At 39.1% G+C, this 71,942-nt stretch overlaps 4 protein-coding genes across 6 annotated transcripts; 3 read left to right on the top strand and 1 right to left on the bottom strand.

Moving 5' to 3' along the window:
- The first annotated feature begins 3,376 nt into the window (after positions 1-3,376).
- On the top strand, positions 3,377-12,415 carry LOC128374599 (von Willebrand factor A domain-containing protein 7-like). The gene is made up of 18 exons (XM_053334846.1): positions 3,377-3,397; positions 4,244-4,430; positions 4,684-4,820; positions 4,975-5,119; positions 5,304-5,397; positions 5,901-6,029; positions 7,408-7,594; positions 7,743-7,912; positions 8,139-8,251; positions 8,331-8,447; positions 8,538-8,711; positions 8,834-8,966; positions 9,064-9,216; positions 9,674-9,766; positions 10,040-10,311; positions 10,444-10,577; positions 10,748-10,907; positions 11,946-12,415. The coding sequence occupies exons 2-18, from the start codon at positions 4,251-4,253 to the stop codon at positions 12,324-12,326; spliced, it is 2,772 nt and encodes a 923-aa protein (XP_053190821.1). The 5' UTR covers positions 3,377-3,397; positions 4,244-4,250; the 3' UTR covers positions 12,327-12,415.
- A 2,461-nt stretch (positions 12,416-14,876) lies between these two features.
- LOC128374442 (uncharacterized) lies at positions 14,877-26,988 on the bottom strand. 2 transcript variants are annotated; one of them, XM_053334718.1, is made up of 6 exons: positions 26,599-26,988; positions 22,881-23,032; positions 22,709-22,760; positions 20,119-22,523; positions 17,415-18,078; positions 14,877-17,348 (listed from the first exon to the last, which is right to left on the bottom strand). In XM_053334718.1, the coding sequence occupies exons 1-6, from the start codon at positions 26,867-26,869 to the stop codon at positions 16,150-16,152; spliced, it is 4,743 nt and encodes a 1,580-aa protein (XP_053190693.1). In that variant the 5' UTR covers positions 26,870-26,988; the 3' UTR covers positions 14,877-16,149. The 2 variants fall into 2 exon arrangements, with proteins under 2 accessions (XP_053190693.1, XP_053190684.1); XM_053334709.1 differs by having other exon boundaries at positions 14,877-18,078.
- On the top strand, positions 21,355-35,329 carry si:ch73-109d9.2 (uncharacterized protein LOC565042 homolog). 2 transcript variants are annotated; one of them, XM_053334785.1, is made up of 5 exons: positions 21,355-21,437; positions 31,115-31,358; positions 33,256-33,371; positions 33,552-33,660; positions 33,814-35,329. In XM_053334785.1, the coding sequence occupies exons 2-5, from the start codon at positions 31,133-31,135 to the stop codon at positions 34,983-34,985; spliced, it is 1,623 nt and encodes a 540-aa protein (XP_053190760.1). In that variant the 5' UTR covers positions 21,355-21,437; positions 31,115-31,132; the 3' UTR covers positions 34,986-35,329. The 2 variants fall into 2 exon arrangements, with proteins under 2 accessions (XP_053190760.1, XP_053190753.1); XM_053334778.1 differs by lacking the exon at positions 21,355-21,437 and having other exon boundaries at positions 30,636-31,358.
- A 1,877-nt stretch (positions 35,330-37,206) lies between these two features.
- On the top strand, positions 37,207-42,386 carry si:ch73-109d9.3 (uncharacterized). The gene is made up of 4 exons (XM_053327362.1): positions 37,207-37,605; positions 38,932-39,053; positions 39,248-39,356; positions 40,585-42,386. The coding sequence occupies exons 1-4, from the start codon at positions 37,299-37,301 to the stop codon at positions 41,817-41,819; spliced, it is 1,773 nt and encodes a 590-aa protein (XP_053183337.1). The 5' UTR covers positions 37,207-37,298; the 3' UTR covers positions 41,820-42,386.
- The last annotated feature ends 29,556 nt before the right edge of the window (positions 42,387-71,942 follow it).

Consider the following 71,942-nt stretch of genomic DNA (forward strand, 5'->3'; position numbering starts at 1 on the left):
AACGGAATCACATGATCTCAACATGAAATAATGTGAATTTCCTTTTTAAATCATCTTTGAGCACTTTAACCTCAGAAAAAAACAACAACAGTTACATTTACTTCCATGGACTAGTTACAATTTTATGTCAAAAAATGTTTCTTTCATGCCCAAAGGCAACAAAATTCTCCTTTTTCAAAATGCATACATAATATAAATATACATATAAATACTATATTATGTAATAAATATTGATGTGTTACATAGTACAACTGTCATGTGGTTAATGTTAAAGTTTGCAAACAAATGCAAAAAAATGTGACATAAGTACTTTTGTTGGATGACTGAATATTAAAGGGACAGTGAACCTGTGGGAAAGTAGGATAGATCCCACGATCAGATTTAATTTAAAGTGGTATTGCTAGACAAAGAATTACTATTGGAATCAAAAGAATTATATACAAGGATCAGTGTAGCTAACACCTTGTTACTAACAGTTTTCTTCAGACTACTTCATCAGTTCCACCAAAAACTATGAAAACAGTTTGTTGACTATCCAGAGAAACCACAACATTGTTACAGGACAGAAGCTGCTGCTGACATTTTCAAATCTTCCTTTAAAATACTTTAGCAGTCAAATTAAACTTCAATTTCTTTGCCTTCATCATAATGGAGTGGGTGCAGGGACTTAAAAGGTGGACATTGCCAATTTACCCAGACTATTAAAACCCAGACTATTTACAACAGGGCTAGATACAAATTAGAGGTGTTGTGCATCATTATCTGAGGGTTATTTTAACCTTTGTAATAGTCATTTTACTGACAGAAAATGCTTGATTCATTCTGTTTGTTTTAAAGTACAAGTAAAGCAAATCCTGTACTACATTACTGTTCTGTATTAATATAGGTTACATACATGCTTTCTGAAAACTAATTACTATTACGTCACAGTTGAATTTACAATTGTTAATGCTTGTACTTTTGTCACAGTAAACATATTATTGGAAAGTAATTTCAGAAAAAGTACTTGTTTGTCTTTATGATGTTAAAAAATGTAAGTTATTTGGATTTTTTCTTACAAAAAGAATGTTGAGTGTTAACTCGACCATTCTGCATTTATTCAACACCTGTTTTCCATTATATGATCTTGATTTTGCAGCTATCCAAGCAAATTAAAAATGTGTAGTGTCTTAGTTGGGGTTTAGGTTTTTATAAAAAGAATGGGTCAGTATTGTTATATTGGAGACCATTCCTCTAAATGAGTGCCATTTGCTTGTTGTGACGCTTCCGAATAAAAAAATGTTTAATATTTTTTGGTACAGAATATAATAACACACATATTTGACTATTCAAAATGTGTATTGTATAATGGGTATCAATCTCAGGCAAGGTTTCTAAGCAGAAGCATTTTTCCCAGTCCTGTTACCAAAACATATGATTTAAAAAGCATATTTACAGGCATTTAAACCCTTTTCTTTGTTTTCCTGACAAGAAAGTGTTTGTTTTACAGACATGGCATGTTCAAATAATTGATTTTGATGACTAGAAAATCACTATATGCAAGCTAGTTGTATTTTTAAAGAAAAGCCTTTTTTCCTTTTAAAAGAGAACCAAATCTCAAGTGCATCCATTTTTTTTATCATGTAATCTATTAAACAATGATATATAATTGAATAAATGATCAACCCAACATAACTGAAAAGACGGGTTTTACTTCATTTTTTTTCAAAAGAAAGATTTAGTAACAGGAATGAACATTTGATAACAGGAATGTTGACCATATGTACATATATGTACTGTATATGTGTGTTTTGTGTGTGTGTGTGTGTGTGTGTGTGTGTGTGTAGAGAGAGAGGGGGGGGGATAGAGAAGGCGACAGGTGTGTCTCACTCTTTCCCTTACAGCATACCATGGGTGGGTGTTTCTGGCTCCTGCACAGTATAAGTTTTCCGTATATCTGTAATGACAATATTTATGTTGTCTTCAGTGAACATTGCTCTGAACCTACTGATGAAGCATTGACATAATTTTCTCTGTGACGTGTTGGCTAGCAGGGCTGAGAAGAAGCATCAGATTGTTGTTGAGTTAAACATTAATCTACGGCCTCATTTACATATTTGATCTCATGTAACACTGGGAAATAGGCTTGTGTTTCTCACAAGGAAGCTATAAACTATATCACAATTTCATATCAATCAGCTGACACCTGGCCTTATTTGGAAATAGTCAACAACTTCGTAATGATGAGTGTACCTTCTTCAAAAAAGTTAGTCATACAGTCATTTAGCAAGAAATGATAATGTGCCATTGAGTTTACAAGTTAGCTGGAATAAGTAGGATAAAGTATAGATGAGTAGATGGAGAATTGGTCAACAAATTTAAGAGAGAGAGTAAAGCTGTAGACAATATGTAATTCATATTTAGTTTGTGAAAATCTCTGCCTATGATGTAGAGCATCTTTGATCATTATGGGAGGTATTTATGACAAGCAAATAAAGTCCTGAGTTTTCTGGATACAGGTCAGGCTGACAGAGATGACATGGAAAATACATCAAATGGGGAAATATTTAACATAAAAATGTAATTCAAACCCAGTCTACATGTTGGCATGTGTGCAAGCCAGATAGAAAAGCTCAACTGACTTGTTGTAATGAGTGAATATTATATTATGTAATGTTATTCAAAGTCTACACCATGTTATTGGAATCATAACCCCCTCCACCTCCACCTTCAATGTGAAAGGTGGGAAGGTGGGAAGAACGTAAGTCATATATTAACTTGCCCCACCACAACAGTTTTATTATAAATATGAGTCAGTGACAAATAAGGGCTGGCAAGATGGGAAATATCTTAAATCTTAAAAAATAGTTTTAAAGGAATGCATCAGTTTTATTAATATTTATATTATGTGTTTTTGTTGGTTTCATGTAATTTGTAATGACATTCGCAACATTTTATTATAAAAAACTGCATATCATCTAAGCAATAGTGGGCTCTGAGCTCATTTAACCAACTAAATCTGCTACTAACATCAGTCACATATGCATGAGAGGCTCCATTCCTTTTTAAATGTAGCCTAGTATAACATTAATGTGACTTGCATGTAAATAAATGAGTGAATTAACAAGCAAATCAAATGAAATGTATCTTGGAAAACACACAAAACATAAGTTATATAAGAGAACCCCAAAGTACTGATGCCATTATGACTCAGACTGATAACCTGTGAAACTATAAGGGGAGTGATGGAGGTGTGGTCTGCCCATCTACCCCCCCTTGCTGACTGCATCCGGTGAAATGATGACACTGCCTTCCTTTATAGTTTCCTTGTTATCTAAAAGAAAGCAGCACTGGTATTTCTACACTTCTACTTCTGCAAAAGGCACTGAGGACATCAGAGCTCGCTAGACACGCCAAGGTATGATTATGTGTGATATGTTCATTTAATTGACATTTTGTAAGTCACATTTTCCCACATTTAAGACATTTTGAAGTGTTTAAAATAAAAAATAAAAAGTAATTTTAAATATTGAGGAAAAAAATACTTCTAAATTCTTGATTTTTGATAATATTGAAAAGATTAAGTGTATATGTATGTGTAGGGTCTTACAAATGTTAAATTTTGTCTTACATTGTATATTTCCTTTTTGTTATTCTATTAGTACTTTTAATATGTTTTTGGTTACTTTTTGTTTTTACATCTTGTTGTAATGCGTGTTGCAATTTATTTGACGAATTTCAGAACTTGGTTGTAAATATTGCTTTCAATGAGATGGGAGTGATTTTCCAAACGGCTTTCAGCTCAGTGTTTATGTAATCACTTTAAGTAATCTGTGTGATTAGCAAATAATAGAGAAAGCAAAAAAGTGCAATCATTTGCTTGGTTGGGAGTGGCACATCAGGACATTCTTTAGCTGTGTATTGAATGTGTATCATTACCTATGAACCCTTAATGCTATGTTCTTATTTATATAAGGTGAGTACAAAGATACTGATTCACAAAATGACAGATAAGGCTTCTAAAAATTTGCTGTTTGACACTTCCTGACATTTTCTTTAACCTTTGTCATTTCCAATAAAACTTAAATATTATCATTGAATTTAAATTGAAATCCTACAATTTTAATGTGCCTTCTAATATATCTTCCAGAGACTTTTGGCAATATGAACATACAAAATTTGAACATGCATCAATTAAACCAACTGAACTTACCGTCCTTTTCAATCATTTAATTGATAATTAATCATGTTTTTCTCTCTGTAGATTAGTCATGACTTCAGTGCTGGGTGTAGCCCTGGTCTTGGTCTTATCAGGGTCCACTCTGGCCTTTGTTCCCATTGGGGGTGGTGCATCCACACATGTCAGCATCACAGGAACAGCCCTGTTACAGACAGTGACAGAGACATGTCGGGAGGTGGTTGAGGCCGCAGGTCATGAGTTTGAACCCACGGTAGGAATGGAAGATAAAAATGCACACACAGCACAAACGTTATCATGCACACTCACAAAATAAACACACTCACCCTCATATCAACACATTAGTCTGTTTCAATTCAGCCTGAGGTTCAGCCTTGATATACCGTATAAGAACATAGGCCATAAAAGGCACGTAAGGAACACACAAAAACACTGTAAATAATTCTTTAATTATAATTTTGTGGTTGTTTCAACTCTGACCTTTAGCCTTTTACCTCTGACTGCAGGGTTCATCCCCTGAAGAGTTGGTGCGTGCCTGTCTAGGTCCGACAGCAACAGGAGAAGTATCAGCTGCCAAGTTTTACTCTGCTCTTCAAGAGATTTACATGCAGAATTCACTGGTAGACCGTGACTTTGTCAACAGGTAGGAGTTAGGAGAGAAAGATAACAGCTCACAATATATTAATAATAATAATAATAGTGATGATTATAATAAATGAATAAATCTATTGAAAAGTTTTAAATGTGATTGATGCTTTCAAACTGTCCAAGTAATTACCTGAGGAAAATTTCCTCAGTCCTCCACATCACTTCAACTCAGAGGCCTTCATAGAGGGACGCAGCCTAATCATGGAGGGCATGGCGGCTATTAAAGCTAACGTTCACCAGGAGAACTTCCAGGCTGCCAGAGAAACACTGGGCAGAGTCCTTCATACACTGCAGGTGAGAGAGGTGGAGGGAAAGCACTGGTCATGGAGAAAGTTAGAATAACAGACAGAATATAGAATGACAGAAGGCAGAAGAAGAAAAGGTTGATTGTGTGCATAAACGGTCAACATGTAATCATAACCACTATGTCTATTAATGTCTATTAAGTGTTCATGTGTGTGTTTCCTTGTACTGTTAGGACTTCTACAGCCACAGTAACTGGGTGGAGCTGGGATACACAGAGCCAAACACTGCCCTCATACGTCCAGACCTTATCCTGGAAAACCTGGCAGGTGTGTGTGTTTGTATTATTGTTGTTATAAACATAGGCAGACAGTGTATTATGGCGCGTTTAAAGTCACAAAGACAACATCCATATCATTGTATTGGCTGGATTATTTTACTTTTTCTTCACAGCATGGCCAAAGACTACTTCTTTATTATTGGCTCAAGGGTCTGTATTATTTCAAATAATCATAATCTATTCTAAATGAATAAAGAATATTTGAATAGCTGGAAACCTGCACAGCTGTTACCAGCTTTCTTCTTGTTGTTAAAGCAGTCAAGTTCATTTCAAAGTTAACAACAATACACCCATCTTAATTGCAGAGAATACTATAACTGGGATCTTCCACTCTGACCATACAGTTATGAAATATAAAACACTCCACACATGCAGTTTTGTGCATTATTCCTAACAAAGAAGAACAGCAGTTATTAATCTATGTAAGTGATGCATAGTTACTTTGTTTTGCTACATTTCACTCTGCATCTTCTTTGCATTTTGCCTGTGTAGATGTCGACACAGCCACCTGCAGTGACTGTGCCAGTGGAACTTGCCCTAATCCGATCCTTCCCTACATCCTGAAAGAGAAGAAACTCACATCAGGCTACATGGGAATCTTCTCTTCTGCCAAGCCTAAAGGTATCAGTGACATCACTAAACTATATTTAAACACATATTTAAACACATGGCTAAGTGAGGCTTGTGATCACAACAGTACAGTAGAGTATGTTGTGCAGATGCCCTGTCAGTGTCACCCACATTAAAGAAATACATTTTAATTGCCCTTAAGGAGGGCAATCTGCATAGCTAGACAAAATATGCAACAGTGATATGAAACCATTATTACCTGCGTGAAATGACTTAAACACACCATGACAGAGAGAGCATAAATGTTCTCATCAAGAAAACAAATAAATTCACTATTGGAAATCTAGATAAAACACTTAACGATTCAATGAACACAGAGAAACTTTTCAGTTTCAGAAGGACAATGTGAAATTGAATTGAAATTGAATTTGCAACCCTATGCATGAAATCACATATCAAACATGTATATAAATAAACATAATCTACAGATTTGGTGTGTTCATTTAATAAAATGCTTGAGTGAAAAGGAAGCTCTTTAGTTTTGTTTTGAATGACCAGTGTTGGAGAAAGTCTAACTTCAGCAGCCAAACTGTACCATTCTTCAGCTACATATAGTAAATGCCATCTCACCAGACTGTGAAAGTGCTGTCTGCACATGGAAGACATTGCTACCAATTGTGACTGGAGAAATCTGCTAGTTTTATAAACTGACAGCATGTCTGACATGTTCTGAAGAGTCAGACCAGCAAGTGCTTTGTAAAAGGAAGATTTTGAAACAACTAGTTGCCAGTGAAGGGAGCACTGGAGTTTCATGGTCTGATCTTTTAGTCCTGGTTAGGACTTGAGCAGCTGACTTTTGGATATATATAATCTAAGGATTGTTTTGTTGGGAAGACTCAGATAAATAGAGAGTTGCAACAATTTGGCCTTCTCATGACAAATAAATGCAGTGTAACTGAGTCAGATTGAGTATGAAAGCCTCTGATTCTGGAAATGTTTCTGAGTTGGAAAAAGGCAATGTTGGTGATGCTATTGATATGATCCTTAAAGCTGAGTTCAGCATCCATACTTACTCCTAGGTTTTTAATCAGGTCACACCGCCTTCTAGTTTCAAACTCATCCACATTCATCATCCTGCACACTCAAGGTCAAATCTCCATCTGAAGTAACAGTAAACAAAATATATTTTTGACCAGAGGTGACTAACACACATGACTTCTATTGCTTGCATCTGACATTCAATATATCTCTTTTGATTTTGCACTTATGAGCCAATTTTATAACATCCTGTTTCTCTACTCTGAGTATAAGACAAACACAATTTTTCATGGAAGAAAAGCACTGATGAGTCCATTGCAGGTATAAGTCCACTATAAATACATTTTTGAACCATGTCCCACTTCAAACTGTCCCTTCTGTCCTGTGATAGGTAAGTGTAGCCACGGAGGTGCATCTGACCTGACTAGCAAAGAAATTCCTCGTGGAGGCATCAGCAAAGATGAGCGTCGCTCAGACAATATGGCCCTCCACAATGCTGCTGTAAATATAGCCATAGCTGCCAGCCTACAGCTGCTAGAGGACATTCGATTGGCCGTAGGGGACAATGACTTCCTGAGGTAAATCATCAGGGACTGAAAATATCTCAATCTAACTATTTGCTGTGAATGCACCAAAGAAAAATTATACTATATGATGAAAATAAACAATTTGCTGCCCAACCCAAATTAAGTTTAACCTGACTTTAATTTTTCTCCCCTCTCACAGAATGATGGGAATCGCCCGTTCCTCTGTTGTGTGTTTTGTTATTGACACCACTGGTAGTATGTCAGATGACATAGCTGAAGCCAGGTCTGTTGTTTATGAAATCATTGACAGCAAAAAAGGAACACAAGATGAGCCATCCGAGTACATTCTGGTGACCTTCAATGACCCAGGTATGATCTCTTCTATGCAATACCATAGCATGTATTGTATTCTATGTTATACTTGATTGTATAACAGTAGTTAAATATTAGTGTATAAGATGATGTAAAGTAGATTTATCAAACTTAAGTGCATATAATGACTCATTCAGCATATGGTCACAGTGGTTCTGTTGATTGAAAACTTTTAACCAGAATGATTTACTAGCATTTACCCTTTTTTGTGTTTTGCATGCAGCGTTTGGACCTATGATCAGGACAACAGACCCTGATAAGATGAAATACGAAATCTCTAAGCTCACAGCAAATGGAGGTGGTGATATCCCTGAAATGTGCTTATCAGGACTTCAGGTATTAAAATGGATTGACATTGTTAAGAGTGTGATGATTCAGAATAAACTTAACAGGTTCATTATTTTTATTATTCCAGTTGGCTCTGACCGGTGCTCCTGCCTCTTCCCACATCTATGTTTTCACTGATGCTATAGCCAAAGACATCGAGCTCAAGGATACTATTGTTGCTCTCATCAGAAGTACCAAGTCGACGGTAAATATTGACATCCAGTTGTGTCCCATGGTCACTTTTTGTTTCCTTTGAAAGGCTGGGGGTATAATCTTCCCATTAATTCCTCTACAGGTATCATTCTTCATGACTGGACCCATCAGCAGGCGCCGTCGTTCCCCCAGAGCTGCTTCCTCTAATGACTACAAGGACTTGGCTCTGGCATCTGGAGGTCAGATGATCCAGGTGTCCAAGCAGCAGCTGCCTGAAGCCACAGACGTCATTCTGGACACCTCCACTTCAGCTCTGGTAAGACTGTGTAGCTCTGATTAAGCATTACTATGGCAGATGCACAATTGCCACTATTTGAAGTATATACCAGGCCTGCCTGAAATGGTTAACCTATGTTGTTTTTCCTGTTCCTCTGTCAGGTGACAGTTATTCAGCGAGGAAGGAACCCTGGGAAGCAGGAGACCTTCCCCTTCACATTGGACGAATCTCTGAAAAACATCACCATCTACATCACAGGACAATCCATTACTTTCACACTGATCAACCCTGCAGGTAATATACCACCTCCATTACAGGAATCAATTTTTGTTTCTGAGAAGACAATTGTGAAACAACTTTTTCACTAATGATGCTTTCTTCCAAATTCCAGGTGTGAGCCAGAGCCACAGTGAGGCCAGTGGTAAGCTGGGAACCATTCAGACAGTAGGCAACCTGAGGAGAATTCGTCTTAATGATGACAAGCTGACAGGAACCTGGCAGATCAACATCAACTCAAAACAACCATACATACTTAAAGTCACAGGTCAGATACTTTATTTTTTGATAATCACACAATGCAAGTAAATTGTGTCTTATACATGCACATGCATGCTTCATTTGATATAGTCTGAGTCCATATTCACAATGAATCTGATTGTGACATTTAAAATAGTTTCTCATAACACCGTAGCATGCTTCACATTTATTCCCACTGCCTTTTGGTTCATGCAAAACATGAACTTGATGGTGATTCTGGTTTCAAAATACCAAATAACACAAATGTTTGCACATTTGCACTGTTACACTTAGTGTTGGTCCAGGGGAGGGGTGTGATCAGTATCTTAATGTTATATTAGTTATATTGAAAAGGGAAAATGATGGGGGTCATTGTTTATTAACATATCAATGTCATACACTGATACCAATATATCTGTGAATAGCCGAAATTGGCTGACTGGTTCTAGTATCTGTATTTAATATCAGTCTGTGTATATTTCCAGGCCAGAGTACTATCACCTTTATCTATGACTTTGTGGAGAGCTTCAAAGGACCTCACCCTGGTTATGCAAAACTCAGTGGACGTCCACAGGCAGGTAAAGTGCTAACAGTATCAGGGTTATGAATCTATGTTCCATGTTGACGCCATATCCCTAACATGATCAAAGACAGGGCGAAAATCAAAACTGGGATAATAGTTGTAAACACACTCAATCCACAATTGAATTCCAGCATCCTTCCACCACCCATTCATGAAATTGTACAATGTTTACTGTAAAATCAGCCAATGACTTTTGGGCGTGAAAACTGATTTCCTTTTTGTTCTTCCCTCTACATCGTTTCTTTTCTTCTCTACTTTGGACAACCAGGCCAGCCAGCCAACCTGATGCTCTCAGTGATGGGTAGAAAAGGTCCGTCCTCGATTACTATTGGAGAAGTTGGCCTGGTAACCGTGTCTGGTACTGAGGCTGTTAGCAATGGCACAACTACTGACATGGGCAACGGAGACATCCTGGTGACTGTTGATGCAGTCCCTGAGGGGGAGTTTGTGGTCATTCTGAAAGGAACTGACAAAGAGTCAAACAGTACATTTCAGAGGCAGTCTACCACCCAGATGTCTGTCTCCACAGTGAACATCCAGGTCAGTCTTTTCACTTCCTCTTCCCATGTATCTATACCCACAATTGTTGTCCTGTTCATTATAAAAATTACATATTGAATTATAATAACACTTGAAGACCTTGAACAACTTTTCTACCACTTTTTCCTGTAGGCTATGGTGGACAGCAGTGTGGAGCCAGGGAAAGCCTTTAAGCTCCCTTTCAGTGTCATGACCCAGGGCTCTGGTGGTCAATACATCATCAGTGCCAGAAATGACAGAAACTTCCCCATGTCCTACCCAAACCGGTGAGGGGAGGCAGCTAAAAGCAATTCTTTGTTTCAAAATTTTAAAATTTCTTCTTGTAGCTTAGGGTAAAGTAACCATGCACAGTACAACACAACCCCACAACTGTAGAAAAATAGCCACTCACAATAATTTGCCGTAACAAGTGTATTTTCCTTTCTTCTCTTGACAGCCTTGATTTGACAACCGGACAATATGCTAATGGTACTTTGGCTATTACGCCACCTGTTGACACACCATCGGGCACTGACGTCACTCTGACTCTGGAAGTCAAGTCATCCAGTGGTGTTGACTCTAATTACGCTGTTCTTAGAATCTCTGTTGTTACCAAGGTAACCAGGCAAATTCTCATTCACACATAGTTGGAAAGATTAAAACAAATAAATAGAAATCTTTAAGACATTGCTACAAAGATAGCCACAAAGATGGTTATTACAGATGTACATAAGTATCCTACATATCTAAATGGAAGTTTCATGTTCCAATTACAAAAATCACTGTGATTCATGCATACATTCCCCATCTTTCTTTCTCTGTTCTCTCCAGATTACAGATTTTATTCAGCCTCTGTGTGAAGTGGTTAGTGTACTGGCTGATGATTGTCCCAAAGATGTATCTCAGTGTAAACCTTTCCAGTGGGAGCTATCAGCCAACCTTACAGATGGAAATGGCACTGGGATAGAGAGCATTTCCCTGCGTCAGGGTGATGGAACCCTCTCATATACCTCCCTGAGCTCTCCCATCGTCCAGGCGAACTACAACGCTTCCTGCTGCTCACAGATTGTCGAGTTTATAGCTGTTGATAAAGTTGGCAATGTGGGAAAGTGCTACCACTCCATTGTAAGTTCTGCTAGCTCTCCTTCTCTGCCTCTGCCTCTGACTCTGTGCCTGTTGGTATCTATCTTTGTAGAAAGAACTTGAAGAGCTGTTGTAGAGGTGGACAGGTAAAGTCTCAGCTAGTCTTCTTAAATCCCAAATGCAAATATCAGTATCAACCAGTATTGGTCAGGCTGCATTTAATAGTCCACCATTCATGACTCTAAATTATTTAAAATGTGCTTCCACTATGGATGAACACTTTCTACTGGTGATTATTATCTTCTACTAAGATAACATGAGCAGTGATGAAGAATTGAATGTTAACTGTATACTGTGGTACCAAGGTAACCAGGCAAATTCTCATTCACACATAGTTGGAAAGATTAAAACAAATAAATAGAAATCTTTAACACATAGCACAAAGATAGCCACAAAGATGATTACAGATGCAAATAAGTATCCTACAGATCTAAATTGAAGTTTCATGTTCCAATTAGAAAAATCACTGATTCATGATACATTCCCCATCTTTCTTTCTCTGTTCTCTCCAGATGACCGATCCTATTCAGCCTCTGTGTGAAGTGGTCAGAGTACTGGCTGATGATTGTCCTAAAGATGTATCTCAGTGTAAACCTTTCCAGTGGAAGCTATCGGCCAACCTTACAGATGGAAATGGCACTGGGATACACAGTATTTCCCTGCGTCAGGGTAATGGAACCCTCTCATATACCTCCCTGAGCTCTCCCATTGTCCAGGCGGACTACAGCGCTTCCTGCTGCTCACAGATTGTTGAGCTTATAGCTGTTGATAAAGTTGGCAATGTGGGCAAGTGCTATCACTCCATTGTACGTTCTGCTGGCCCTCCTTCTCACACTCTGTCTCTGCCTCTGTGGCTGTGCCTGTTGATATCTGTCTTTGTAGTAAGATCTTGAAGAGCTTTGGTTTGTCAGAATCTCATGTCTGTTGTAGAGGTGGACAGGTAATGTCTATTATTTTTAAAAATGTGCTTTATCTATGGAGGAACACTTTCTACTAGTGATGGTCATCTTCTGCTAAGATATCATGAGCACTGATGAGGAATTGAATATTAACTGTATTCTTAGTTTAAAATAAAACGTTTATTTGTATTGTATTGATATGTTTGGATATCTTTCTCATGTATAATTTATGTTTATGGATATCTTTAGTTCATTGGACATGTCTCACATTTTCTTGCATGGCATTTGTCCAGGAAATAAAATCACATGATCTAAACATAAAACAAGATGTATTTACTTTTTAAATTATGCATGTAAATAAATTATTTCATGACCAAATGCAACAAAATGCTCCTTTCTCAGGGACAAATGTATACATAATATAAATACAAATATTCTGTTACGTAATACACACTGATGTGGCACATAGTACAACTGCCATGTGGTTAAAGTTAATATTTGCCAAACAAATGCAAAATCCTTATTAAAAAAAAGAAAAGTGACATAAGTGGATGGATGACTGAATATCCTCAGAGGACAGTGAACCTGTGGGAAAGCAGGATAGATCCCACGATCAGATTTAATTTAAAGTGGTATTGCTAGACTAAGAATTACTATTGGAATCAAAAGAATTATATACAAGGATCAGTGTAGCTAACACCTTGTTACTAACAGTTTTCTTCAGACTACTTCATCAGTTCCACTAAAAATGAAAACAGTTTTTTAACTATCTAGAGAAACCACAACATTGTTACAGGACAGAAGCTGCTGCTGACAATTTCAAATCTACTTGCTATACTTTAGCAGTCAAATTAAACTTCCATTTCTTTGCCTTCATCATAATGGAGTGGGTGCAGGGACCTAAAAAGGTGGACATTGCCAATTCACACCCAGATTATTTCACATAAAACCCAGACTATCTACAACAGGTGTTGTGAGTCATTATCTGAGGGTGTTATTCGAACTTTTGTAATAGTCATTATTCTGGTTTAAAGTACAAGTAAAGCAAATCCTGCACTTCATTACTGCTCTGTATTCATATTGGTTCCATACATGCTTTCTGAAAACTAATAACGCCATGTGGCAAATCTTAGTCAGTTGAATTTACATTTTTTAATGCTTGTACTTTTGTCAAAGTAAACACATTCTTAGAAATTAATTTTGGGAAAAAGTACTTGTGTCTCTATGATGTTAAACAATATGAATTATTTGAATGTGGAGTGTTAACTTTACCATTCTACATTTATTGAACACTTGTTTTCCATAGCAGGACCTAGAAAACAAACATCTTGATTTGGCAGCTATCAAAGCCAATTCAAAATGTACTGTACCGTACCGTCCTCTTCCGCTTATCCGGGGTCGGGTCACGGGGGCAGCAGCCTAAGCAGGGAAGCCCAGACTTCCCTCTCCCCAGCCACTTCGTCCAGCTCTTCCCGGGGGATCCCGAAGCGTTCCCAGGCCAGCTGAGAGACAGTCTCTCCAGCGTGTCCTGGGTCTTCCACGGGGTCTCCTACCGGTGGGACGTGCCCTGAACACCTCACCAGGGAGGCGTCCGGGAGGCATCCTGATTAGATGCCCGAACCACCTCATCTGGCTCAGCGGGTCTACTCCGAGCTCCCTCCGGATAGCTGAGCTTCTCACCCTATCTCTAAGGGAGAGCCCAGCCACCCTACGGAGGAAGCTCATTTCAGCCGCTTGTACCCGCGATCTTGTTCTTTCGGTCACTACCCAAAGCTCATGACCAGAGGTGAGGGTAGGAACGAAGATCAACTGGAAATCTTTACCACGACGGACCTGTACAGAGTCCGCATTACTGCAGACGCTGCACACCACACTGCTCCTCCTGAACCCGAGGTTCGACTATCCGACGGACCCTAGGAAGCAGGGCCTGGGGGCTTGGGTGTGGGCTCTCCTATCTCTGGGGTGGAGGTCGCCGAGGTGGTTAAAAAGCTCTTCGGTGGGAGGGCCCCGGGGGTGGATGAGATCCGCCCCGAGTTTCTCAAGGCCCTGGATGTTGTGGGGCTGTCATGGTTGACACGACTCTGCAGCATCGCGTGGACATCGGGGGCAGTGCCTCTGGATTGGCAGACTGGGGTGGTGGTCCCTCTTTTTAAGAAGGGGGACCGGAGGGTGTGTTCCAACTACAGGGGAATCACACTCCTCAGCCTCCCTGGTAAGGTCAATTCAAAATATGTAGTTTCTTAATCTAATACAAAATGAATAGGTCAGTATCATTATATAATTGTTCAAATAGTTAGCATTTGGCAACAATCACACTTCAAACATGTTTTAAAGATGAAAACATTGATTTAAGTAAAGACAGCAAGCATCTTACTTGTCCTTTCTGTAATAGAGCACAAAGTTAGACACAGTGACAAAAGTAAAATCTAACTTTAATGTTCTTCTACAACACAGTTTACACCTTGAGCTATGCCCAAGTGCTCCTTTTATAATGTGTTTAAAACTGAATATAAAGTGAAGAACAGACGACACAAATGCTCGACTTGAAACAGTTGACAATTTATTTAAAAAGGTACTGAGGATGTGTCTTCTCAAATTGTAAATGTACAGTATCAATTTGAGTGAAAACGTATATTGAGTTTAAGACTCAAAATTGTAAATGTACAGTCAGAGAAAAATTCACACAAACTGGAGTTCCTGATAAATTACGCAGTCTGGCCTTAGTCTGGTCTGTAGCACACTAGCAGTACAATTAACCCCTTATTCCCATTTTTGTAATAGCAGCAATCAAAAGCAATGTAATAAAACAAAGAATCTAGACTTACAAACAACTCAATTTACTCATTTACATTTTTACAATTAAATAATACTTTCAAATTCTCATTTTTGTTAATTTTTCACACATTTATGTCCCACTGTATCAGTTAACAGGGAATCAACTAAAATTTATTCATCAACATGAGGAAAACAGGAATGGGAAAAAAATAAATCATTTCGAATTTTCAAGTAATATCACAAGATTAAGATATTGATAAACTGCTGACAATACTAAAAAAATTAAGGGTTTTTGTAATTAACCAACAGAAAAACAGCTCCAAAACAAAAATTTGAAAGGCGTTTCCTGTCAAGTTAACCATAGCATTTTCTTATTTCTTCTCATTTACAACACCTTGTGGTTGATTGGTTGCAACACGGGCAAACCATTAAAAACATCTTTCATTATACAATTTTTAAAATCTGTTGCCAAAAAGGCTATTTTGCATTTTTCAAAAATGCTATTGTAAATGTACATACATTCATGGCTTCCTCATACTTTCTACCCTGTAAAGAGCACACAGTGCCCATTAGTAAAATATTTTAAAACAACAGTTTAACATTGTGGGAAATACGCTTATTTGTTTATTGGCAGTTACTACACTCATGTCTGTATATCAAAAATAGAGCTGAATTGAGAAACCATTTACAAACTTAGCAAAAAGACAAGAAGCAGGGTTAAATGGCTGTCATTTATCTCTCCAAAATGCCAACTGCCAACACATTTTCAAGTCTATATTTTCAATATAGGACTCTACTCTGGAATATAAGTGCTAAAAAAAAAAAGAGAACAAGCGTATTTACCAAATATTTGTTTAAGCCTCTATAAAAATACATCAAAAAGATATCCTCTGATAAAAGCAACATCACAAAGGATGGCTTTTTTTCATGATAAATATTTACTTCAGAAAGACAATGCTGTGAGTCAAAATCAAACCAATCCCTTCCGTACCAAGTATTCTCACAACAACAAAAAAAAAGCTTGTTCAAGGTGGCATTTTGCTCATTTGATTTTATGTACATTTTTAACATGCTTTTTCAGGTGACCTGACTGGGTGAAGTTCTTAGAACAGTGTGGGCAGGAATGGGGTTTCTCTCCAGTGTGAATATACTTATGCCTTTTCAGGTTATTGGAGTCTAAAAATCCCTTCCCACAGTATGGACACCAGTGTCTCTTCTCCCCATTATGCCACCTCAAATGCACATTTAGTTCTACTCTCCTTGCAAATCTTCTTTCACAGAGGTTGCAAGGGAATGGTTTCTCCCCCGTGTGTATCCGTATGTGGGTTTCCACATCTCGCTTTGCGAAGAATGCCTTGTTGCAGATCTGGCAAACAAAAGGTTTAATTCTGCCGTGTACCATCTGGAGGTGTTTTGTGAGACCGAAACGGTAGACAAACCCCTTCCCACAATGCTGGCAGATATGGATCCTACCATTGCGGTGCACCCTGCCATGCCGTTTAAAACCCTTGGAGTCTGGGAAGCTCTTTCCACAGAGGGTGCAAGAGAATGGTCGGTGACCTGTATGGCAACTGACATGGCTCTCCAGGGCAGCACTGCTGCTGAGCACACGACCACATTCCCCACACTGGTTCTTGAGCAGACATCTACCAATGACTAATAAAGGCTGTGATGGTGATACAATAGGTGGACCTCTGACCGTGGGGTAAACTATTATATGATTCTTGGATCCTGGGGAACTCGCCTCTTTCTTTACTGGTAAGAGCGATGAGTTTTTTCCCTCCAATGAAGTTGTTTCACTAACTGGCATTACAGGTGGGAACCACACAGCTTTAGATGTACATCTTCTCACAGTCTCACAGTTAGGAACATTCTTTGCTAAATGGCTTGTTTTCGCTTCATTCTGCAATATTGATTGATTAGAATTTTTCATTTTTGCTAGCTTCTTTGCTTTAGCTGCTTTAGCTAACTTCTTGGCATTCACCAATCTTAAACTCGTTTTTGAAATGGTAGGATCTTTAATGAATCTGGGTTTCTTAGCAGGAGTGGATTCCCTGGTCTTTACAGGACTGGAACTATCTTTAGCCAAGTAAGGCCACCTAGCTGAAGTACCAATTTCACCACCATCTGTAGTATTGCTATACATCCTTTTTGAATTTTTAGGGGTAGCCCCAACTGTAGTTGAAGTAGTCCTCCTCGGACTAAGAGTAGTTGATTGAGTCTTTTTAGGGCTAGCATTACCTTTCGCTGAACTAGTCCTCCTCGGACTAAGAGTAGCTAATTGAGTCTTTTTCGGGCTAGCATTACCTTTCGCTGAAATACACCTCCTTGGACTCTTAGAAGTGGTTTTAGTCTTTTTAGTGTTAGCGCAATCTCTGGTTGAGCAAGACCTTCTAGAACACACGTGAGAGAACTGAATCTTTTTAGGGACACCATTATTATTTGAGCTAGACCTCCTTGGACTCAAAGAAGTTGATTTTGTATTTTCAGGGTCAACATCGTCTCTGGCAAAACTAGACCTTTTAGGAGTGGTTAAACTTTTAAGGCCAGGTTTATTTTTAGATAATTTTGACCTAACACATGATGTTTCACTAACAGTTTTCATTGATCTGAAATCATCTTTACATAGTCCAGATCCCCTAGGACTAATGGTAGTGGGGTCATCAGTTATGTTTTTTCGAGATGTAACATCATCCACATCTGTCTTTTTAGGGCTGACAGGAATAGGTTCACCGGGAGTGTTTCTCACCTTTTGACTGACCTTTTCCAAACTACATTTCTTAGGGCTTACTGGTGAGGTCTCAGTTTCTGTGAGTAGTTGTGGACTTCTTTCAGTTCTTCTAGCTTGCAAGTGAGTTTTGAGGTGACTCCGGAGTCGGGCCACAAGGGAGTTTTTCTGCAACTCTCTCTTCTCAACAGCACTCGTCTCTGCACAAGAAGCTCTGGCATCTGCAAAGTCATTTGTGGATGCCTACAACAAAAAGGGGAACAAATAAGCAAAAACAAAATACAATGCAGAGCCCTAATAAAAAAAACAAACATTGATGTGCACACAGGATCCAAAAATTAACCTTTTGGCTCATCTGCCAATGGCAAATATATATTTTTACCAGCCATTAAGCTTTAAGCTGAAAATACTATGAATGCCATTTTAAGCATAATAGTTTAAACTAAAGCTTGGAATCCTGTACTTATATTTGACCCTAAAATTGAAATTTGAACTCCAAATCAACCAATTGGTTCAATTCTGTTTTTGCAACTAAGGTATTACAAAAATCAGACCATTAGTATCTGCCTCTGACTTATAATCATTCATGCTTTCATTTTTTACAACCACTGCAGTGTCCTTTTCCACTTGCTTAAACAAGCTGACATGGTGTCTTTAGCTTCTACAAAATCGAGCAGCTAGGCTAGTAACTGGGACTGGCTACAGATCTTACATATCACTATTTTATTATCGCTGCAGTGTCTGGCAGTTAGGTTCAGGATCAAGAGTAGTCACTTAATGTCATCCAACCTAAACCTCATGGCCATACTGTGTGCCAAACTAAAACCCAAAGGTGGCTTTGGCTGCCCTGGCACCCAAGACTTTGGAAAAATCTCTCCCCTCCTGTTAGACCAGCTGAGTTTGTTGACCATTTTAACCATTTTAAAACCAGCTTTATAGTGTAGTCCTCAAAGGTTCAAACTTCAAGAGTTTACTTTGGTTGATTTGCTTGCTGTGTGTAATCTCTGGACATATGTGCATTATGTCTGTATGCATCTTATTATGTATTTTTCCATTTCTTTTGTTGTTCTTTTTCTTTCTGTGCCAGTACTTTTGTAACCTGTGTTAACTTTTCTTAAATTGCTGTAGAAATACATTTTCACTTACTGACCTACAGTTAATGTCCATTTTCAGCTTGTCCATAACAGTATAATAGTGAAATATTAGCATAACAAACTGGCTGCTTATTTATGTTCCGCTTGTTTGATTAATTGCTCATACTGTCTTGCTTACTGCTGGATTTTGTTGCACTTACGGCAGTGAGTGGTTGTAGTTGACTCAAGTAAAATAAAACCTAGATCTATTTTATCCTGTGCGCTATGGGTGTGTGTGTCCGTGGTAATTATTATGCACAATTTGAACAGTTGTGCATTTAGCAGCGGTGCTCCACTGCTGATGAAAGTATATAGGGAAAACCCTGAAGAACATAAGAGTAATGTAAACCTGTGATTCCAAATTATTTACCGGCCGCCTGGCCAGCAATTGCCACTTATTTTTCTGCCTAACCCAAAATTTACCTGCATCTGGCACTTGGTAGGTATTAATCTTTAACCTTTTGTTCACATGATAACCATTAATAATATTTTCAAAATTCACAGTGCCCATAAAATGTACACATTTTCATATTACATAGTTGGAATGCTACAATAAAAATGTTGAGCCCCAATTTAGATCTGAGCCTTTCCACCTTGAGAACATTCAAGTCTAACTGTAAAAAAAACAAAAAACACATTGACATATAGTATCTTATATAAATCAATATAGTAGACACAGAAAACAGATCAAGCTTCCAAACTAGGCAAGTGTCCAAATATGGATACAGATTCTAGTACCATGTTGTCCATTTCTCACCACAAATGTTTTCAGAAACATATTTCATATTTCTTTGGCTGGGAATTTAAAATTTGCGCAGCTGCCACCATGTTGGAAACTGACACTGTATCTCATATGCATTGACATGCTGGTGCAGCTATCACAGCTATCAAAACAAATAACAGAGAGGCATTGATTACAACCCACAGAGGGGGTATGACTTCATTCACTGCTCAGGGTCACAATAACTCCAGTGTGCAAAACTGCTTTGTCCACGGGGGATACATGTTATGCTGTCACAACCCTGGTTCATTATTTTTACTTTAAATAACCATTGCAGTCTGTCTAAATATGCAGAAGGAGTGCAAACACGCTTTACCCTCATTGTAATGATAATGTTACACATGTGAAGAATGTTTAGTACTACATTACCTTTTCTGGGGCTTCAACTACAGGTGACACAGCCAACCGTGCCAGGAACTGGGTTTTAGTCATCTGCAAATGAGGATCAACTATGTCTTTAGATGTGAAGGAGGTTAGCTGTATTAAGGCAGCTGATTCTTTATCTTGTACAGGTGGGTCATCTGGCAGCAAATAATCTGGCATTGCACTGCTGATTATATCTTCATCCAAATCAGATGTAGGTTCACTAGCTGTACCAGATACAGCTGAAGACTCAGTTATGCTGACAGCTCCTGTTAATTTCTTCAAGACTGATGCCGACATCTTGGATGGTGAAGATGGCTGCACACAACTCTTCGCAGGTGGCTTGTCCAAAATGGTGCATGTTTCAGAGGATAATAATGCCTTATCATGAATATCATTTGGCTCTCCTATAATCTGAGATGCACGTACAGACACAGTGACAGAAGTTTCTTTTAAATTGGGTGCAATGTCAGTTGACAAGGCTGGCACCTCTGAAAGTGAGATCACTTTTTTTGATGGTTGTGTTGACTTGACCTCAGATGATGGTTTCTCTTGCATGGTACCTCCAGAAAATACATCCAAAGGCAGTCTTGAGATCAAGACTGATTCTCTCGTTGACATAGGAAATGGCAGCCTGCTTAATTTGACAACCGCAGAGAGCTTCTGTTCAGTAGCTAGTGGGGCATCTGGGGACACAGTGATTGGCATTAGCCCAACTGATGTTGAAGCCTGTTGATCTGAAGCCATTTGTGAAATGCTTATCTGCTGAGATGAATAAACCAACAGAGGTGATGACACCTTGACAGTGGGACCAGGTTCAGCAGACTCCTGCTTTCTTGTCAGAACAGGGGTCTCTTGTGAAGGCTTCTTGTGTCTTGGAATTATAATTGTTATTTTTGGTAGGATCGCTGACTGCTGGTGTGTTGAACTAGCGGCTGTCTGAGAAGTCGCAACTTGCCTCTTAGAGGTCGCATATGTTGCTTTCTGAGAAACAGAGGAAAGGGAAGGTGTTCCAAGGGGCAGGCCTGCAACTGTTGAAACTGGAAGTGAACAAATATTTTGTGCAGCCGCAACTGTTGACGCAACAGTAGAATTTTTTGCTGGGGACAGTGCTGTAATTGTTAGTGGTTTACGTAAACATGATGATCTTGGCACAATGATTATTCTATTCTGGACTATGTTACTCAATGATTTACTGGGCACTGCTAATGTTATCAATGGATGGGGTGGCCTCTGCTGAAGTGACACACTTGTTTGAGTTGCATCAGTTGAAGATGACGGACATGAAGAATTATTTGAAGTAGTGTCTGCCTGCAATTGTTGAGGTATGACAGTCTTAATATGGGACTGAGCTTTAATGGTTTTAGTGGCATCTTTAGTCCAAGAAGTATCACAAGGTGTCTCTGCTTTCGATTTTGTTGTTGTAGACATCTCTGTTGCATGATGTTCTGCAACTTTACAAGTTACAAGAGGAAGTGGTGGTGTCTGTGTTGGGGACTCAGGAGCAGGTAACTGAGCTGGGACCTCATCTACAGTTTTTAAGGTACCCACATGGGGAACACACTGGATTTGTGGTGATACCATTCCTTGTAGGGAGGAAGGTGCATTTTTTTCTGTCGACTGATTCATGGCTTCAACTAGTAGCATTGCATCCTGGAGAGTTACTGAGGTGCAGCGTTCTCTCGTCTGAACTGATGGGGCTTGTATTGATTCAGCTGGTGGGGTGTTTAGAGTTTCATTTGCAGATGAAACTTCAGTGGATGGAGCTGGGAGCACCTCTTGGTCTGTTGGAACATCAGTTGATAGTGATGCAAGTTGTTTTTGCACTGGCCGTTGTAGACATTTTGCTTTCTTTGGAGGACGTCCTCTTCTACGACATACTGGCAACACAGGCTTGGAGCTAGTCGCTGCTTTAGTTGAGCCACCTTCTAATTGTCCATAAGCTCCTTCTTTGTTTAGAGGTTTGGGCTCTGCAAACTGTTTCTCTGTAGAGTGCACACCTGTGTATTGTTGCACAGTATCATACGTTTGTTCATTTGACGTTTCACCCAATGATGGTTGCTCTTTTTTGTGCGATTCAACTTCTGATAGTTGCTTAGCAGCCACCGATGGTTGTTCTGCACATTTTACAAGTTTACCCTGTGTTCTTATTTCTGATATCTTCAGACCAACACTAGAGTCTTCTTCCATATCATACTGTTTCCCAGTGAGGGAAATAACTTGTGAATGCTCAGGTTCTGATAATTGCTTCTGGGCTCCTTGTAAATTGCTATCTATTCCCAAACAGAGTACTTCCATGACTGCTCGAGTCTCTTCATCTTTTTGAAGTAAGGTTATTTCTCGATTTGAACGTTCCTTGTTAATGAGAAGCACCTCTTTTTCAGTTCCACATGCGGAGGCCCGTGGTGAATCTGGATGCAACAGAAATAGAGACGTAAAGAAAAAGAAAACATACCATACTTTGCTTATGCAGAATATAAAATAATAATGATTGAATCTTGCCAAATTTCTAAGGTTTATTAAACCTTAGAAATTATTCAACTGAAGTTGCATCAAGATTGTTTTTAATTGTTTCAAAGTCTACTAATTTCCTCACCTGCATTATCACTGAGTGTTTGCCTGTAGACCACTGTGGGGTCAACTTCCTCCTGTATGAATAGACAACAGAAACAAAGAATCATAAGATTCCTGAGACACAATTCCAATGTCATAAAAGAAAAGACATAAAAAAGAAAAAATAACTGTTTGCAGCTGAGATAAACACACACCTCTTCTTTAACAAGTGGCACTGGACAGTTTCCCTCTTCATAGTTCTGATCCTTTTGAAGACACGTGTCCTTATAACTGTATTGCTGCTCTTGGGTTGAGTGCCTTAATGGTTGACATTGCTCCACCAGCATGGTACGGAAAGGAACAAGGTCTGTCAAGATAAACACACACACAAAAAGACAACAGGTGATTTTTAAGACTACAGTTCCTGCAAAAATGCTGGCAGATTTATCAGACTCCTTGTAGAATATTAAAATGAACTAACAGGTCAGGTGTTGTTATCAAGTCAAGTCCCTGAGCTGGGGGGAGCAGCAGGTGCACCTACTGCCCATCATAGCTGTCAATTAACAGGCAATACATTTCCAAAATGACCACCAGCACTCTTATTAGGAGGGCCCAAATTCAGATAGAGAGTCCATAATGACTTGCTGGAAAAAATATATTGGCTTTTTAAATAGGAGTCTTATCGAGCCATGGGTTTTTTAAAACCAGCAAACAACAGTCAGTGATATAGAACTTTAAAAAGGCACTTCTGCATTAGCTTCAATTTCAAGCTGTGGTTGTAGCCACCTGGTCTGCATACAAGCAGGAAATTAGTAAGTCTTTAACCCATAAAACCCTGCAGCTCTTACAAAGCCAACAGATAATCATGTTACAGACTGAAGACGATGTAACTGAACAACTGAAAAATCTTATTTAAAGATTAGAATTTGATTTTCCCATGTGCATATACAACTTTTAATACATATATAAACACAAAAAGAGATACTTAATTAGAGCAGTTCAAAACTGAGGTATATAGACTCATATTGTACATTGAGTGACTATGTAGGGATATTGTGTTCAAGTGGACTTAACAAGTCAATATAAAAATCCCTTCCTTCTAAATGTATCAATGCATGATCATGGTGTTCTATATACACACAGTTTATCAATATGTTTTTTGATTTCTTAATCTCAATAGTGATATGCTCTATGACACTCTATAACAAGTGACATGTTACTAACAGATTCACTTTTATAACCAGTTTATAAAGAAACTCCATCTGTTTTTTGGATCTTATAGCAGCTTGCTCTGCTGCTGTGATATTTTGAAATTTTCTTTTCTTTTTTTTCTGAAATTGTCTTTTATTTTTGACCACATATAGAACATGAACTAACATTAGTAAATATGCATTTAAAATAAAAAATAACTGAATTCTTTCTAAATAAAAAAAAAGTACAGAATAAAGAAAATAAGTGCAGTCCTTAATGCAGTCCTTTAACTGAGGCTAAACCTGCAACTCAAGTCAGGACATAAAGTAATTATTTTTTGTGAAAAAAACAAACACAAAATGCAAATAAATGCAATCACTTAACCTGTGACTCAACGTCAGAACATAAATAATTGAAAAAAGTAAAAACACTTCTAAGATAAATATAAATAAATAAATGCAGGCAGGAGCTTAAAACTGAATCTCAACAGTTTTTGGAGACTTGCTCACTATCATATTGGATGTATTGCCTCCTCAGGCTGCTACTGTCCACAAGCATGTTTTGCACGTTGGGACCTTCTTCCTCCGGCCGTCTGTCTTTTTACGGTAGCCGAAGTATTTCCATACAGCCGACTTGGCGCTTTTAGACGAGGGGAAAAGTTTGGGGGGCTCACCTCCTTCAGCCATCATACAGCCTGCAGAGCTACCTGCTTGTAACAGCAACTGGAGGTGTGCCGGAGGAGCGGGACTTTACGCTGCAGCTGCACATGACCTGAGGAACCTCCACTTTCTCTCTGACGAGACGTCACATTAAAAAAAACCCTGTTCATACCGCAGGAACAGTATGATGGAAAATTGTAGTGGTTTTGAAACCGTGACTTTTTCATACCGTGGTATACCTTGAAACCAGTAACCCGCCCATGCCTAGTTAACAATGGTGGATCTGTGGAGGGTTTGTATTGAGGCTCCTACTATTGAAATATATTGACATTACTCCTTCCACTTTCACATTCCTAGTATATTGATCTTCAGTGTAGTATTCTGTGATTAGCACAATATGTTACTGAATTCATTTTCATGGTCAATATCTTTTTTCCATATCTTGAAGTTTGTATTCTGTGTTATCAATTATTTTCCGTACATGGTTTTCATATTCCAATTTCCATGTTGGGTGTTGACCATTACATCCAGATGGAGATAACAAAGCTTGTCAGTTGTAGCTGATGTCAGTCATGCTCTATGATCTTAGCAATCTAACCAGAGTTCAAGTTCAAGTGGCAACTCACTTAAATTGGTAACAGTCAATACTATTCAACAAAAAAAAAAAAAAGTTAGACATGGTGTTCCTCAGGGTTCAGTGCTTGGACCAATACTATTCACTCTCCTTTAGGTAATATTATTCAGAAACACTTTCCTACGTTTTCATTACTATGCAGACGATACCCAATTATATCTTTCAATAAAGCCAGATGAAAGCAACCAGTTAAGTAAACTACAAACATGCATTAAGGACATAAAGGCCTGGATGATCTGCAACGTCCTGCTACTAAACTCAGAAACACTAGTCCACACATGTGTTACTTGTAGGCTGGACTACTGTAATTCATTATTATCAGGCTGTCCTAACAAGTCTCTGAAGACTCCAGCTGGTCCAGAATGCAGCTGCACGTGTTCTGACAAAAACTAGAAAGAGATCATATTACTCCCATCTTGGCTTCACTGCATTGGCTTCCCGTAAAATTCAGAATAGAATTTGAAATCCTTCTCCTCACTTTCAAAGCTCTCAATGGTCAGGCTCCATCATATCTCAAAGAGCTCACACCATCTTATGTACCTACCAGAACACTGCGCTCCCAACATGCAGGCCTACTTATGGTTCCTAGTATCTCTAAAAAGTAGAACGGGAGGTAGAGCCTTCAGTTATCAGGCTCCTCTCCTGTGGAACCATCTTCCAGATTTGGTCCGGGGGGCAAACACCCTCTCTACATTTAAGAGTAGGTTTAAAACTTCCCTTTCTGATCAAGCTTATAGTTAGGACCGGCCACACTGGTTCTGGATCAGCTCCTCTTGAGTGATTGATGTTTTATTAACCATTTTAAAAGACCAATCAACTAATAAACAGTTAAATTCTTAAAGAAAATAGTTGCATCCCTACTGTCCTGTCTCATGCTGGAAATTTTGACATGGCACTCTTAAAATATTAAATGCAGCTGTCAAAAGAACTTTTCTAAATAGTTTCCTCATGACCTACTTTACTTCCATATTTACATCAGCTTCATTTTACTGTAGCATGAACAGCTCTATTTCATGCTACAGTACTAATGGAGTTTGTATGTTATCTCTAGTTATCTACCTGAAATTACAGAAGTGAAACTAAGGTATAAAACATTACCAGGTCAAAATGGTAAAAGGAGAATGTACAACACATTATCTTCTTGTTCTCAGTAATAAATACAGTCTTTCAATGTGTTGATATATAAAAATAATATCGTGACACTGCTCACTAATCTCTTAACACCAGCCAAGTTAGCTTAGTACGGTTTCCCTCCCATTCTGGATCCCACGCTTTAGATAAGAGTAGCTTAAGATACGCTGCTGTTACTGAATGGGTAGAGATGTTATATATAACGTATTTCATGAAACATACTCATACACACATTATTCTGGTTAAAACAATCACATTGCATCATCAGACAATTACATGAGTTCAGATTTAGCTTGTGGTGGCTAACAACTAACTCACCACATTGAACAGCTGTGTCACGCTTCTCAGAGCAGTCTCTTGGCCGTGGAAGAGGCTCACTTTCCACGGTGTGAACGGTCGGTTGGCTTTTCGCCTTCTCAAATTGCCTGCACTTTGTTTTGAGGTCCTCGTTCTCCTTCTTGATAACAGATATTTCTGCTTTCAGTTCGTCCACCATAGTTTCGAAAAGTTTCGTTGTCTCCGCGACGGCACCCTTAAGCATACTCTCCATGACAGAGGCATACTTCGTCTGAAAATCGTCCGCCGACATCTTGGTGCGGTTTATCTTTCGTCCGAGTTTCCAAACAGGTCCACTTTAGGACACACTATTTACTGTTTTTAAAATAACGGTATTAGGAGGTGACTCAACATGGCTTCTTCCCACGAACCGAAGCGGTACCTGCTTTGTGTGTGACGTACATGGACTGAGCAGAGTATCCGGCGCTTCTTCTTCTTCTGACAACCAGCGTTAACGTGCATTAGCGCCACCTACTGGGTTGGAGTATGATCCAGTGTTAACTATTCCCATGGACTCACAAGAAAATGAAAATACATTAAAAAAAAAAAAAAAAGAACTATCTCACTGGACGCCAAGTTATTATCAGCCCAGTTTATTTCAAATGACCCAATGATTGCAAATACATTTTCTAAAATCCAGTTCTTCCACTCTAAGCTACGTGATTGTCATATTAAATATTAAATGTTTCTTGTTTCTATTCATTTATCCATCATTTTATCCTATTGTGGAGGTGGTAGCCACATAATAATCAAAATATATACCGCTGCATGCAAAACACTCCTGGTTGGCCCTTTCTCCAACAACCTTTGTTGTTGGATGTTGATCTTCAGAAGGCCCTTGAAGACTTGTGCAGTAGTTCATCATTAACTTCAACTTGAAGAGCAGACACAGGACTCATTTTGAAGGCATTACATGTCACAAGAAGCAGAGCAGGTGCAGCCAAATGCAAGAGACCAAAGGCAGGGCTGCAGAAAAAGAGTTTTATTCCTTGGCGCTGAGCAGAAGAGACAAAAGACCGGCAAGAACTGACCTGAGAATAGAAGAATAGACTGACCTGTGATGATTATGATCCCAGGCCACACAACACAAACTGCTGCTTCCAAATAAATAGTAATACATTTATCAAATTAATACAGACCCGTTATAGCTACATGTAAATTATTGGGTTATGTGAAAGTGCAATAAATAAATAAATAAATAACTTTACACCTGCACGTTCATGTGGTCAAGCACTCCCTGATAGCAATCTAATCACCCAGAAAACATTTTAATGCCAGTTGTAAAAAGGGTGAAAGTCTGTCAGATTACGTTAATTATTAGTATTTTTCATTTATTTATTTTATTTTATTCATTTGTATGATGACGGATGTGTGTAATTTACTTTGGTGTTTACATACTATATTTCATTTATTTATCTTATTTTTTGTGTTATGATGGATTTGTAGAGAGGGGCGCCGATAGTCGGTCCGCCCAGGGCGCAAAACTAGTCAGGACCGCATCTGACATGACAGGTGTGTCTTAAAGGTTGCGTTAGCACCACCACCAACTTCTTTAATGAGGTTTTTGCAGCTAAACCATAAGCAATACAGTATACCACTGATCTCATCAGCACTACATACATATGTTTTATTGCAGATCTGCTAGCTCCACATTCTGACCCTGTTAGACATATTTCACATTTAATATCTTTTTACACTGTTATATTCCTACCCATGTTAATTTTGCACCATGCACCCAAACATCTATAGACTTTCACTTGTTGCATCCTTTGCCCATATTATATCTTTATTGATATATCAACACCACCTTTCTAGTGAACATTCATGTTTTGTTTTTTTTCTACTGAAGAAGTGAATCCCTATTAACGTGACCATTTTCAATTACATTAACTGTCTCTTGTATTTTTTCTATATTATGATTAATATTATTTCCTCCTTTCCACAAGGCAGCAAACAATGACTATACAATATCACCCTGAACTTGAGAAAATGTTCATCATAATGGAAAAGAGTATTGGGCTAATGACACTGCCCCTGAAGAGAAACATTATCTATACTATGTATCTCCCTGATAAGGAGATCCCAATTTTGACTTGATTAAATCTATCCAATTACATCTTCTGCCTGCTATTCCTACCATATTTAATTTGATCATTAATCCCTCATTCCAAATCATATCACATGCCTTTTTCAACATAAAAAAACCTGCCATTACAGATTCTTTATTAACCTGTAGTTTCTTAATCGGTTTCCAGGCATGAAACAGTGTCCATGGTTTCTCAAGCAGCTTCATATCCGTTGTGCTGTTAATATCATCCTTTCTCTCAAGAATTCCAGGAAAGTTATCAGAAATACAGACTTTACTGAGTGCCTTCACTATCGTCTCTGCCTTCCCTTCATCAGACACTGCTGCTACCACCCCCGTCTTTAGTACTGGATAATGTGATTTCCTTCTGCTCCTAATCATGCCCCAAACATTTCCCACCACTGTTTATCTGCCAGCTTGACTTTTTGCTTTACTTATAATTTTATAACTTAATGTTTAACCTTTGGTTGTGCTTGCTTATATTTAATTCAATTTTGCCAATCACACATTTTTCTTAATATCCAGAGAGCTTGGTTTCTCCCTTTGACTACTTAACCACACTAATCTGTCCACCCAGGAAATGCCTTCCTGTTCATTATTCCTTTACTCTGAGAAATTGACTGATGAACAGTTTCTAGTAATGTTTTAAATATCACAAAACATTTATTTGTTGATTACAATTATGTGATTAGTCTTTCAGTCCTCTGTAATATTGGTGAATAATTGAACTTCAGCTACATGAAGTCCCTTAGACTTCCATTGAATTCCATTTGAAGTTGTGAATATAAAAAAACATCATGTTCACCAGCAGAGCCAATAGTCCAGGGTTTAAAATGCTGAATATAATACAAAGATCCAGGGTTGGAATCCCTGGGAGTCCAGAGCTTACTTGGCAACAATGTAAGTACTGCATGTGGTGTGTTTTCTAGTCATATGAAGTCAAAGGTTGCCTGTAGTGACTCGATGATTTCTTTGTATAACTATTTTTCTCTGCTAAAAGTGGGGTTTAAGGGCCAAAATTAAATGCAAAAATACATAAATAATTATATCACTGAATGCTTAAAAATGAATAAATAGAATATGTAATTTAATCTTTAATTGTCACCATAAATAAATAAATACATCGCAAATTAAATGAGACATTAAAATTGTGTTAAATTTATGTATCAATTTTTTTTATATATATAAACATTTATATATTTGATTCATTCATTTATTAATATTAATGTATTAACTTATTCATTTATTTACACATGTATCTGTTTATTCCATCAGTAGTCAAGAGCTGACTCTGCCCTGTGAGTGTAGGTTGAACTTGAATCTACTGCTTTTGCCTGTAGTGGTGTTCATTCAACAATCAGAGACTTTGAGATTTTTGATGGATTTTTTTCTTTTGGTGCAGCCAGTTACAATATGGATAAATGAAAGTATCTATATATAAATGTATGAAATTATATACAAAGATAAATAAATGAGTGACTAACTGAGTATGTAAATAAATAAATTAATATATAAATTAATAAATAAATATATACGTGTATGTATGTATGTATGTATGTATGTATGTATGTATGTGTATATATATGACTTAACAAATAGAGTTAATATTTATATATTTAATATCTCATTTATATATTTAACGTATCACATTTATTAATTTGTGATTTACTTTTTATGGTAACAATTAAGCATTCAATTATATATTTAATTCATTCATTCATTTAAACCTCATGTATTCAATAATAAAATAATACAATAAATTATCATATATTTATTAAGCCTTAGATGATTATATATTTTTCATTTATTCACGCATTTATAAATCATCCACATTTGGAAACAACAAAGTGGTACTTGCGTCCAACTGGATTGATGAAGATTGTCCTAACTCACGACCCGTATTTTATTCACGGAAGTGAGATTGTTTACGGAATCGAGGAAATGCGTTTGCTCAAAAGGAAAAAACTATTTTCACGTTAGGTAACAACCAAACTATTACATGTCTTTACATAAATTATCTCACCCGAAACATAGACTTTATACGCAGCAAATGTGGTTATTTTAAATCTCAGATAATAACGTTTATTGTCTGAATCTGAAACTCGACATAATAGTGCACAAAGCTAATGTTAGTTAGCTAATGCTGACGTTTCAAGCGACTCTGCAGTTTGTTTAACTTGAGGTTTTGTATGACTGTTGTTTGAGTTGTAACCCAGCAGCAAATGTGGACCAACTTTACAGTCTGTTAAAACTACACCGAAAGTCGGGAAGACTCAGTTAACAGAGACAAACGTTAGCTGTTAGATGCCTCTCAATCACAAGCCGTGAGTCCAGCCCTCCTTCTCCTCTGTTTACTGAAAATAAGACTCGTCCATTATTGACATCATGGCCGAGACGATAGTAACGTTTCAGTCCCAACTTTCTGGCGTCATGGAAACTGTTTTCAAGGCTGCCATGTATGAAATCACCCGGCTGGTGGAGGACAGTTTTATGGAGGAGGTAACGCGGTGCAGGGAGCAGGTCGACTCCCTGAAGAGGCGACTGAAGTGGTCGGAGAGCCGACGCAGAGAAAGAGATGGGGACAGGAGGGGGAGATGTGTGGACTGCGGAGGAGTCGGGGTGTCCAGTGAGGAGAAACACAAAGCGATACAAACAGGTGAGTCTGTCCAGTGTTGCATATCTCTGTTGAGTTTTTATCAGCTAATAGGAGCTGGGCAACTAAACGACGACTCAATATTCAAGAGATTTTGTTGCAACATGCACAACAACATAGCAAATAGCACCATTGAAGGCAGTGAAATCTGGCCTCTTCGAGCTATAGTTCCTATTAGACTATATAATAAACTGAGAGAAGAGAGATATAGTCTCTCTCTCTCTCCCCCTCCCCTGTGTGTGTGTGTGTGTGTGTGTGTGTGTGTGTGTGTGTGTGTTAGTACTGGCCTCCTTATTAGGTAGGTACACATGTCTAATTCAATCCAATACAACAGCTCTGCAATAATTCTATATGTATGAAGCTGATACATATTCAGTTTTTGGGTGATGGTGGTGTACTGAGGTGTATTGTATTGACTGGTGTCAACCCTAACCCTAATATTTTACCCCCACTCATGTTTGTTAATGGAGGGCACAAAATATTAGGAACACCAGTCAATATAATACACCTCGGTACACCACCATGACTTATGACCTCAGTAATAAACATAAAGTAAAAGGATAACTGAAAATGTGTAAACTTCATAAATGTAGAATTTATAGCACAGCTGTTGTTTTAGTTTAAAATACATTTCACAGGTGTACCTAATGACCTACCTAATAGCTGATGAGTGTATGTTCATACAGTCACAGATTTTAAATCTGTGATGGCTTGTGGATAGAGGCTGTGTCTAAGCCTGCTGGATCTAGCTCTGATGATACTATACAGCTTGCCTGATGGTAGCAGTGAAAAGAGTCTGTGATGATGATTTCCAGTTTTCCTCATGCTCCTTTGGATATAGAGGTCCTGCATGGATGGCAGTTCAGACCTGGTAATGCACTGAGCAGCTGTGATGAGTTGCTGCAGGGCTTTGCGGTCCTGCTTGGAGCTGCCCTCATACCAGACTGTGATGCATGTTGCATCTGTAGAAGTTACACAGTATTCTCCTTAATGCTAAACTTCCAAACATCAGTTTGATTTTAAATGAATACACCTTCAGTTAATTTGTTAATCTAACATGACTCAGTTCTTTTCGATTTGGAAACTAGGAAATCACACTAGGTGATGGTGTCTATAATCTTTCACATGCAAAGAAAGTGAAATCATTTGTAGAAAATGTCTTACTAACAATTATGTTTACATCTTTAAGTCTCTAAAACTGCACACATAATACATTGTTCAAATTGGTATGTGTAATGTGTAAATGAGTTGCTCGTATTATTACAGTCAAACAATGCAGGTCCGCTCAGCTCTACACAGCCTGTAACAGCTTTCAGCTCATTATTTGGGTTTTATATAGTAACTTGACTGTTTGGTTTAGTCTCACTGTTCACATCAGCTGTGACACCAGCAGCTGCAGGCAGCATTTCGGCAGAAAATCCTCTGATAGACCCAACTGTACACTGTCAAGCCATCAAACCACCAAACAGAAGAGAGACAAAGCCAGCGATGAGCTGCTGAACACAGAGGAGCGTTTATCAACTAAAGAGCAAGACATTTCCCTCTGGAATTGGTGTAGAGCAAAACAGAGCTGGAAGGAGAGTATCTTACAGTGATAATCCATGACACAGCACATTTCCTTGTATTTCTTGTGCAATGACAATAAAGTCTATTCTACCAAATATTTATCTCATGATAAGCAGGAGGCACTGTCCTATTGAAGATACAGGTGTTGTAACTGCACACAAACCAACTTAAAATGGAAACAGCAAGTGACCGAGATTGAGAAAGTTCCTATACATGCTGTGATTTTTTTTTCAGCAATGAAAACTACAAAAAAATGAGTGTGAAGGAGAACTTTTAGAGTATGACTCATCTGTGCCATCCTAAAACCAACCACTTCCGCTCTTTTCTGCTACAGGGAGAAGTCTGAAACAAGAGAGCGTGCTGCAAGAAGATATAAATACCTCCCAGGACACTCATGGAGAGACGCCTATTCCTGAAGTGGATGCCCACAGTGCCATGAAGCCACCACAGGTAGACAACAATTAAATATTTGGGAAGCCATTTCTGTGCACTGTTATGAACCTATCAGGAGTTAAGCAAGTCTAAAAGATGTAGCATTACATCAAATCATCTACTGATCTAATGCCAAGCTTATGGTTTCTTCTGAGTTACAATTCCTGCATTAATGTTGTTTTTCTGATTGTCTGCCAGTCCCCAGGTGTGCAAGGTGAAAAGCTAGATAGACTACTCAAAGAGGAAGCCCTTCACATCACACCAGAAACTAATGAGTCCCAGGAGAGATGGGGAGTCAGTTTGGAAGGTCAGTCTCCTTTTTCATTAATATCTTGTTTATTTTTGTCAGGTGCAAGTATTTGGGAAATTACGTTAATATGTCGTTTGTGTCATTGTAATACCACCATACTCATTTATCTACAACTGCTTTAAATTCTTGTTTCTTATTCTCATGCATCAGAAACAGAGGCATCAGGTCTTCCGGGGCCCAGTAAACGTTTCAGTGACCAGAAGATTCCAAAGTGCCACGTAAACTGGGAAGCTGACTTCAACCAGAGGCCAGAATCAGGCCAAGATGTCAACTCAGGTGACCCCTCAGAGCCTCTCTTCCAGAACAGGTACGGCATGGAAGACTTGGGTGGCTTTGACAAGACCGGCTACGGAGAAGGCAGTATGATAGACATGGATAACTTGGATGAGTTACAAGGCTCACCATCCTGCCTTGGCGAAGATCTGAGTTACATGGGCCATTACGAAGGGGATGTAGAGGCACCTGAGGCAGCGGAGGCTCAAGCTTTCCAAACAGGTGCCCCAAGAAATAGAAGAGGTACTGTAGGATCGAGTGCAGGTTCGCCATCAAGGACTAACATTGATGCAAGCGGAGAGTTCAGCTGTCTGTTGATCAATGAAGAAGGGTATCTGCAGGACCCGAGCAACTTGTACCCTGCACATGTGTCGGGGGATTCAGGGGGCAGATTGAGCTTCCGAGGCCAGGGGATTCGAATGGACCCATCTTTAGACAACACCGGGGATATGTACGGGCCTTCAGATAGTTACACTGATACCTTAAACTTGGGAGATAGGTTGCAGCATCAGGCAGCAGGAAGAGGAGGAAGGAGACACACTTGTAACCAGTGTTCCATGTCCTTCCCTGACTCTGCCTCCCTCAAGGCCCACAAGCAGACACACAAAGGCACCGGGCAAGGGCCTCTATACTCCTGCAACCAGTGCGGAAAGACCTTCACTCAAGCCTGTAACCTCAAAGTCCACCAGAGAATTCACTCCGGACAGGGACTCCACCTCTGCAGCCATTGCGGTAAAGGTTTCCCTTCATTCTCTGACCTGAAGGCTCACAAGTGTGGCCAGGCGGGCGACAAACCTTACTGCTGCACCGTGTGCGGGAACAAATTCAGCCGTCTCTGGAATCTGAAGTTGCATCGGAGAATTCACACACAGGAAAAACCTCACCGATGCACCATGTGCGATAAGAGCTTCACACGGGCGGACATATTAAAGGTTCACCAGCGTACCCACACAGGGGAAAGACCATACTGCTGCACTGTGTGCGGCCTCAGCTTCAAACGCCTGGATCATCTGAAATCACATCAACGCAAACATATGACGGATCTATAAAACTGTGGCAGTTTGGGGAACTGGGGAAAGTGCCAGGGACTTCAAGATCATTTTTTTGTTTTTTATGAGGTTTAAAAAGCCACAGATTTCTTTTCATTAAAATATAGCAACACAAAGTCATGTTTTCTGGCCAGATCAGCTTCTTTTTCTAGACCTCAGTTCCAAACCCTCTTTTTTTCTGAGAACGTTTTGTTTGTATAAAAAAGACATGTTCAAGTTATGAATTTCTTGTGTTTGATAAAATAAGTCTTATTTGTACCTGATTTCATTTCATACTGATTTAGTTACTGAGACAATTACTCGGTCACAAATTGAAAAAAGCCAAGTAACATTATCTTTGTAATTCCATCACAGATTGAAAATAAAATGGAAAAAAAACAGAATTAATGCTGGAATATCATTCTCAATCTTCTCTGGGGGACACTACCATGTATGGAAATATTGTCTACACATGAAACAATTGAGGCAAAAATGTAATGCACATTCAAATAAGCAAATGATCAAAAGAAGGTTTGCTATCCACTAAAACTGATGTCAGATCTCCAGACCTCCAGGCATTTTCTCATGGGACCGTAAGATAATTGAATGTAAATGGGAAAACAAGTAAGCAGGTGACAGTGGTCAGTTTTCATTGGAGGGCCATTCACTTGTACCATGAAACACATGCCCATATGTTTTATTTCTTTCTTTGTATTCATGTAAGAATAAAGTTGATTTATAACGTTCTTTAGGATTGTATTTGAAGGCAGTCAACATACAGAAAGCAGCATGCTTCATTTATGGTTGATTGAAAGTACTGTTGCCTTAGAAAAAATGGCATCAATACATCATTTATGTTAGGCTGGGTGTGAAAGGTGTTCTTTTTACAGGTTTACTTTACCTTTACCTTCAGAAGATCAGATCACAACTTGTCATTTGGTCAACCAATTACTGACCAATCAAATAATTGGACATTCACTGATTATCTGTCTACTAATTTTCAGTGAAGCCAGCTGAGTTGGGTGAAACTAAGTTGGTTGTTACTGTCCACATAGTCCAGACAATAGGTTTAATCAGGCACAGCAAGTGAAAACACTTTTGTAGGTCTACCAGCAGAGTGTAGAGCCCTTAAATTAAACCATGAAGTCAATCCCATGTGACAAAAGTAAAACAGGTAGCCTATAGACTAAAATATTTGAAAATGTGTAAAGCAGAGATTTGTTTAAGCCTTTTGAAATCAGAGTAGTAAAAGCTTGTATAGGTTTCATCTAGGGCCTGTACTACAAAGTTCAACTTAGTCTGGCTCTCTTTGAGCTAAACCTAACTTGGTGATCCATTTCAAATACATAATCCCAGTGCGGGTGAAAAAGATGCTATACCAAGTGCAAAACCTTATAAAATTCTGTTTGAAACTTGTTTATTTATGCTTAATAGCATTGTAGTTTGATATGCTATACACATTTAACTAGTTTTAGCAATAGCAACTGCTAATCAGGAAGTACTCGTTTGAGAACATTGGGACTTTATGATCGTTGGTACACAGGGAAGGTGTGAATGTCAGGAAATAAATAGTTTATACACTGGTAAATTAATTGTTACACAGTAAAATAAACCTATTGTCCCCAAATATCTAGGAGAAATTATGAATGCATATCAAACAAAAGCTAGGCGTCAGGAAGTTAAACAATTAGCTTTCCTTCATTTGCATGCTTGGCGCAACCTATGGGTTTCACTTTATTAAAACGCGTTTTGTTATTCTCCAGGTAAGGCCACCGTACTGCGTTATGCATGACGTCACGAGCAATAACAAGGAGCACAAGCGATGGCTACACGGCTAGCTCGGTGGAGCGCTTTGAACGCATTCATTTGTAAAGCCGAACAGTAGTAACGCGTCAAAACCAGAAAAGTAGGTGTCGATAGACCGACATTCGAGGAGCTGCCATGTTTTGTACAATTACCTTCCTGTGTAAGATTAGTTGACGGTTTTACGCCGTAGTTAGCATAGAGAAGCTAAGCTAATGAGTCACATTGGCTTTCTCGCTGACAGTATCCATGAATCCATGACAACAAATAGCACGTCGAGTCGCAGTGCTACAACCATATCAAACGTTAAATAAATAAATGAATATGCTTGTGTTGCTCGTCTCGTTGAATACGCACAACAACAAGTGGTTGTAACTGCGCAGCTGGATGTAGTCTGCTCTGCGATGATGGTGTACAGACTGAACAACCCGTGAAAAACTACAGCTGAGGTCCTTCAGTTCGGTTTTCCTTAACACACGGGCTTCCCTCGGTATCAGTTCACTTGACACGGGACATCTTACAGCTGTCATCATGTCGGACCTGGACACACTCATAGTCACCTTCCAGACTCAGCTTTCCGATGTGATGGAGACTGTGGTTAAGACAGCCATGTATGAGGTCACTAGGTTGGTGGAGGACGGCTTCTTGGAGGAGGTAAAGCGGAGGAACCAGGAGGTAGAGGCCCTGAGGATGCAGCTGCAATGGGCTGAGAGGAAATTAAGTGACCGAGGGGGGAAAGAAGGAGGAAGAACTGGGAAGTGTGTTGACTGTGCCAAAGATGATGTTGAACTGTCCACTAATGATACGGAGGAAATACCTGAAGAACAGGAGCAGGATGGTAAGAACTAGGACTGGTTATCGTTTAAAACATATGATACCAGTACCAATCTAAGGAAAGTGATACTGATACCAATTAGAGCCTGTCCGCTTTATCTGTCAACCGATATTATCAGCCGATATTGACCCTGAACTTGATCACTGATATATTGGTATCAGCAAAGATGTTGTCCAATAGATGCCGATATTTAAAAAAATAAAAAAAAAATTGAAGTTATATAAGCAGCATTTCATGTTTACTTGATCATTCTTCTTAATTCAAGTTTAATATATGCATGTTTTTTGTTCTTTGTGTTTTTTTTATTGATAGCTACTTTTAGTGATTACATTTTCAGTGAAGTTTACTGTTTCAGTGCACTGATGTCATTTTACACAATAATGGTTATTGTTAAACTGTATGGCCTCCATTACATGTCTTTATCACAAATGTTTGATAACCACAATTGAGGGATAATTGCTGTTTATTTAAATATTCTGGATATATAACATTATCAGCCAATATATTGGTATTGGAATTATTTTGCTTCTTAATATCGGTATTGGGATTGGTATCTCCTATTCTTCCTCTCTCTCCTCTCTACCCCAACCGGTAGAGGCAGATGGCCGCCCACTCTGAGTCTGGTTCTGCCTGAGGTTACTTCCTGTTAAAAGGAAGTTTTTTCTTGCCACTGTTGCTCATGTGGGAATGTTGGGTCTCTTTAAAATTAAACCTGAAGAGTTGGGTTTAGAACCTGCTCTATGTGTAAAGTGCCTTGAGATAACTCTGTTGTGATTTGGCACTATACAAATAAAGATTGATTGATTGATTTGCTTGATTGATTGATATTAGCGCCTCAAATCCAGTATCGGTCGAGCTCTAATACCAATTGGGTACTTCAGTCGATACCCATCATGTAAATAGAAGCATTAAATTGCATAAAATGCCACCACTCCTCCACATCTAAATGATTTGATTTTTGCACAAATGCATTTTGAAAGTCTTCAAATTATTAATATTTATGTTCATAAAATGCTCAAAATCAGTAGATAGCCAAATAGTCATATTTGCTATCTCTGGCTACAGAAAGAATTGATTGCAGGTGTCGCTTGACAGGACACGTTTTGATACTACTTGGTATTGATTTATTTTGGTTGATACCTTAAAGGTATTGAGTACCAGTACCCAGCCCTAGTAAGAACAAACAGATATAATATTAGTTTAAGAAAAAAAAGTCAGTGACAGTCCCCAGTGCCAGTGATCATTTGGCATTGCCAGGATGTAAAGAGGTGGTATAGGGTTAAAATAATACTTGGATTGTTTTAATACTACATTGTTTTTTTCCCCCAGACGTATCGGGGGGATGTGGTATGAAAGAAGAGGGTGACTCTGTTGAAAGATGGACAAGAAGAGGAGAAATGAAATCGGAGTCAACACAGGTGGCTGTTCTCAGCCCTGAAAGGGAAACTCAGGTGAGTCACATGACAATCTCAGAGACGATCTCATGTGACATGCTGTTAAACAATCTGAGTGACTTTTCTCATATTCATGAATTAAATATGAAAGGAAACGTGTTCAGTGATACCAGATCAGTTTTTATTGAAGCGTCCTTGTGCAGATTCACTCAGACATGCAACATTTACAATGTGCTCTGTGTCTTGTCTAGGTAATGGAAAAAGAGGATGTGATGCCAGCTGTGGATGTGAAGGAAGAAGAAGTAAATAAGCTCTCATGTTCTTCTGTGCATGTGGGAGGGTGGAGTGTTAACCTTGATGGTGAGCATTATATGCATATATATTATTTTCACATGAATAATGTGCATGGGCATTTTTTTTATCCACCCCTATGTATTGTGGTAGACCTTGGAATTCATTTACTACTGTGGCTTGTGGACAAACATGTTACTATGTTCTCAGGCTGTTTGGGTCATTCCATGTGAAATCAACAGAGACCTCCTGACAAACCATCTTGGATTTCCTTAATACATGATGTCAATAAAGTCACTGTACCCAACAATTAGTGGGCACAATTTTCAGCTTGTATCTTCTTTCATTACTGAGGTATAGAGGCTTTGGAAACGAGGCGTGGCAGGCTAAAAATTACTTTTAAACTGTTCATGTTAGATGTTTAACTTGTGAAATAGTTGTAGTTGTAGTAGACCCACAGTTGCATATTTGCCAAGTTATGGCTTGCTAAAAACTATTTAAAAAAAAAAATCTTTCATGCTTTGGAGCACTACATCTTCACACAGAACCACATCAGTTCTAATGTTATAGGACTTCATTAGCAACCAGCTGCATGCCTTAAAATAAATCAAAATGTCTGATATATGAGGTCCTAAAATGGAAAAAATGATTTCACACTTACAGTTTAAAAGAATATTAACCATGTATGGCTACCATAAAAACAAGCATACCACTGGAAACAGCAATTATAAATGCTGTTTTAATTAGTAACTGCGCAAAATATGAAATTGGTACCTTGCAAGCTATGACTTCTTTTTAAAGCCTCCATATCTCAGAAGTGAAAGACAATGACACATCAGATCATTTAAATCTTGATAGAAATCTTGATATATAAAACTCATCTTATAATACTTTCCTAGCAACCAGGTGCGTGTCTGACAGAAATCGAAATGGTAAAAACAATTTTCACAAAGAAGATACGACCTTAACATTTTGCACACTAGCTGTTTGCTAAAATTACATTATTTACTTCAAAAAGTATTAGATATCAGTCCTGAAAATGAATGACCCATTTCTTATACTTTTTTGGTCTTATCAACTTATTTATGAATATATGACCTCTTAGCTTCTGTAATAAATATTATTAGTTTATTAATAACCCAATCAATTTTGGGTTGAAAAAAAAAAAACTTCAGTGGGTGAAATATTGTGTATTCAGGTTCATTTTGGAATAAATTACTGGGATGACCAATATGCTTTAAAAAAAAATCATTGATCTCTTAAAAAGGTTCTTGAAGTCATTAATATGAGTCATTAGTCATTGATATGAACTCCTTTAATCAAATTTATATGCTCTTTTTTTTTGGTAAAACAGTTTCCCACAGTGCTAGTGAAATGACAGAGGCACATCTAAAACAGACCCCAGAAACCAGCGAAGGTGAGGAGTTATTGAGGAATGTAGACCCACAGATATCAACTGCATATGTCTTTCCTGAGGACCAGGAGGACTCTCACATGGCTAGCGATTCATCTTTCGAGATGGACACCGGTTGGGCTGGCCTCACTCACACGACAGCTGGGTTGCTGCATAATCACAGACTTGGAACTGATAAGGACTGCGATGCAGCCAAAATTCGGGGTTCTCTAAAGCAAACAGAACACGAGCTGTCAGACTCTCTTACAGCAGATGTTCAAGTTCAGCTTACCCCAGGCAGAGATCACATTTCATCCTCAGGACCCCGTAAGGCAAGTCTGCAAAAAAGTGACCCAGTGAATGTGTCTATCAAGCAGGAGGTTGTTGATTCTGATGGGTGTGAGAATGGCAAACACACGGAGAAGAAAGCAGGGACAAAGTCAGGGACGGCATCTTTCTCATGTTCGGTAAGGCGGCACAGAGTGGGTTCAGAACTATTCAAGCAGAACCACAATTCCCATAAAGCCACAGTGCAGGAGGTCATGAAGCTGCATTCTAAAATGGGTACAGGTGTCCGGTTGCAAGCCGCCATACAGCACCTCCATCGACCGATGAAAAAGCTCCCTCACACGCTCTCTAACAGCACCGGTGCAGCATCGTCTGTAGCTCACTCTCAGGTCATGAACTTAAATCCCCTCAACAGAGTTCCCACCACATCTAAAGCCGCTCCACCTCCCACGCTTTCAGTCCAGCGAGTACACCTGGGTGATAAACAAGCCACAGCGCTCAACCGAACTGGCGCCACATGGGTCAGCATCAAAACCCAACATCAGTCTGCTAACCCCTTAACCCCTCCAGATTCTCACCCTAACCCTGGCCCCAGGCATCCACAGCGCTGTGGGCAGTGCGGAAAATGCTTTCCCCACCCCAGCAACCTGAAGGCCCACCTGCAGACTCACACAGGGGAGCGGCCTTTCTGCTGCTCCCTTTGTGGCCGTAGTTTCACAAAGCTCAGCAACCTCAAGGCCCACCGGCGGGTCCACACCGGAGAGAGACCCTACTGCTGCTTGGCTTGCGGCAAACGCTTCACCCAGAAATGTAACTTGAAACGTCACCAGAGGATCCACATAGATGTATGATAACGGACAGCCAGTGATGAAAAGACAAGTTTGGTGTGTGTGTGTGTGTGTTTCTTTTTTACATTAAAATGCTACAGTGTCTGTCTCCTTTGCAGTGTAATACAGTTGCTGTGATGCATTGCAAGGCTACTTCTTGTGTACGTGTGTCTTGAAGTGATTGTTCCAAAGTTTTTCTGTGCATTCCATGAAGGTTTATATACTAATCCTTTTTATCTGAAGGTGTTGTAGTGTTATTAAAAGGATGAAAATCAGTGTGTTGTAAATTCATCACGCACAAAACAGGTCAACTGTCACCACTGGTCAATACATGGCAATTTATTCTGTGAATATTCAAATTCTTCCTTTACATCCATTACAGTATGAGCACAAAAAGCACTTCTGTTTGACCATGATCAGGGCATTGAATTTGTTTGCAATCACTTTCTATCTACTTTAATTTTCTGCTCCTGTCATCCTGCTGCTCAATTCTCCAGTCTGGTTTTCTTTGTGTTTCCATCTCAGACAATATTAATATTGTTCTATTCCTATTTATATATTATAAATATATTAGATTGATGTTAATTTCACATATTTAATTGCTACTGGAGATATTGAGGATTAAAAAAATAAAATGAACTTTAAAACTATTCAAACTGTAGATTTTTCTTTTTGAAAGAAGATACATGGAGGTCTGGTGTCAGTTCAAACCTAGTAATTGGAATCTTTGAGTGCACATAATGACTTCTTGAAGTTGTTCTTAACATTATGCAGATAGTTGCTTTAAAAAATATCTTCATCACACTCCAAATGAAAAAAGAATCCACTCACTCAAATCTTTTCAATTTGTGAGCTTTTGGTCAGGGACCCTCTTCAAGGAATCATTCTTCACATTTGCTGAATAACATTTTCAGTTGGTTCTTTATAGCAGCTCTCGTGTTAAATATACATCATACAAACCTAGACCTCGCCAATTCATCAATTGAGTCTCAAAATGTAACTTTCATTCTTTACGTTTTATTAAAAGTATTACATTTAAATAATTTTATAACTCAAGTGTGATGTGTTGTGTTTCTGTGCTGAAATACTGCATATTTTGAACAACTTGCCATGCTTAAATGATGTTGTGATAAAAACAGTTATTGATAAAATGTAACTGTCCTCCAAGAACACCTGTCAAGTTTGACAATGATATTGCAGTACCTTAACTGACCACTAGGTGTCAGACTTTAGCCAAACTTGTAAACATGCAAGTATCAGGATCATAGCAGAGAGTTTTAAATCATTTCCAGTCCTCTTTTCTGGCTGCTAATGTATTAATGGAAAATAGTAGTACTCTTAAAGACAACCACTTAATGAGTCACAATTAATTCATACATGTTTTTACATGTAGTTGATGTCTGCCTCTGTGTGTCCAGACTGTGTGTACACATGTGTAGACCTATTTGTGTGTTTGTGCGTGTGTGTGCGTGTGTGTGTGTGTGTGTGTGTTATGTATCTCATGTTCAGGATTAAGCTTGATGTGTTGTATCTGTAGTTAAAGTCAGAGCAGCACGATGCAGGTGGTGCAACCGATAACATTTTAATCTTATTTTCAAGATTAGGAAAAAGCCAGCAGAGGCTGAGCTCTCTCTCGCTCTCTCCCTTTCTTATTGTGTGTATGTGTGCATGTGTGTGTGAGAGAGAGTGTGTGTGTGAAAGAGAGAGAGAGAGAGAGAGAGAGAGAGAGAGAGAGAATATGGATTAAAGCAGTGCTTCTACTCTAGATGATATCTTCTCTTTTTGATGTTTGAACCCAATAACAAGAGAAGTTATCTACTAGGAGCAATTGAGAAATATACTTAGCTGAATCTGCAGTGAGCATAATACATGGCTGTGTGGGAGGATTGTGAAACCAGTCTGTAGGCTCACACTTAAATGTGTGGGAGTACACAGTATATATAAACATTTTCCTGTGTGTTGGCCAACATGTACTGTACCTGTGTATTTCAAACTGATGATCTACAGTATGTATTAAACTCATGTTCTTTCTGCCCTCTTAATGGACTATACTCTGTGTTATAAGCATTACTTCAGAATATTTGAATTACTAGAAAAAAGCCCCACCAAACACTTTAATTTTCTTCAGCCTCCTCTTTTGGTCACATTTCCTTTTCTTTGAACAGATACACTCTGTCTTGCCTTTCGGTGAACAGTAAGCCACATTAATGCAGCAGTATTATGAGGAGTGAGAGGCTGTGTTTCTGTGTAGATGGAGCGTATTTTAGCTTTTCCTTTGGCAATATCTAAAAGCTACTTCCAACTGAGCTGCTGTTCAGTTGGATTTGGTTCAAAAAAAAGAAAAAAAACATACAGAAAAAGGCTATACAAAGACAGAGAGTTAATGGATCCAGACAGTCATGGAGCACTTAGGGATGTTGTTACAAGCTTGTACAAATTGGCAATGCAACAGATTGGCACAGTGGGAAAACAGGGTGAAAATAACCAGCGGCCATGACAGTTATTAAAGGACATAAAGGATCATTACAAAATAAAGGATGATCTCAATCGTTAATTTTGGTTAGTTTAATGTTACCCGATTATAATACCTACCCTGTTAGCACAATTTAGCTAAAGTCACTAATGATAGCTCAAGTGTGCACCATTTAGGGACCCCGTGAGCCAGCTTTGGTCCGAGGTAGTGGGGCGTCTTTTCAGAGTGTGAAAGGCAAGATAATGCACTCCTTATTTAGAAGGTCCTGCCTTCCAGACTGAAAAGACGGCACCAACCATAAGCTGCAACTCTGGGCTCCAAAGTGGCTCCAAAAACAAACCAATGGGAGACATCACACCATGCTACATCCATCTTTATATACAGTCCATGGGAAAACAACAACGTCAACAGACGTTTGTTGTTTATTTCATTTTCTCTTTATTTCTTCTCCCAAATAAATATGACAATACCCTCCCCCCTTTCTGTACTTTCCTCCCCTAATAATTTTTGTACATCCCCTAAATTACCCAAATGTTTCCCCACACACAAAATCCGTCTACTGTATATCTTTACTGTCAAGGCTTGTTTTGTAATGTGTGCAGCGCAGTAGTATTCTTTAGCCACTTCCTTTCATTACAGAAGCCGTTAACTTATCCGTGAGCTGGGAGGGACAAAGGAAAATGAGGAAAGTGCCAGACAAGAACGTAAGCAGACAAAGGATGTCAAAGGATAGTTCTACTTTGAATAAGAATAGAAAGAATTACAGTTTCTTCACAAGTTTCATCAGAAATTCTTGACATCATTGGGAATTGTCATCCACTTTACCTCCTGTTTTTAAAATTTACAGGGCAATCAATAGTTTTAGCAGTGCATGACTGGACTTGAAAATAATGTCTCTTCCGAGTTAAATTGATAGCTATACTTGAAAAGAAATGTCTTCTTTTCTCTTCTGTGTCAAATCTTTCCAATGCTAAATTCAGTGCTTAACAGGCTACGGAGTGCACCGTGAAAGATTTATACCAAGTGTTGCAAGGCTAGTGTGCCTTATTCATAACGCCTTCATATTTCATAAAAGCAGCTCATGCACAAGAAATAGAACTTTGATGTTTTCTTCATTCAAACTTTTACTCATTTGTTGTAGGTCCACTCCTTGAGTTTCACCTTCTTATTATTGGGTCTGAAATAATAAGTGTAGGTACTGAGCTCGCTCGCACTACTTTTCTTTTTTTTCTGGTCATGGTTTGTCTACTAACCTTAACTACATATCATTATTTGACCATGAAAGTTGTCTAACCTTAAAAAAGTAATGCTTTTAACCCAAACCACAATGTTTCCATCACCTTATACAAGTGCTTAACTTATTTCAAACCAGAATCTTTTCCAAAATTTAAACACGTGTTCTTAGTGCCTAAACCTGCAGTTACTTGACAACAAAAAGTTTTGGAAGACACAGAGAAAATGTCATTATGCTGATTATTAGAATACCGAAATGGGCTTCAGATCAGACCATGGTGAACATTATACCTGCTTAACATTTTCATTGTCACTGTGAGTATGTTTGGATGCAACATTTCATTCAGCTTAAAGTACCAATATGCCGGGTACCAGAGTATTTCTAATAGGGGGAGAACTCCCACTCTCAGAAATTTGGGTTGTGTAGGGGGCACTCATGAGGTAGTCCAGAATCAATGGCACTGTAGCCCCAAAATTTAACTTTTATGGGGTAAAAAAGAATCTCTGCCAATTTTCATGATGTTTTCGGTTAGATGTTAGCAGTACAGACAATAGATATAGTTCCATTAGATTGGATTTTCGCAGCTTTCATTCATTTCAGTGATTTACCTCAATTCCAGGTTCATTAAGGACTACCTTGGTGAATTGCAGCCAAATTTGGTAAAATGGCGTTAATAGGAACTGAATAGGCTCTCTGTAGAAGAGCTCTGCTAATACAACCTCACAGCGCTGCTAGCATGACTGTAGACACTCATTCATGTTTATTTTATATATTAACCTGTTTCTTTGAATTATTTTATGTGAAATTTGTCATTCTACTATAAAGTTACCTTTTGTTTAGGAAGTTGCTATAAAAATAAGCTTTATATTATTGCTATTAAAGGTTTTTATATTATTTATTATCAGCATTATCCCCTAATGGGAACACTTATTCATCTAATTCAATTAATGATACTGATATCTCACGTATCAATTTATTGGATGAAGAAAATCTATATAGTCTAAATCAATCTAAGAAATCACTATATTTGTTCCTGTACATTCATCCTTAGTTAAAAGGGACTTGCATTATTGTCATGTCAATGTTCTAAACAATGTCCTGAATGCTCTACCAGCTTGGGGTCATACACACATTGCTGATCTTGTTTACAAGGTCTGGAACATGAAGCTACAAGGTCACTTGCATTCTTTCCTTTAGCTTTAGTGTTGCTCTGCCTTCCTTTGTAAATATATCTCTCAGCAGGTTCTTCAATAGGTTATAAAGAGGCAACTCTTAACAAGACACATTTAGTGCCATTCAAGAGAACTCCCGGTGATCAGATAAAATACTCAGTTAATGTTGTCCCTGGACACAAATAAGCACTTATTTGTTCTTAGTAAACAGGATTGAGAGTGTCCACTTGAAATCGGGAGTTATTCATGAAAATGTGTTTTTGTCTCTCTATGCACATATGTGTGTGTGTGTGTGTGTGTGTGTGGAGAAAGGGAGTCAAGCATGCCAGTAGGGCTCACACCGTCATTCTCATTGGACAGCCATGCACATCTTTCATCACTGTGTGTGTGTGTAATAATAGCTGTGCTGGACTTTTTCCCCTGCCAGTCTCACAGTTTGACGCTTGTTTGTCCTTCAAGTCTGGCAAAAGCTTCTGAAATCACATAACCTGTCTTGCTGTGTGTGTAAGTGCATCTACAGTGGATGGACACTGTAATAATAAAATCTTCTTTTCATCCAAGAAGAAACCCTAAGCATTCCTACTCTGCTCACATAATGACTATGAATGACTATGAATGTATTGTAAGCGCTCACATGTCTGATTTATTATAAGCTTCTCCACAGAGAACCTTTTGGCTAAGCAGCAAAGGGTCAAGCCAGATCCTTGTTAACAAGGCCTTTGAAATGAATCTGAGTGCCTACAGTGTTTTTTCTCTCAGTTATAATGTGATTTCATTTTGTCCTTGAGTATGTTCGGCAATCTAATTAAATATTTTACACAATTACATTTAAGCAATTATTTGAGTGTTCCGATGTTATTGGGCACAGAGTCAAATTAACATGTTAGGGGAGACAGAATTGTCGTTGGGCCCCTAATGACTTTCTCCTATGTTCTCCCACCCTGTGCATTCGGTACATGCAATGTTGCCTCCATACAGCAGATTATACATGATAGTTAAAGTTATTTACCCTGACATCCACAAGCCAACCAGCACTCATATGCTGGAATTTATCTGACCTTGTGTCAATTAGTTTAAGGCACAATACAAAAATGCAGTGTAAAGACTGATTTAATGTCAATAAATTCAAAATATCACAAAAAATACTTAAAGATACTTAACTTAGTTGACTGTGTCATCTTAATTATGATGTATTTGGACACTGTAGTATATTTTGGGTCCCACACATATTATCCTGCTGCTGTAAATACTCACTATTGCCCCAAGTGTGTGTTATTCTGCAATTCATAATAGTCCCCAAACTTCGGTTTGAGTAACAATTGTAAATTACTGAACTCCACTATAATAGGATATTAATTGTGGTTCTTGGATACTGTGGGCTCTTTAAAAAGCCACTAATAACCCATCTGTTCAGACAGGCATTTTATGTTTTAACTTGTCTCTTATGTCTGTTCCTCTTGTATATTTTATCTGGTGTCTTTGTTTTTATGAATTTGGTTTGATATAATTGTATTTGACTTTATTTATTTGACTGTGAAGCACTTTGTGACTGTCTGTGAAAAATGCTTTATAAATAAACTAACTTAGTTGCTTAATTAGTCTTTATTAAAATTTAAACTATAGATTTGAGACCCTTAAAAAAAAAAGATTTACGCCTCCAGTAAAAAAAGAATGTGATATGCCTTTTTCACACATTTAGATTTGTCAAAGTCACAAAGGCCCAGGTGTTAAAAAATTAAAAACATTAACAGTGGCTCTGTTCTATTCAAGTGCCAGGTAAGTCATGACAATGTGACAGTGAGCCAGCATGCACAATACCACGACCCTGAAACTGCAGCTAAGTGGAATTGAGCCATCATTCATTTTTTAAATTATATGAGTGCTTTCCTATACTGTGACAAAAAAACCATTGGGGCTGAGCACTATAGGCTAGGGAAGTCAGATTTTCAGCTCTCTGTTTTGTCTTCTGGCCCACTGTACGCTACCAGCCCACCTTCAAATGGCAGACAGATATTGATAGAAACCAGCTGGTGAACACAATGGAGCATTTAGCAGCTAAGATTGCCAGCTAAGTACCAACAAATCAATTACTGCAGCTTTAAGTAATTAGAATTTGATTTTGTCACGGGTCAAGACAATGTCACAAGATTAGGTAATAAGTAATGCTGGGTCACTCTTAAATAGGACATAATATGCCAACTTCTAAGAGTCTGTAGTTATATTCTGAAGCTTTAGATGTATATCTTTAAATGATTTACAGTTTAAAAAAAACTCCCATCAGTTCAGCCTCTGTCTGAAACAAGTTGTTTTAGCTCATGTCTCTCTAAGGTTCCCATTCTGATCAGCCCACTCTGGCCTTATTGGTCAGCTCCTTACACCAGCTCCAGAGGCTACAGTAGGTTACAGTAGTGGTCAGATTGTACTTCTTATTCCTGTTTTTACTTAAAATGTCAACTTCTAAGATACACCCATACACATGTTCAAACTAAAATCTGATCCGAAATATACAAGTGGACTAGTTTTGGAACTTTGACCATGTTTAACATATACATCCAACTTTACAGTATATAAATGACATAAAATCCCCAAAAGCTTATGTGCCCTTTAATGATATTACAATTTAGTGGCACAGATTCCTCAACAAATTTTAAAAATATGAAATTATATAGAACCAATAAACACACAATGAACCTGAGGATTTTGGGACATTGGTGGTCCAACTTGGTGGACCATCTTGGATTGGTATCATGTACGTTTTTAATTCATTGTTGTGGTTGTTGTAAAGATATTATTTTTCAAAAATGATCTATAACATATACTATAAGACATCCAACACCTGTCTTCCTTCAGTTTTGTTAATTTGATTTTGCAAACAATATATATTCTTCTCAATTCTTTCAGCTCTTCCATAAACTCCTAACTTTTAAAGTTCTCATGTATAGGTACTTTGTGTTGACATGGTCAGAGAGGTGGTGGATCAATTCTGAGGTTATGAGGCTATCATTTTGTAATTTTTTTAACTGACCATTGTTTTTCTTTCTTTTTTCTGATGCAGTTCCCAGTGCATTTGTACATTCCTCCTCCACACTGAACAATTATGCTGTTTCACTAATCAATGCCCTACAATTCGGTCATCGACTACTTTGCGGCTAATTGTCTCATGTTGCTTTGAAAATCTTCTCTGTCCTCTGATTGGCAGCATCTTTTGTCAATGCTCATCATTGTTCAACCAAACTTGGCTATGTCAGCTGCTTTTGTAATTGTGAATCCATTCCTACAAAGTCTCTTTTCATGTGGTGTTTTCATCGTGTTGTCCAACCTATAAATCCCATCTCTTGATCTATCTTGTTTTTCTCTCTTTGTCTTCTTTTGTTCAGTCCTCCTCCTCACCGCTCTTGCTTCATACAACCTGTTTTCTCACTCTCACCTCTTTGACCCCCCTCGTCCACCCCCAACCCTCCTCTCATCACTCCCTCCACATGTTTCTCCACCACCCACGCTACTCTGTTCCTCAGTAAATCCCTAGCACTTCAGGGGCTCAACATGTTGATCAATGCATTTATTGTCGCTGAGTTGCAACACACAAACACACACACACTTACACTGCACTGCTACATTTTCAGCCAAGCATAGGATTACTTGTGTTGAGCTGGTATTGCAAGCAGCACAACGAGGATGGGGAACATTGAAAAGTGCCATTTTGACTTGTCATTTCCCCTCGTTTAGCTGTAGGCACATACCCACCCACACTCCCAAAACACAGCGGCTCCTGTCGCCACTGTCATAAGGCAGCAGTTTTATTATTCTGTTTAACTACTTTCTCTGTCTCCTTGTCAAGAAGCTGAAAATGCCACTTGAGTGTCTGCATTTACACGGCTCCTTGTGATTCTTAACTATATTTACACTTACACAGAATTTAATTCTTGTGTTTTTTATTCTGTTGCTTGTGGAAAATGTATATGCATATTTCAACACCACCAACATTTCCCCGTTCCTTTACACGGCCACATCAGTTCAGTTTTATAGGTATTTTAGCAAACCCGTCCTCCTGTCCGATTCAAGCTCTTGCACGTGCAGGGCCACAAATCAAAAACAGACTGACATTAGAAGTTCAATCAGCCGGGAGATTGCTGCTGAATCCCCAAAGTGCCATTTTAAAATGTCGTCAGCGCTCCTTGAGCGCCACACGAGAAATATACTGGCTCATGCTCCTAAACAACAATCATTACTTTGAAGAGAGCAGGAATGGAGGTCATTAAAAGTTTACCAGTGGAACCAAACATGATAAACGTGGCGTTTTTAACCGTTTTAATCGTTTTGGAGAGAGAAAGGAGATGAGAATGAAGGAGTAAAGACAAGACAGGAGAGAACAGGAGCAATCTTTAAAGAGAAATTGGCAAGAGGATAGGATCATTCACAGTTGTTCATTAAAACCCACTCTAATTGTTATTGTGAAATCATAGTGATGTAGTTTCAAGGATATAGCGTCACCTTTCAACCTGATTATACGAAATTGTGAAAAGACAGAAAGTGAAAAACTAAACATTAGCTTGAAGTGTTTTGCGTACATGACACATTTTCTTTTATATTAGTCTTTATGTATAGCTGCACTCAACCTGTTGCCTTGGCTTTCACAGGCTTGATAGGAAATACACTGATTGGGAGCATCATACTGATACTGATACATTACATAAGAAAAAATGACTGCATTCAGTAGGGGTCAGTGTTGCTCCATGAAAATGTTAGAGACCACCAGCCTTCTACTCCGTTTGTTGATTGAGCTGTGTGTATGTCTGTGCGTGAGTGTGTGTGTCATGTGGAGGAAACCTTGTCAACATAAATTGATACGACACTGCACGCACATACACACACACGCTCGTGCACACACTCACTAATCTTGTCTCCGGCTCTGATTTCTTTAGTTTTTTCCTTTTTCTTTACTGCGACTGCCTCCTCTCGTTTCCTCTTTTCCAACTTATTGGTGTTTTTCCACTTTGTGTATGTGGTCCTGTCTGTGTGGCCAGAGGGTAGTACACTTCACACACACACAAATCCCACACATACATACACATACACACGCACAATAGCAAAGTTAGGGAGCATAGGCAAGACAGACTGTGAGTGTGGGTGAGAATGGGAAGGGATGATAGTTATGGTTTGTGTATTCTCCTTTCTCTCTAAGTAAAGTGAGCCACCCAGAGCAAAAGGACACATACACAAATGCACACATGGACACACACCTTTTTTTCTGTCTAAAAAAAAAATTTGCTCGCAAGGGAACAGAGCATATGGAGTGGAGGGGCAACAAGCAGGAAGAGTGGTTGAAGAAATGTCAAACACACACTTTCCTCTGAGCCATTCTCTACGTGGAATGAAGTGTGGCTGTTTTGATGTGAAATTCTCTTACTTAGTTTTACAGTGGATATACACAACATATGTGTGTGTGGGTGTGTGTGTGTGTACAAGTGACCATTTGTAGGAGACACAATACGATGAACAATGTGTGTGCTCATGTATTGCGTGTATGTGTGTTATCAGTGTCAGCCAGGATGATTTAGTCTGCTTTAGCTCTGTGTCATGTTCATCTACTGTTTGGTTAAAGGTACTTTCTCTCTCTTTTTCTCTTCTTCTCTCTTCATACCTCTCTCTTTTTCTCCCTCTTAGCAGAACCTATTAGATGGTGTGTTGTGGAAGCCAAGGAAGGAAGAAAAAATCCAAGGCTACATTTCCTCTCCCTGTCTAAGCCTGCTGCCACTATCTGGACAAACTATTGACGGTCTCTGGGCCAGCAGACAGAGGTCTGTCTCCCAATGTACTGAGAGAACGCGATAGAGAAAGAGAGAGAGGAAGACAGCAGCTGGAGATGGAGAAAGAGAGAAAGATCGGATTAGCTGAGTTGCAGTTATTCCATTACCTCTCAGTCATGCACACACACACACACACACACACACACACACACACACACACACACACACACACACACACACACACACACACACACACAGTTCCCCACATGATGGTATTTGGCCAGAGACTGAAAAATGTCCTTGCTGAACACAGATAGAAAATAAAAGAAAAGAGAAAGAAGAGGAAAAAAGTGAAATGGTGAGAAAATTGATTGAGGAGGCGTTCCATTAATTGCATTCTGAGCGCTGGTTCTGGAAGCTCTGTGAATTCTGAGCACTGGAATTAAAAGTATCCCGGTATGTCCTCTGACGATTCTGTCTTTTGAGTAGCTTAGCAGGATAATATTTAATAACCCCTGAGTAAACACTGGGTGGAATTGCTCAATAAATAATTGAGGGGAAATTTATAAATAATTTTCCCTCTTAATCTACTCCAGTGCACTGCTGCCAGGTCTCCAAAGTGATGCTCATCCCTCTGGACAGTGGGTGGTTCCGCCTTCTTGCCTCATGGGGGCGCTCTGGTTATACCGTAAAAAACGCATCCTCAGAAATAAATAAATGGGTTATTCACAAAAAAATAGTACATGCTTCTAAGAAACAGGCCCTAACCCTCTATTAAAATCCTGTTTTTGAGAAGACTACTTTTGTTATCGGCGCTGTCTCAGATTTCTGGGCGTTTTCAGGAAATGAGAGAGATTTTGTACTCCCTGAGCTGCTGCAGTTCTACAACCAGCTCCTGGGTCCATGCAAAATGTCAGGAAGTGTACTGTGGCAGGTCGGTTTGACTTCAGACTTAGATTGAGGTGTTAAAAAAAAAAAAAATCCAAAACCCACAATTAGGTAGCCATATTACCTCCACTGTGCTTTTCCTTTCTCCCTTCATTTCCCCTTTCTTTGTATATATGCACTTACTAACATCTCTTGCCTTTTCTTCCATTTCCCTCATTCCCTTCTCTCTGTCATTCCTTCCCTGCTTCAGCCGGTAGCCTTGTATACAATTAACAACTGTTTGCTAATGAGAATGAGTGGGGGCTCATTATTCATTATATCATTAACATTTAATTGCTCTGTGCTAATCCTAATAACCATCTCACACAGTTTAATCGGTTGTCACTTTCTGGTCCGACCACAGCGTGAGTTGTTTGACAGGAAGTCTCCCAAGAGGGTAAGGTTAGTTTTATGCTCTTGATAAAAGTTTTTATGTTAAATTGTAATGAACTGCGGCTCTGGAGATCATCTGGGGAATAATAACTTGGAAAGTCATGGGAAAGTAAGTCAGACAAATTCCCCTCTAGTTGGTGATCACTGATAGGGTTTAAGTGGGGCTTTGGAGTGTCTTTGGTCTCATCATTTCAGCTGTCGCTGCTGTCACCCCGCTTCTTTTCTCTCACCGTCGTCCTCCCTCTCTATCTATCCCACCATCTCTCTCTCTCGTTTTCCATTTCTTTCTCTCTTTATCTCACTGCATGTCTGTTTGTGCATCTGTCTCCTCTCTCACCCTCATCTGTCCCACTGTGGTTCTATAAATTGTACAGGGCCAAACAGCGGACGATGTGGGAGATGCTGACACCCTGAGCAGCAGGAAGGAAGAGTGGAGGCAGGACAGAATCCTCCCTCCATCACTCATCACTGGAGAAAAGGAGGGGGACTTGGACGTAGATGCGAAGGGAGGAAAGGACAGAGAGAGAGAGAGAGAGAGAGACAGTGAGTGAGTGAGTGTGGGGAAAGGAGAGAAGGGAAAAAGAAAGGGAGTGAGCAGCCACCCAACACAGTCATCAACTCCCTTCCATCCATCATCTGTCTCAGCCCAAAGGCTGCCACTGCTTCATCAGCATCAGCTCCTTGTACATGGCGTGCCTGTGTGTGCATGTGCACATGCACAGGGTTTATGAATATTTGTTTGTAAAAGTGAGTTGATTGAGTGTGTATTGTGTACATATGTGCTTGATTGGCCCATTACTTTTTTGTATGTAACTTAATTTCACATTTATATATTTAGTTCTGCTGTAAACATGCAGTCAAAATGCAACGGAACACTAAGTCCTGTTATTTTAGAGTTTGTAATTGACCGCTTAGATAAATATAATACGATTTGAAGAGATTGCACACATAACCATATTAACTTTTCCATGCAATGTGACCTTTGTGCCACTTGTAGTAGAGATCCAAATCTAACCCATGACTCTCAACATTAACAAAAACAAAAGATAAATGCATGCTGGAAGCTGGAGCCCATCCCAGATTGCAGTAAGGAAAAGGCAGGAACACAATGCTGAGCAATAATTGTTCCACTTTGTTTAAGGGGAAGTCTAAAAAAAATACTGAACCTTAAATCAATAAAATAGGGATTAAGAATCTTGTTACAATGATCCACCACATTTTTTGAAAGAGCTACCCATCTGTACTGCATTGTACTTATGCAAACAACTTATTATGATAAGGCTGAGCCTGTAGCACAGTGGCTAATGCTAGCTTGTGGGGTTGATCTGGAGTGTTGACTTTGCTAGCTTGTAGCTACAAGCAGAAGAGATAAATTTGTAAGACAAATTGTGTTTACAAGCCACAAACATTCACAAAAGCTCTAGACAACAGTAATCCTGACAAACTAATTTATTGTTGATTAAAAAAAAGTCGTGAAATTCTCATCATTTACTGCATCAGAGTTTAATTTAGCTTTCCTTGGGGCTAAACATTGCATTCTGGTAAAATCCAACATTTAAAATATCAGTTTAAACAGTTATTTCATGAAACATTAATCTTCAAATCTGGTTTGATAACTCATCCACCGCTGTTAGTCACTTTCCTAACATTTAATTTCACAATGCCGTTCCTTGCCCTTCCTTTGTCTGTTTGTCCTAGTTTGTTACTTGTTTCTAGACTTTCTGTTTTTGTACAGATTAAATACACAAGATATAAAGTGTTAACTGATCAAATTTAGAGATGCAGGTAGGTAGATATGGTTTCACCTTTGGCTAGAGTCAGGCTAACTCTGATTCAGCCCTGATTCCAGTTGGTATTCATCCTCTCATTTAACTCTCAGTAATCAAAAGCAATACCAGATTATACCCTAACATACACAGAATGCAGTGTGACATGGTCCTATTCCCTTCAATAGAAGACATGGGCAGTGGCAGTTGTGTGGTTTCAGTCAAGTTAATAAAAAAAAGAAGATAATTAAAAGTGTAGGCTACTTCAATTAAAATTGAGTATTTTTTAACGATTGTGAACCGATATATTCAAGATGATATTAGAATATTAGTATAAAGCTCATGTAATTTGAAAAGCAACATCAACCAGGCACAATAAATGTTCTAAAAACATCCTGACATTTCCAGATAAACTGTGCTTCACTCAACTTAACCTTTTTGTTTCCTTTTATTGCTACCCCCCAGGTCTCTCCCCATCTTTCTTTCTTCCCTCCAGTTGCCTTTGGCACCATATTAGTAATTGTGCTTTAAGAGCATAGATCTAATTGTGCAGAAAGAAATCTGGGCTGGAGGGATTATCTCAAGCTTTTAGTAGTTGTTTATTATTCATCTAAATGCCAAAACCAGTGGCTAATGCTTTAATTCACACCTCAACATAGGTGGCAGTCATTTCAAGGGTTGGTAAATATGAGACATTATGCTTGTTGGCATCCTTTTATATATTTATTTTCATTTTGGCTGGATGTGACATCCAATGATTTTCAGTGGGCTTAGTAAGGTCTCTCAATGTTAACACGGAGAAATCCTTATTTCCTTTGCAAACCTCATAGTTGATATTTAGTGTGAATGCTCTTTTGCAAGTCCTCTCTGCTTCATTATATTTAGTGCCTGCTCAAACCTCTCCTCCACCCTTTTCAGACAGTAAAAAGCCACATGTACAGCCAAACTTCCCATAACACTCTGCCTGCTCCTCCCCCTCTGAGGAAAGGGCAAATGAATGATGCTCACTGTATCGACACAAAACTTTTCTCGCTTTCCTCCATACTCATCTCCTCCCTCTTTGCTAATGAGCAATGCAAGCTCTATTGACCTACTTGTGGACTTAAAGGAAATCCAATCACAAATGCCTCAGGTCGCTTTCTTCCCACTTTGGGAGATTAAAAGATTCAATTCTCCCTGCCTATCCACACTCATCATCATCATTTCTCCTTCCTCTCCTTTCGTCTGTCTGCTCCGCCGTCTGCCCCTCCCCTGAATCCCCACCCCACTGCCACTCTCTCATCCTTCCTCCTTACTCCCTAACTAAGTTTTCAGCCTCTTTTACAAACTTGCTCTTTGTCTTTCTCATTCAGGCACGAAGAGAGCGAAGTAGAGGAGAGCAGCCGTGCAGATAATTATCAGCAGGAGACAAGGGTGTTATTGGGACACAATGGAGCTGGCGGACAGTCTGATCTAGTCGGCTGCAGAAGGACAATGGATCATTGGTGGCAACACATCTGCAATATGTACAAATATGCACGGACACACGCCTGTCTACACACATACCAGCACAGGCAGCCACAAACAAAGTTTTCACTCATATTTATACATACATCCACATACACCTGAGATACAAAACACACACACGGACACAATTCTCCACTTTGGAGGGAAATTGTCTGGCAACCTCCATTATCCAAATCCCTCCATTCAAACATGCATGCATACAGCACAGACCCCATACTGTGCCTTAAATGGCAGCAGGGTGCTGAGCTACTGTTTGCTTTGCCTTTTGCCATGGTGTTTGTTTGGCTTCATGCATACTGTGCAGTAATAGAACACAGTGACCCAGGCTCCAAAGGGGGTCTGCTAACAAACAGACTCCACAGCGAAAAAACACAAGCTCCCTGTGCAGTACATGTGATATTCAGATGGTACACATGCAGCGTATATGCTTGCATAGGCAGAGTGTACAGACAGAATCAAAGCATGCTTGATGTTGTCAAGTTCACATATTTTCAAATCAGTTTTGAAACTAGTGACCCTTAAAGAAATTTGACAACAGGATACCTAAATTGAGATGTATTTTATCCATAGAATATAGTTGCTGATTGGCTGGCACAACACTTAATAACTTCATATAACTTTGTGCTTTATTCCACATTATGTAACTCACTGGTGAAACAAGCCTAACGATCAAACAAACTTTACAAATACAATGACAGTTGGAATACTTTCTACCCTAATTTCTTCAGTAAGTGGCCATGGTGTAAATGTAATAAGGCACTTAAAGGTGTCCTGGTGTGGCTGCATTCAGACTGAAAACAGCCTTGTGTTAAAACAATGCAAGTGGCTGCATTGGGAATTCTGTGTTGTTTAGGTACCTGCGAGACAATGATAGTCCATTTGGAGTAACAGATTAACGTGTTTAATCCAGCTGGCTGTGGTGCAGGAGGTAGAGCGGATTGAGAGTAAAAAGCAGAAACACTGTGTTCACATAACAAAGTAATTCAAAAGGAAAGTGTGCTTGCATGTATGTGACTGGCCAACCAAGTGCCTTACCAGATGACTTCCTATTGTGTTGTACAGTAGCAAAAGTTGCCAAACAAAGCAGGGGCGGATCTAGGAGCTGAGAAGATCTGGGGCTAATACTATAGTATTAGTAGAAGTAGTGATTTATTTGATGATCCTTATGATCCTTAACATTTTTCTCAAAAGAATGCCCATAGAAAATAAATAAATAACAAGACCCAGTAATGAATTACAAGTACTCATGTTACTGTAATTGAGTTGCTATTTTGTTTACTTGTACTTTTTTGAGTATTTTTCAAAGTCAGTAATTTTACTTTTGCTTAAGTATGGGTTAAATGACGTAAAGTATTTAGTTATATTTGTACATTCATCCATTACTGAGTAAATTATTTATTTGTGCTTGAAAATTCTAAATGGATATTGCAAGCTAGAAAAAACCCTGCCTTCAACCAGACACCAATCAAATGCGTCACATCAATAACAGGCCAGTCAGGTCAAAATGACAAAGCAAAGCTACCAGTAACACAATAAACAGTGAGCAGCTGTCACTGTTCAGAAAAAATGAAAATAGATTTGGGGCTTTTGAGAAAACAGAACTAATGTGGGTCTGAATGCCACCTATAGCATATAACTGGCTGATCAGGACACCTCAGTGTGTATTAACAGGCAAATGCAAATTCATTCAGAATTGAGAATACTCTGGCAGTCTCTGAAAGTTTGATACCACTATTGTATCCATCTGCTCGGTGTGAAGCTGGAGCCAGAAGACAGTTAGCTTAGTGTAAAAACCAGGCTAGCTTAGCTCTGTCCTGAGTTTAAAAATATGCGTAGTGGCACCTTTAAAGCCAACTTTGGTTTTATGGAGGCTATATGCTGAGCAACCAGCAGCGATGCGAAGTCACAGCACCCAGTCAAGAAGTAGTCCAACACAAAAACCTACCTAAAAAAAGACTATTACTATTGTTTTCTTCACACTCTGTGTTTTGTATGGATAAAAACATGAGATGTAATGTACAGAGTTACCTCTGGGTACCTCAGGGCTAGCTTTTTTCCCTTTTTCAGACTTTATGCTAGGGTAAACAACCTCCTGTCTCCTGTCCCTGGCTTCATATTTGACAGACTGAAAATGTTGTCCTGAACACATGGGTATAATATTCTTTTGTGCTGAGATTTGAGAAATGTGGCATCCAGATGGAACTATGGGGAAAGGAGTGCAAGCCTCCTACAGCAATCCTAAAAGCTTCCATCTAACAGAAAACATTTCAAACACTTCAGACTATCAAAAGGTAACACAGAAAGCAGCTCATTGGACATTGCTGTAGCTGACAATTTTATCATGACTAGTGGTCAGAATTCATAAAAATCTCAGAATAAGACCAAGGTTGACAAATATGGGACTTTCCCCTTATTGCTTTAGTTTAGTGTCAAACAATCATTGAATATTGTATACGTCTGTATCTGTTCCCACAAAAATAAACATATAACAAGTTTATTACAAACAGGAAGGCTTTATAATGCAAATAATCTTTTTTCACATGCAATGTTATGCAAGGAAGAGGGAAAAAACTTTTTTTTTGGTCACAAACGCTGTAAAAAGCAGCCTCTAACGTCAGAGTTTTCAGTGAGTCAGAGTTGGAAGAGAAAGAAAGAGAGAGTAAAAGACAGAGAGAGACAGACATGAGAAATGAGACAAGAAGGGCAAAGCTTTTCTGACTTTTCATTTGATGCTGCTGTTTTGTTTTTCTCCTTCACATTTGTCTATCTGCTCATGCAAGACAGCTGCAATAGTGAATCAACTTTTTAACAACAAATCAAACTAACCCTTTGGCAATATGAGTGAGACAACAATAATGGCGGGGTGAGGAGGATAAACGAGGCAGAAAAACTAAGGGAATTTGAGATTTTCATAATAATTCATACGCAGACTGTGAGCATGAAAGATGGAAAATCTACTGGTGGTACAACAAACACACTCCTCATTATTCAGGATAATTATGCAACTGCAAGTCACCTGCATAAAAAATTGATCAAAAATTAGTCTACAGTTAAGATCAAGTGGCTGAAAAGACACAAACCTACAAAAGCTATATTCACCTCACCTAACCCTATCAATTTGCTCAGACTTGCACTGGACCCAATTATTTTTATTGCTGGACTCAAAAAGTGAATATCATCAATTGCCTCTGTCAGAGTGAGAGTTTCACGTCTCACCCTTTTGACAAGAATCCTTCCTTTGGCAAATTAGTGGCAGGAGACAGCAAAATAAATTAGATTTATGTGGAGCATCCTACCACATCTCTGCTCTCTGCTCCTCTCTCTGAGCTACACAAAAAAGGAGAACAACTCAGACATTCCTTCTCAGTCCTCTCCTCTTAATCATCTTCTCTTTTTTCCATCACTGGACTGAAAGATTGTACAGCTTAAGTGCATTTGTGCTCCCCAATCGAACTGCCTGTTCTCAACTGTTGTGTCCCTTTTTGTTTTTTCCCCCTGTTTCCTTCCCCTCACTTGCTTTTGTCTTCTATTTTGTTATCTGATTGATCCCTGGACCTCTGCACCCCTCATCTACGGTAAGTGCAAGAATGTTCTTGTTGAGTTTGTGTGCATGTGCGTGTGCGTGTGCATGTGTTTTTCTGTCAGTGTTGTCCTTTAAAAGTACACATAATGGTTTGACCACAGGTCCACACATGGGAGTTACTCTATTTTTTTTACTAGTAAACAAAAATCAATATCACCGAGTGCCTTAAATACATTTTTGTCCTAATGGCCTCCATGTGTGGATCTAGTTCTTGAAGGAAGGTGAAGGAAGGGATTTAAGGACTTTGTGACTTAAACATCATGTTCAACAGTACCATCACCATCGATTCATGTGCACTCAATGTCCATTTCAGTAGGTACACCTTGTTGATGCACAGTACACCTTCTTTCCCCCTCAAGAACAGCTTGAAATAGTCTAGGCAAAGGTTCAACAAGATGCTGGTAACAGATGCTGGTCACACAGTTGCTGATTTTTATGACTTTTAAACATGCTGTGAGACTTGTATTTGGTTACTCTCTGAAAACTGTGGAAGTAAATTGACTTGAGAATTAAGTGTTGTGTTCCTGGCACCTGCTTGAGATGACGTGTGCTTCATGAGACACTGTCATGCAGGACATTTCTATTTGCCATGATATACCCATTCAGCTCCATTTTCATGTACTCAGTTGACAGCAGGATAACCCTGTATGATCATCTAATGGTCAGGTCCATTTGGTCATTTGTGAATGTGTATGGATGTGTTTGAAAAGTCAAGTAAAGAACAAGAAAAAGCCGTCAAATTTTACAAGTCAAGGCAATTGTATATGGCCCAATATCACAAATTTGCTTCAGGGGATTTCACAATGCAGCAATACAACATCCCCTATCCTTGACCCTTGATTCAAGGAAAATCTCCCTAAAAAAACAAGACAACAAACCTTTAACAGGGAAAAAATGGAAGAAACCTCAGTGACCTCCATCACCATGGAAACCTGGGAAGAGGACAGACTACACATGCACAAAAGGGAGACTCACGTTGCACCGTTCACACATATGGAAAAACAGACCAGAAAAGACACAATTCACACAGTAGAGAGGGGAGGATAGACATCATTCAGAGAGAGAGAGAAAGGCATTAGGCGAGGCTAAACTCCTGTAAGATGGGGACCAGATCCAAAACTTCAGGAAATGGCACCAACAGCCAGGGAAGCAGAGCAGTTCCAGGATGGGTGCTAGTACAGTAAGAGATAACTCAGAGACAAGAAAGGACAGGTGGAGAAAATAGGGAAAGAGAGGGAGAGAAGAGAGAGGGGCACACAGATTGGAGGCTCATATGTTTGTTGAACAAACAAACAGAAGCTTAGAGAGATGTGTTGGTTATCAGAAAAGTTGCAATAGTCAACAATCTTATTGGTAGGACAGCGCCTAGTAAATTCATTGAGACAGAAACCTAGCTGCCATGCAGTATAAAGTAATTAACTACTCAATTAAGGTAACTAATTGTAGGTGAAGGCATAAAGATAAGGTTCATGTTTAAATTTAAAGGATTCAACAGACTCAGATTGTCTGATGTCACCAGGGAGGTTATTCCATGGGGATGAACAGGGCCCAACAGGGAAAGGCCCCCTGACTTCTTTTTAACTTTGAGTACACACAGGAGTCCTACATTTTTAGAGTGGAGAGCTCAAGATGCTACTATGGTTGGGGTAGTGTAAGATAAATAGATGATAAGCAAAAACATTGCAGTAGAGCCTCAGATTAAAAAGACAGACCTGAAAATATGCATAACAAAAGTGCTTTTAGTGCCTAAACCAAAAAACATGTGGACCCATGAGAAATCCAGTATTTAGTAGTAAAGTTTTTTGCTTTGTACACCCACCATCCAACATAGTTTATGCAGAAATTACATTTAATTAAATGTCATGAAGTGCCATTCAAAGCCGTATGCATCTGTGATTCAAGGATTTATATTGCATCCATTTATTTTAACATTGGAAAAACTATTAGTTAAACTTTACAATCCAGCCATTTTCCCCTTTATACCCTCTTATTCTTCAAATAGGTGTTACAAAGAACTATGAAACCTTAGATAGCTGTGATCTGCTTCCCTTTCCATTTTAACTGAGGCCTTGTAGCGGAATCTCAGTATTAAAATATTTCCATTTTTTGCCATGGATAACCAGTGCTCTTGCCCATTAGATGAGTTGGACATTTCTCTTGCTGCTGCACTCTCATCAACTGCACCATATCAGTAGAGATAAAAGCTGATATGCTGTGATAAATTGATGTGTCCAATCCCACTTGGTCTCATGTTGTATCTGTCTATCTAAAGTACACTGCTTGCCATTATTTTAATTGCTTCCCATGTGATAAAGTTCCACTGAACTGAAATGAAGACAAATTGAACTGAAAATGTGATGCATGTGAATGATTTTCTGTTTTTTTATTTTTTTTTATTTAAGATTGAGTAACCCAAAAGAGCCTTATTAGTGAGATGGCCAATGTCCTATTGGAATCCTTGATCTGCAATTGCAGCATGGCATCCAATTGCCTCTAAGTTTTTTAGTTGGATAAAGTATTGATTCACTGGACAGACTTTTTCTCTTATTTTGAAATACTGAGCTGATACTAAAAAATATTACACAACAAAACAAGCTTCAATATGTTATGAATGTGGCATAATTAAATGAAATTGAAGAACTTGGCTGTGTTCCACTGCCAAGATAAGCTGCTGAGGTGTCTTTACGATTATAATTAATATTTATCAGGAATAAGAGAAAAATGGAGGGTAGTGCACAAGCATTTGCACAATTAGAGGATAACCATGTTTTAGCCCAGTAGCAGCTCTAGGGATGAAAATGCTGGTCTGTTGTTCAGTAGATCCACCACTTTAGTCAAAAGTGTGAGTATTAAGCCTACTGTTTTTAAAGATCCTCTGACTTCAGCTTGCTAATTGATAAATGTTAATTTATCAAGTTAAATATCACAACAAGATAAATTGTCAAACGTTTTGGTAAGACATTCATGATTCCCTCAGAGGGAACAGTTCTACCTTTGGTGATTCCCTGCATTTTCCTGTAGCGTCATCAACAGGGCAATCAACATCAACAAGTTTCACTTAAGGTTTTGATTCATGGACAATCCTGCAAAACTAATGACATTCCCATCAGCCTCAGTCTCAGCTGCAGGCTCATTTGTGTTTAGAGCTAATTAGCAAATGTATTCTAATGCTCAAAACCAAACATTTGAAATTCTACAAATAACCAAAAATCTAGCCTTGAACCACAGATTTACTCAGCAGTAGTTTTGTAGTTCACACCATGTCTAGATAAAGATGGTCATTAAAAAATCCAAAAAACAAATTCTTTCTTATTTAGTATTTTGGTTTGTGAGGTTAGGGGTGAGCGGTTTTTGAGCAACATCATTTCCCATCATTTCCATCATCCAGTCAGAAGATACCTGGTTTACCTTGGAAGTGGAAAATCAAAAGATTTTATGACGCCACTGCTGCTATGACAGCCTTGGTTCCAAGCTTCCTCTCTAGGTAGAGGGGCAGCTCTCTTCTCCCTGGCACAGCTGGAATAAAACACTCCGTTCCTTAAACGCTGCCAGTGGGGGATGAAGTTGTGTGGCAGATGGAACAAAACTGCATCACAGCTGGAAAGCGACACAGCTTTCCCCACAGGAATTAAGGGGTTACCCTTTGTCTACACCCAATGTCAATGCAATGTACCCATAGCACCTTTGAAAACTGTGTTGCAAAGGTTTAGGGTTAGAGCATAGGAAGACAGGCAAAACAACAAGCAAGAAGAGTCCAAATAAAAGTATAAAATATAAATAAATAAAATAAATAAATAATTGCAGGCTATAACTCGGGGGCAGGAAAAGCCTGTCTGTATAAATGTGTTTTAAGAAGAGACTTGAATGTTGAAACAGAAGTGGTGCTCCTAAGTTCCTCTGGCAAGGCGCTTCAGAGTTGGGTGGGGGCCTTAACAGCAAAGGCTCTGTCTCCCTTAGTTACCAACTTTGATGGGAACAGCTAGGAGGTCCTTACCAGATGATCCCAGATGGCAATTTGGTTCATAAGGGGTGAGCAGTCCAGAAATGTATTCTGGAGCAAGACCCTGTTTAGCCTTGAATGTAATTAGTAAAATTGGAAAAAACAATTTGAAAATGAAATGGTAACCAGTGAAGAAAGGCCAAGATGGGGGTGATATGATAATGTTTCCTAAGCGTTTTAAAACTGAAGAACAAAGACATTCAGCACAAAACATGTGCTTAAGTTAAGGTTATTAGCACATAGTGTTGAGTGAAGGTAAGCCATGTGTGTAGACAGCTGTATTAATTTAACTAGAAGGATAACTTCTCAGACATGTCAGATGTGTGTGAGACTTACAACTGAAAAACACGGTTGAAACGACTCCTGTATGGACAAATCGTTAATGTTTAGAAATTCAGCATGAAAAAACTGTAAATATCTTCTGTCTCATTAAGGAGGACGAGTGTCAGTTTATGGTAAGACATAAAGATTCTCACAGGTATGTTTGAGATCTACTTTATGTCCACAGGACTGGTGTTAAAGGTATGACTGGATCGCACTGTGGAGGTTGTGACACACTTACATAGGTACAACAGTCCATTTGGCAGTGCCTCTTAAAGCCAGATAATCAATTTCACAGAAAGCAGAGGTGAAATCATACCCCTACTTGGGTGAGGAAACCATACATTTTACTTTGATGGCAGGTTTTGAATAAAATTTTAAAAAACAGCAGGCGGTCACATAAGGCTTTTAACTTTACCTGTAACATCCTGTAACACTGATTTTTGCTTTCACGCTAGGTATCATTTAGGGTGGAAGTGAGGAAATATTTGAAATGGTAGATGAATCACTGTGGAGTGCTTTTTTCCAATGTGGATGGAGAGAGTCAGAGAGAAGAGGAGAGACAGAGGAAAACGGCGAGAGAACAGGGGGATTCTCAGATGCAGGTGTATTTATAGCTGGAAAAAGAGAGTCTCACACACACACACACACACACACACACACACACACACACACACACACTGGAGGCTATCCTAGTCCTACTGTTAAATAATGCAACTGCTTTGAGATCTGAGGGACTCCTATTATATTAAACTTGCGTGTGTCTGAACGTGTGTGTGTGTGTGTGTGTGTGTGCTAGGAAGCGTACACATGTGCACGTGTCATTGGAAGACACTGACCTTCCATCTCACTGCTCTGTAACAGCCTTTGCTCTTTGTTTGTAGGCCTGGTTGTGTGTGTGTGTGTGTGTGTTGCTTTGTGTGTTTCTGACAGAATTCATTATATCCAAGTTTATGGCTCCATCATATCTCTGTTTCTGGTTTGCATTTTAAGTGTGTTTGTGTGTATGTGTGTGTGTGTGTGTGTGTATGCATTTGCTATCGTGTGTAATTATCCGCACCCCTTTATGTGCCTTTCCTCGACGTGTTTATATTAGAAAAGTGTTTTTGAAGTGTTCCGCCACCAAACTTGCGAGGCCTCTCGTGTCCAATTAGGCAGCTTGTTTGAGCTGCCTTCGTCACATGGCTCCCTCGCTTGGCATCTCTCTTCGCCTTCATCATTCCATCCCATCGTCCCTTCATCTTGTCCACCCTGCAGTCTGAGAGCAAAGAAGGAAAATAAATGAATGTTGGTCTTGCCTTGCGGCGTGACAGTAAATGCACGTTTAGGTCCCTCAGAGGATGCTCCTCAGGTTATAGACATGCTAACTGTTGGATTTGAGACAGTGGCTGATGAAAAATGCAAAGACGCAGAGCCGACCACACACACACACACACACCACACACACACACACACACACACACACACACAAAGACACTTTTCTGTCTCATTTCTCTTTGCCCTGACATTTGAGAGAATGACAGAAGGACAAGAAGAGAGAGGGGGACAGAAAGAAAGGAGAAGTAAGAACGAGAGAAGGAGTCAGATTCTCTGCTTACCTTCTTAACAAGTCAGTAGATCTGTCTCCAGGAGAGGGGTCGACACTGATAGTGGGTTGGTTCCCTGCCAGCTGGCAAGGATGGGAGTGCACACACATGCTCACACACACACACACACACACACACACACACACACACACACACACACAGGCCTGCTCTTTCTCCCAGGGTGCACTGAGACATTCTGTGACCTTGGTAGGGGCAGCAAAACTATACAGCCCTAACAAGGAGACACACACATACACACTCACACGTACACACACACACACTGACAAACCACCTGCTGTCATCTAAAAAGGTACTCCATGTCGTCATTGACCTGTTATGAATTCAGCAGGTTGGTTGGTTTGTGTGTGTGTGTGTGTGTGTTTTGGTGTGTGTTAAAAGGGAAAAGGAGCAGTGCAACACTGTGCCAGCTCCACTTTTCTTCTTCACTTCATAGATAAACAACTGGAAGAATTTGGCCTTGTGTGTGTGTGTGTGTGTGTGTGTGTGTGTGTTTGTGTGAGTGAGTTTGTGTGTGTGTGTGTGTTTAAGCCATCTAAAATGCTAATTCATGCCAATGTGTGAAGCACAAATTTATGCAAAAGATATTGCTGTAATTACAAGTGTTTTAAGTTTTGGGCTGGATTGTATTCTTTCAGGTATATAACATTTACATTCTTCACATACATGCATTCAAATACACACTGTTGACTGCGCAGTGTGTTTCTGTCAGGGGATGAGAGAGAGAGAGATAGCGAGAGAGAGAGAGAATGTGTGCCGAGTTTTCTGCCAAACAGATGTTCATCAGCATTTCAGAGTGTTCCTGTGAAGACATTAGACTACATTACCAAGAACACACTAATTACGTAGGTGCATGGGGAAACGGGCCATGCGCACACATACACACACACAAAAGTTTGTCTTTCTATCCTTGTGTGGACATATTACATAAACATGACAACTAAATACTTAAACTCAACCCTTACCCCTAAACTGAACTTAAACCCAATTCTAATCTTAACCTTAAAACCAAATCTTAACCCTAAAATTGGAGTTTAAAGTTATGAGGACTAGTCAAAATGTACTCACAACACTGGTTTTCAACTGAAATTAGTTTTTTCCGAGATAGAAATACAAGCACACACACACACACACACACACACACACACACACACACACACACACACACACACACAAAGGGTATGTGTGGACACCAAAAAAACATAATGTACTACAACATGCAAAAACAGATTTGCATGTATACAAAGTAAAATGAGTAAGTGAGACACTTCGTCCACACTAACTCTGATACATTCAAAAGCTTTTTTTAAATCTCTTTTTCACAAAAAACTAGTGTTCTCTTCCTAAAACAGAAACATTCTCCAGTGTGCATGAATGTGAATATGCAGGTTCACTCTGTAGAGACAAGAATGGAAACCTGACGCTTTGTGAAAAATGCTGATGTCTGACCGTCACAGACATGATGGTACTAATGCAGTATATAGAGGTGATATAAAGAATCCAACTTCCTGTTACCTACAAGTGTCTCTTTGATCGATCATTGCCAATACAGTTGATCAGACAATTGTTCTTTATAGTTTATTCTTCTTTGTTGTTTCCAGAGTGCGAAAAGCATCAACCCGGACTTGTGATTGGAAAGGTCCTTGCTCAAAATGGAAACGCTGGAGCTGACAATATGCAGCAATTCTGGGCTTCAAACTGGCTCCAATGCCAACCAATGTGTCACACCTCACAATGTCCATCTTTATATACAATCTATAGGTTAAGCAGTGGTTAAGGTTAGGCAGCTATAATACTTGGTTATAGTTGGGGAAAGTAGTAGTAGTAGTGGGTTGGGATACAAAATCTGGTCTCTTGCATTATAAAGGTTACGTAGCATCCATCTATCCATCCATCATCCAAACCTTTACACCCTTCCTTCACTACATCAAAGACACTTCCTGCATTGGCACTGAACATTGCCACTGGACATAAATTGTGTGGGGCTGAATTGTTCAATATTGACATAAAGAGTGCAAATGCAGTGATCAAGAGATAAAAACTTCAACTAATTTCATGTAAATTTTAATGATTTCTGGTTCACTTCTCTCAATTTCAACACAGTAGCTATTAAAAAGAAAATTTTTACATGACTGTCACATATAAAACTAAATGTGGGCCCAAACAGGTTTATGGTGTACCAGGGGTACAATGTCGTACACTGATTACTAGGGGCACGAAGTGGTATATGGTGTACCTGAGGGATGCAGTAGTATAAGATGTAATACACATCATTGGGGATTAAAAATATAGGACACACCATCTCAATACAGGCTAGAGATGTGTTTGTGGTGCAGTAGGTTAGCGTGTTGTGCTGTTAACCAAACGGTTGGTGGTTTAAACCCACCCAGGGTTGTAGTGAATTCCAATTTCTGCCAAGGCCTTTAAGAATTTTTCAGTAATGCACGTAATTGGGGATTAAAAATATAGGGCACAGCAATTTAACAAAGGCCAGAATGGTCTCTATGGTGCAACAGGTTAGTGCATTGTGTTGTTAACCAAAAAGTTGATGGTTTGAGTCCACACAGGGTCATACGGAGATACAATTTCTGCCATACTTTCCTTTTAGAATTATTTGGTAATGCAAGTAATTAGGGATTAAAAATATATAGTGCACATCACTTGTATTCAGGCCAGAGACAGGGTCATACTGTGGGTTCTTTTGCTGTGTGAAAATATGTAGTGGTGCTCAAGTTGGTCACCTGCCCATATCAATAACAACAACAATGGTGGCACACCTTATCACAGAGTGATGGTGAGAATGAGTGGTTTAGGAGAGATTTCAGTAGTCTCATCCAACTTGCTCAACATTCCTTTATGGAAATATATATATATATATGTTGATAGAAAGTTGGAAACACTCATGGAGGATTTGACCTGTGATGACAAAGCTGAATCTGACAAAAAATCACAGCTCAAGGTTCACTAAATAGCTTTTTCTTGAGCTATCCACTGTGAGGTCTTCTTGAGTTAAGAGTATACCATTCCAAGATTAAGAATGAACTTTCACACATGGTTGAATTTGACACATAAAACTTTTCGTTACCCAAAATCTCTGTCAGAGAGAATCTTATAGTAGGTGGGATGTGGATGAAAATCTGTGGTCTGATGTTCAAGACAAGATATGAAGCTGTAAACAGATTTTGTTTTATAGCTACTAAAAGACTGTTTTGAACTGAAGGTGGCAAACTTCTTTTATGACTGAGGAGTTTTTTTATTCTCCCCTTTAAAACAAGCCATTATGTGATTTAGGTTATTGTATAAAGAGAACACGGTACAATTTGGAGCAGATTTTGCTGTTTTGCAAACTGTGACCCAGTTTTTTGTTGTTAACTTAAATTTCTAACAATGAAGACAATCTGTTAATGACTCCTTGTAATTCTACATTTCGGGAAGTGTGCTTACTCTCTTTCTTGTAGATGAGAAGATCGATACCACTCTCATGTCTAGCCAATATTTTGGCTACAGCCAGCTGCCGCTTAGCTTAGCATAAAGACTCGAAACAGGGAAACAGCTAGCCCAGCTCTGTCTGCCCAGCAACACCTCATCAGCTCACTAATTAACACATTGTATCATGTTTGTTTAACCTGTGCAAAAGTATAAATATGCAGATTTATGGAGGGCAATCTGCTGGATCATGCTAGCTAAACTAACTGGCTGCTGAGTGTAGCCTTATATTTGCCCAAGAGATATGAGAATGGTATTGATCTTCTCCCAGCAATGAAGCCAAAAAATGGATTTCCTAAAATTAATACTATTCCTTTAGCAGGCAACATCTGTGAGTCTTGATCTAATCACTATTTCATTCTCATCAGAAACAGAAAGTTATGTCTCTGTATCTGAGTTTTAACCGGCTGAGACTAATTGCTGAAGCAGTCAATTCATTCAATTTAGTTGTTTGGGAAAGGAAAGATGAGATTTAATAGTTTTCAGGTTGTTCTGGTATTTTAATGTGAAGAGAAAAGTTTTAGAAAATAATTAAAGATAATGTTGATGGAACTTAGCTCACACATTCACACACAGTTTACATTGCACTGACTTCCATTCATTCCCCGTGGGCTTAGCCTGACCTTAACTATAACCCCAATTAAGACAGAAACCTTCTTACATGGTGCTGAGTGAAACTGCAGTGAAATCAAATTTGGACAGCGCTCGTGTCCTAGGTTTGACAAGCAGTCCCCGGTCAGCTGGTGTGAGGTCCAGATTTGGTCCCCCAGATGTGGCCTTTGACAGGAACACACACAAACACACAATTTCCCGCAAGATGGCCTGTTGCCAGCAGGAGTGAAGCTGGGGGTGGCGAACGGAGCGCAAAGGTCTGCTCTCCCCCTCTGTGATGTGACTGATCAGAGAGAGAGACAGCTGCAGATGCCTTTATACCTCACCCACTCCCTATTTTTCTCCCCCCCTCTTTCCTCTCTCCCCCTTTCCCTTCTGTCTCTGTCCCTCCCTCCTCCTCATGCCCTCCCCCTTTTCTCCTTTTTCTCTCACTGCCTGGCACATACACTGCAATGACCTCCTCCTTTCCTCTTTTTTCTTCTCTCCCTGTCTTGCCCAGCATCTGTCTAATTCAGTAGTTGGGCCTGTGGTTAGCAGCAGTATGGTTTTTATGATCACCCTCTGAGTACACAGTGACCTTGGACATTATTCACACACAATGGATGGAGCTGTCCGCACCGGGGAGCACAGCAACTGCTGTGGGCCGTTGTGAATGTGTGCGTGCGTGTGTGTAAGAGAGGCAGTGAGAGAGTGTGAGGGAGGCAGTAAGAGTGAGTGTACCAATTTAAAAATGTGAGCAAAGGCGAGAATATGAACAAGAGGGAGCATTGTTCTGTTTGAGGTGGGCTAATGAATGTAGGTGCGTGTGTATGTGTGTATGTGTGCGTGTGTGTGTGTGTGTGTGTGTGTGTAAAGGATGACACCTAGTCCTTTTGAATTTGTTTTGATAGGATACTAACCAGTAAAACCACATATACCGTAACTCAGTTACTGTATCTGTAACTTTTTTCTTATTAGCACCATTATCTCAATAACTGTAAAAACACAAAACAAACTATAAACACTATGGTGAATGCTTGTATGGGTTAAATTTAGGATTAGGGTTAGGGTTAGATAGTGGGTTAGGGTTAGGGTTAGGGTGGGGTGGGTGTGGTTAAGTACGTGGACAGTCTTGTACCTTTGTGTATTTTTGATGTATGGTGTGGTGTTGTTTTTCCTGGTTTGGGATATGCCCCTTTGTCCCAATTAAGGGCAATTTTAATGCTACAATAAACAATGATATATCAGACAATAGTGTGCTCTGTTATGGGTAAATTAGCTCTCCCATATTCCCTGTGCTCTCCTGTGTTTCCCCTCCCTTGTGTGTTGGTTTATCTCCAGTTC

Source organism: Scomber japonicus, chromosome 2 (assembly GCF_027409825.1).
Source record: "Scomber japonicus isolate fScoJap1 chromosome 2, fScoJap1.pri, whole genome shotgun sequence".
Taxonomy (NCBI): domain Eukaryota; kingdom Metazoa; phylum Chordata; class Actinopteri; order Scombriformes; family Scombridae; genus Scomber; species Scomber japonicus.

Excerpts from the sequence above, each read along its gene's own strand:
- LOC128374599 (XM_053334846.1), top strand. The coding sequence starts at position 4,251 with ATGACTTCAGTGCTGGGTGTAGCCCTGGTCTTGGTCTTATCAGGGTCC. Across the intron at positions 7,595-7,742 it reads GGGGACAATGACTTCCTGAG|AATGATGGGAATCGCCCGTT; the intron begins GTAAATCATCAG and ends CCCCTCTCACAG. Across the intron at positions 8,448-8,537 it reads TCAGAAGTACCAAGTCGACG|GTATCATTCTTCATGACTGG; the intron begins GTAAATATTGAC and ends ATTCCTCTACAG.
- LOC128374442 (XM_053334709.1), bottom strand. The coding sequence starts at position 26,869 with ATGTCGGCGGACGATTTTCAGACGAAGTATGCCTCTGTCATGGAGAGT. Across the intron at positions 22,761-22,880 it reads TGCCACTTGTTAAAGAAGAG|GAGGAAGTTGACCCCACAGT; the intron begins GTGTGTGTTTAT and ends CTATTCATACAG. Across the intron at positions 22,524-22,708 it reads AACACTCAGTGATAATGCAG|ATTCACCACGGGCCTCCGCA; the intron begins GTGAGGAAATTA and ends TGTTGCATCCAG.
- si:ch73-109d9.2 (XM_053334778.1), top strand. The coding sequence starts at position 31,088 with ATGGCCGAGACGATAGTAACGTTTCAGTCCCAACTTTCTGGCGTCATG. Across the intron at positions 33,372-33,551 it reads GTGCCATGAAGCCACCACAG|TCCCCAGGTGTGCAAGGTGA; the intron begins GTAGACAACAAT and ends ATTGTCTGCCAG. Across the intron at positions 33,661-33,813 it reads ATGGGGAGTCAGTTTGGAAG|AAACAGAGGCATCAGGTCTT; the intron begins GTCAGTCTCCTT and ends CTCATGCATCAG.
- si:ch73-109d9.3 (XM_053327362.1), top strand. The coding sequence starts at position 37,299 with ATGTCGGACCTGGACACACTCATAGTCACCTTCCAGACTCAGCTTTCC. Across the intron at positions 39,054-39,247 it reads GCCCTGAAAGGGAAACTCAG|GTAATGGAAAAAGAGGATGT; the intron begins GTGAGTCACATG and ends TGTCTTGTCTAG. Across the intron at positions 39,357-40,584 it reads GTGGAGTGTTAACCTTGATG|TCATTGATATGAACTCCTTT; the intron begins GTGAGCATTATA and ends ATGAGTCATTAG.